Raw genomic sequence first — 50648 nt, 5'->3', positions numbered from 1 at the left:
GTCATCATCGATCCCAATTGCGTGGATCGATGCTCATGGTGTCAATCACTGGATTGTCTGGTCCAGACTCGATTATTTACAGACCACCGTTATATAGCTGGAATATTGCTGAGTGCGGCGTTAAGCAACAAACAAACAAAAACTTGTATTGGTGCAAGTTGTCCTGACCCAACCAGCACCAATAGTCCATATCTGACGTCTTTACTGTCTGTAATGGGGAGTGTACATTGATTCATCTGGTATTAAAAAGCCCAATGTAGAAGTTACAATATCCTTGATTTTACTGTTACTCTTTTTTATGATTTGTATCTGAGAATATCTGTTTAAATACGTCAATGACTTGCTTGTCTGCATCACATAAAACCAGAGACCATCAGTATATGCTCTCTGATAACACTTAAAATAAAAGTTTGCAGTACTGAAAACATAATCATTCTGCATCACTTACATCATGATGGCCCATCATTATTTTGTCTCTACAACCTGGTGGTATAAATGATTTAAAAGGTTTTGCCTGTTTATAATTACTAACAAAAATTTGAATTGCATCGTTGCATCGTGTCACATGTTTCAGGCACTTATATGTTAGTCTCGTGTGTACATGGGACACTTTTGAGAATTATTTTAAAACGGAGTAGTTTACATTTATTCTAAAAAAGTAACATCAAGATCGGTTACCACTTATCTAACATCTTCCATTTTTCAACCTCAGGTATATATGTGTGTGTGTGTGTGTGTGTGTGTGTGTGTGTGTGTGTGTGTGAGTAAAAATCTGTCCGCGTATGTGATTTTTTAAATAATTTGTCTGTTCACAGAATATGCCCAAAATGAATAGCTTGCTTCTTGTTGGCAGTGGTGAAGAAATGAATTGTTTGTTATGCGGGACATACCCAAATGTCAAAACTTGTGTGTTAATAGTAAAAATGAATAGATTGTTTGATGGTGCTCCGTATATAAATAATTTGTAGGCAATCTACGTTCTGGCATATTGAATAGTTTTAACCCATATTTTATTACTCTCATATATTGAAGTATATACAAAGGAATGCGTCTGCATTCACTATCACATTATCATTTCTTTGTTTCACACCAAGTAATCTTCTGCAGGCATATAGATGTACCCCAAATCTCAGAACCATATAAAAGCATTGGGGAAATGCAGCGTAAATTGTTCTTAATATTTTTGTATGGGCAGGACACCAATATGCTAAAATACTTTCATAATTCCTGGCAGTACTTTCTCTCCTTGAATGGATGCATTGCTATAGTACGGTGATTCCATAGTAAGTTAGGCATGATAAAAGCTGCATAATGATTTGCTTCGTTTCTTACAAATTAAATAAATACCATAATTTGTTTTCAATACTGAATCAAATGTTTCACAAAAATCAACAAAGATGCACACAAATTACACTATACGAGTGAAGCCATGCTGGCGTTATCTTAAATATGATGGAATGAGTTGTAGCATCTTCATATAACATTATTGATTAGGCCATCATCTACACTGTTTCAGCAGGTGGGATCAGAGAGATGTCATCGCTAGATCGAGGGTAGGGGGAGAGAATATATGTGTAGGTGTTTGAGGTTGTTACATCAATGGCATAGCATGACTATACTATACAGGAGAATACATCCTTCATACCCCGCCACGAACAAGACAGGCTGCACATGGATATCTGATAGGGAGAATAAATACCTTGTACCCAGTTTCGAAGCAAAAAACCGCACGCTTTTCCCGAGTCAATGAAAGTCACGTGACACAGCACAAGTTAACCTCAGCTCAATCCAACAGCTGTTTTCTATCAATTTTGAATTTGTTTCAATTCCTTTACAATGTCATATTAAAACATGTCGGCAAGATAAATTCGTTGTAGCAGTACCAGTCGTGACACTGCTACAGCTAATAGTGTATACATAACACACATACAACGTGTTTGGGCAATAATTTAAATATATATACAATCATGACTACAGACAGTGATCAATATTTTCACTCTGACATGGTTTCCATGACGAAAGCCCTAATCATATTGGATGTCGAGCAAAAACGCATTAATGACACTTGTTTATGACAGGGATGTTCATGAGTGAAAGCTTCAGCTCCCAGGGGGGTAAAAACCCATGTTAGTGTAGAAGTTTACAGTCTCGTGAGCCTCTCCTCCTACCGGATACCCATTCAGTGATTTGTGAACAGAGGCATATTTCGAACAGCGTATCTTGCCTACCGAGACATGTAACCTGTGTTTCAGTGTGGGGGCAGGGCCGAATCTTCCGCGAAGCATTGTCACCCTTCCACCTACTCCCTGAAGCCAACGTTGCTTATCTTCGCCTTATTTGGGCCCTGTGTGCAGTAATTACTGACCGGAAATTGATACAGTTCTATCTATATCACAAAAATGTTTATGGTAAATATTCCCGGGAAGGAACGAAAATATATGGAGATGTTTGATAGCTGCCAATTAAATTATCTGTGACGTTGGCGTTCTGAGCGGCATGAGGACATCCCGATGACGTGTGCTTATAGAACACCACGCTGATTGTTTAATGATTTCTAATGGTTTCACACAATTAAAGGGGCACGCGATGCACTAATTTAACACTCACTTACGTCATATCCGGTATTTCCGTTTCCTGTTGTTAAGCCTTAAACATTTACATGTGACAGTTTCATAACTGTCTCTAAAGTAGCATACGTAATCAAATAGAAAATGAAACGAAAATGCGAAAAACATCAACTGAAAACAAACGAATCGGTATAAATCTGAAACTATGTATAATTTAGTTCCATCTTCGGTTAAATAAATGAAATGATAGATGGGTGTAGCCTGCTGGGCTACTTTCTGGATCACATGACACATCCAACTTCTGTCGTTATGCTTCATATATTTTAAAAAGGGGGTGAAGGGGGTTCTACTTTGTGTGTGTGTGTGTGTGTGTGTGTGTGTGTGTGTGTAAAAATCTGTGTGTTTTGTGTTCTTTGGTGTTTTTTGTTGTTGTTTTTATATTGTTTGTTTATGTTTTTTGTTTTTGTTTTCCCCCCTCCCAAATCTTTTGGTTACCCTTCCACAAAAATCACAAACCGGCATGTAAACCATTATTAATTTGGCCCAAACATGTTTTCATGGTAGTAATTTTGCATACAAAAAGTCATCAGATACACACCCTCTACATACATACGCACAGCCAGACCGACCCTCCTCCGGCAAGTGCAGCTAACGCCCGGATCTCTCTAGCACCCACAAAGCGGTCTCGCGCTGTGACGTTCGTAACTCCAATTTGTTGTAGATTTATTCAGAGACCGGAATAATCATCTGTGCCCAACCTATACAATAAAACATAGACCATATATACCGGGGCTGTGCTCAGATCGATTTGTGGAATGGTCTCAGGCAGGAATTAAAAAACAACAACATCAAATCCGTTATTTGCAGTTTCAGGCAGTATAGGATTTACCCGATCACACACGTTTCTAAAACACAATTGTAAGCTATTGTAGGGATGATCGTTTAACCCCTTTTCTTGTAAGAACGAAAACGTAAGATGCAGAAACGACTGTCGAGCATTCATTTCGTAAACGGAATGTGTAATAGCATCTATTAGCTCCAACAATTTCGAACACCTGTCGCGACACTTACTAAACTGCATAGTATCCCAACAGCGATTGGGGAAGAACTATCTAAACAGGGATCTATGTACCGAGAAACCGAAATGATTCATGACATGGAGAGATAAAATAATCTGGTTAATCGAGGCCACTGCCGGAAGACATGATGCTGGATAGTCGAGGTTATCTAAATATAGCCCTTATCACTTTCCGGGTTGCAACACAACTGGTTATCTCCCTTAGGTACTTCCGGTGGCAAAACAAACAGACAAAGTTCGAGAAGATAATGTGAAAATATACATCATTTCAGGTAATCCGTGTTTCTGCAGTTCTACATGGTATGTTTTTGGTTATCGATGTTTGACGTTTTTGGCTACTGATTGCTAATCACAGCTGTCTTAACTCATTGTGAAGCTTTGAACGACTGACAGAACTGCCCCTTCATCATTGTCAATCATGCGTTGGCCGCATGTTTTGTTGGGTCATTAGGTTATTGTTTATAACAACCTCAGCAGACATACTCACCGTGCTAGGAAAGTTCATGCTTACTTTTTCAAGTTGGGAGTCCAAATATCTCGGTAACGAAAAATTAATTAAAATGTAACACTTCTTTGCTACATAAAATTAAATAGCTTTTGTCCTGAACATGATCAAATCATTCAGATGTCAATATATTTCACTTGACATGCTTGGACTGTTTTAGCGTTTTTGTACGTTTTATATTGCATTTTTTTATTGGCAATTTAGGAAGATAAAAAAATCTTTTATGGGCAAAGTGTGAGGAAGTTGTGACTGACAGTTGTCATCAATGGAACTTGAAAGTTGAAGCTGGAAGAATGTCAGCTAGCAATGAATACTATTTCTTCTATCAATATCTAATTTGGGATAAACCAAATGAATCAAGCAAAGTACTGGTCAGTGGCTATATACCCTGTATCCTGAATAGAAAATAATGTTTTTAGTTCAATGAAAATTGTACTGTTTTCTGTAGTTTTAGGTTCCAATTTTACAAACAGCTTTCGTTATCTGATGTCAAAATATTATGTTTGTCATTTGTACACATTTGCCTATGCCGAAACTATATTTGAAAGTAACAGTTTTCCTGCAAACATTGCAATTCCTTTGGGGTGAAACTTTTAATTTCGTCCGTGAATCAGGATGACCATGTTGACAGATGAAACAAAATCATTTCAAAAACTTCATATTCACACATCCCCAAACATCAGTAATATATTCTACATAACATCTGTCAAGTTAGCAGATACTTTGATGTTATAAGACCAGTAATAGACTGTAGGGGTGTGACCTTGGTGATTAGTGAGATGACAGTATGTGACTGTCCAGAACTTGTGAGTACTGATAAACTAAGGGATTGCCAGATAGAAAAATCTACTGGTCATGGATGTTCTATGGGGAAACCTCCAGATTGTGACAAAACACAAATTAAATTATTGTATTTACAACCCAAACCATCAACTATGGAAATTGAAAACGCTTTTTCGTGGGGTAGGAATGGTCTTCACAAAATCAAAATGGTATAAAAATAATTTCCAAAAGTGATTTTATGTATGATTCATCAATAAAATCTTTTTGTATATAATCGCCTCATTTAGTGTAAGGTTGCCACATACCGTATTCGTCGTAATAAGCGCCCCGCTCTAATAAGCGCCCACAGCGATATTTGCTAATATATTGACTAGTGAACAATCCCAATTAGCACCCCTTCAGATTGATCAATGTACATAAGACTTATTTATTTGCGTATAATACGCACTCATGTCTTATATGCACCCTTAATTATAGGCAATTAAATTCTGGAACAAAATATATCTGCCGTATATAAACATTTCAGGCTGTCAGCATAAACCACAAAATTTATCTTTCAACCCTGTTGTTCTTCACCAAAATAATATTCTAATAAGAGCCCCCTATTTCTAATTTTGAGAGCGCCCTGGGCGCTTTATAAGTCGAATTACGGTATATTATATATTACTTTGAGTACACTTCAAAACAGGCATGTCAGGTGTTTCCTTTTACTACCCTAAAACCTGCCTGGCCTCTATTACTTTGTCATCTAAGCTTGAAAAGAAATCACACTCATGTTTGTTACTCTGGGAATACCTCGGCGAATAAGTAAAATCTTGTCTTGTGAATTAATGCACCTTTTTCAGTATTTGATCGCTATATATATATTAATCTGGGAATATCTCATTTAGTATCAGATTGCTGTTTATATTACTATGGGAATAACTTGATCAAGAAACAAGATCATTTGAATATACACCTCATTTACTATTAGATCACAATAAATATTACACAGGGTATACTTCTTATTTTGAAGGAGAATCCCACATACATATATTACTCTGGAATGCCCTGATGCAGGAATAAAAAACATTTTAACCTAACCTAATTTGGCAATAGATCTCTCTATATATTACTCTGGGAATATGAAATAGTGTTGATATATATTATATGCCTCATTTAATAATTATCTCTATACCTCAAACAATGTGTCAGCTTTTCGTTTACTATTCCGAGACTATTGACACAACTTCATTTCTGCAGCAACATATTCCCAGTGATATGTAGGATTGGATAATTGTATGTGACCATCCTGTACTCCTGCATGGAATAATACTGTGAAGGGTTTGATAATGTGCTGTTAACTTGTGCAAGGTTGTGCCTGTATATGTGAATAATCACATTACCCATTAATATCACGCAACATTGTCAACAGTAGTTGTCCAGAACGATAATATTACTGCATTCATGGCCAAATTTCACAAAAGCATTATATTCTCGAGAACCACAAGGCTGAGAATGTTTAGAAAGCTGTACCCCTGTGTGCATGGTAATGGCTATAAGATGATTCAAGGCATCATGAAAGGCAGTTAACTTCAGCTGACACAAACAATGCCGCAAAACAAGACTTTCTCTTTTCCTCAGCACTCTCAGTATCTGTTGAAACTAATTTGCTAACTCTCAGCATTAATGTTATTTGACATTATAAGGTTAAAGTGTTCTTAAATCAACATTAAGATATATTACCTTTAGTTTAAAGAAAATAGATCATAATCCAGATAATGTTTTCTTTTCACGGATTAAGGAGTGTTGAAATGTAGTTACTTGTTTCCTATTTGTCAATAAGTCCTTAATATTTAGGCAGAAAATGTTTGGATATGATATGGATGGAATGAAAATGAAGGAAGGGTAATTTGAGAAGCACGGGAAGGTATCCAGGGTCTCGTGTAGGTTGACCAAAATGCGAGCCCTGGAGATATGGAGGAAGCTGTGTTTGTTGACAGTTTTAGTTGGTACATATCCAGGTGAGCTGCAGTATCTTGGCACTATTTTTATTTACAATATGAAATTTTGCATCTGTGAAACCCTGAAATAGCGATAAAACAACTGCAACTTGTATTTGATGTTCTGCTTGTGACATGTACTACTTGTTGTCAGGGGCCGACGTCACAGTGAGATTGCGCTGACCTTTGAGCTCACTCTTCCACGATGGAAGCGTTCCTGAGGAATCAGATCCTTAATGTGTGTCGTGTGCGGCATCATCAACGCCTTCGCGATGCTCATCTACCAGACATACGAAGACAGCCACGATATGATCGCCTTGGAGTGGAGGGGGAGATAATAAGGTCAGCGAGAAACTTTCTTATATGTGCAGCTTCATCTGATCATTTATACCCATGAAAGTGGACAGTAGCTTTTGGGTTCTCAGTGTTATCATGGTTATGAGTTTGTTTAAGGTTAGCGGGGTATATGAATTGTATAATATTTCAATGTGCCACTCTTGGCAGACATATTGGAAATGCCAAAGTGGTCCCATGTCCTTGCGACATCATTCACACAAGGAAAGTTTGTGTTTACCACCCTAAGCCATGTAAAGATCCCAAGATGGTTGACTTGTTCACGAGACGTGTTATCAGGGTTATTAAGCTGACTGTGTGCCTACTCATTTCAGTTTCATGCCCAATGATGGCAACAAAGTGGGTTTGTACATCGCAGCCTGTCCCATCTCACCTGAGGACAACTACTTCGAGATAGAAATCATTGACACAGGCTTGTTTGGAAATATAGGTATGACCAATCATGCTGATGGATAATTGCTACATTATTATTATTATTATTATTATTATTATTATTATTATTCTGCTAGTTGACCCTCATGAATTATTCGATTGACAGTATTGCCTTGAACTGTATGTTAAAAAGATATGAAATAATGAAATCTGGATTAAAATCTTTTAATTATTCGTTGTGGCTTTACAATTAGTCTCTAATTAGAAAATCTGGAAATGCTGACATATGGCCCATGTTAGGGTGAACTGAATAGCTGTGTTGATAGATTACATCATGTGCAGGTCAGTTCTAACTGTAGTTGACTGTTCACCTGATGCTGGATGCTATTTGATATTGTTTAGGTGTGGGTCTGGTGCCGTGTCGCTACACGCTGGATGCTCAGCCCGGCTGGAAGCCATTCTCCGTGGGCTATCATGCTGATGATGGCAAGTGAGTAGCAGCTGTGCATTGCCTTTACCCATAAAATAATCTTGTTACCTGATTAGCTATTGATAGAAACCCAGGAAGACTGCTGGCGGGTCTGCATGGCCAGTTTCATTATTATCATGTTTAATGCCGCTTTTAACAGTATTCCATATCATGAGTATGACGTTATGATGTTACCCACTAGAGCTAGTTGAGCAACACTGGCAGATAGATCTTGTATTAGTAAATTCAGTACATGTTACATCAGTTGGAAAATGTTAAAAAACTGAAGGAGAGCCAGGAGGTAATCTGATGGAGTGCCTGTAGACATGCTAGAGATAAGATAAGATAGACATAAAGAGATTTGGCAACTGTCGACAAATATCTTTTTACCTTAAAACATCCTTTGAAATGTTTAACTTGCAGTGAGAAATTTGGGACATAACATTAGCAGTGTCAATGTAAACATAAATATGACGATTCTTACTGAGAAATCTTTGACTATTAAACAAAGGCACATTTCCCGCCAAGTTTTTGCTAAGTAGAGGTGTGACTCCCCCAGAATATATCTCAGTGAGTATCAAGCTTCTTCATGTAATGAAGGCATGACAGACATCCTGGTAGTAGTCCGTGAACAGGTGCTGCCTGGCTCTTGGTACTGCACAGATAAGGTTATTTGTCAACTATGATGCTGAACATGTAACCTAACCTTTAACCTAAGAAGATGTTGAAATCCTGAAGCCTGTCTGTCAAACGCTTAAACTAAGAACAATGCATATTTTCAGATTATACAAGGCATGTGGCTTTGGGAAGGCGTTTGGCCCCAAGTGCCACGTGGGCGACCGCATTGGCTGTGGCATCAAGTACAGCATCAGCGACATAGAGTCAGGGAGTCCACTCACCGCCAAGGTGTTCTTCACACGCAATGGGAAGGAGGTGAGCCTGTGAGGTGTCAGCCTCCTTGTGATGTCATTGTTGGGATTGTCTTAGTGTCTATGTAGTGTTGCTGTTAGCATCAGCATGTATAGTTTTGTTGTGGTGTTAGTGCATTTGTAATTTTGCATTTTGTAGCATTAGTGCCCTTGTAGTGTTAGCATATTTGTAGTTTTAGTGCCCTTGTTGTGTTAGCATTTTTATAGTTTTAGTGTCCTTGTAGTGTTACTGTCCTTGTATTGTTGGCATCTTTGTTGTGTTAGTGTTGTAGTGATAGTATCATTGTGGTGTTAGTGTCCTTGAAGTGTAAGCATCCTTGTAGTGTTAGAATCTTTGTAGTGTTTGTGTTTTTGTTGTTACTGTTCTTGTAGTGTTAGAATCTTTATGGTATTAGTGTCCTTATGTGTTAGGATCTATGTAGTATTAGTGTCCTTGTAGTGTAAGCATCTTTGTAGTGTTAGCCTCTTTGTAGTGTTGGTGTCATAGTGATTGTGCTTTGTGGTGTTAGCCTCTGTAGTGTTAGTGTCACAGTGATTGTGTCTTGTAGTGTTAGCATCTTTGCAGTATTAGTTTCCTTGTAGTGTTAGCATCTATGTAATGTTAGCCTCTATGTATTGTTAGCCTCTTTGTAGTGTTAGTGTCACAGTGATTGTGCCTTGTAGTGTTAGCATATTTGTAGTGTTAGTGTCATAGTGATTGTGCCTTGTAGTGTTACACTAGTGCGCACTGTACTCAAGAAAACACGGTAGCATCTTTGTAGTATAACTGTGTTTGTTATGTTATCGTCTTCATAGTGTATCTCTCTTTGTATTGTTAGCATCTTTCTAGTGTTAGTGTCCTTTTAATGTTAGCATCTTTGTAGTGTTAGTGTCCTTTTGATGTTAGTACCTCTGTAAATTTTGGTGATGTTGTAGTGTTACTATCATCACTGTTACTGTTAGTGTCTTTGTGGTCTATTGGCATCTTTGTGGTTTATTGGCATTTTTGCAGTGTTAGTGTCCTTGTAGTGTTACTGTTAGTGTCTATGTTGTGTTGGATGCCCCCCTTGAGTATTACATATGTCTGTGTGTCCCTCTGCAGCTGGGCACAGTGTCGGTGCCCGTACCCCCAGGGGGCTTATACCCAGCCATAGGGCTGCACTCGGAGGGGGAGGAGGTCAAGTTGACGCTGGACTCGGAGTGGACGTCAGAGGAGTGCATGTTGATGGCAGTGGACAGCGGGGAGGAGGAGTGGACGCGCCTACACGACATCAAGTTGAATGGCACGGTCAGTCTTCCGCTGCAACATATTATTACCATGAATACTTCAAATGTTATCAAACCTCTGTTAGTGAGGACTAGTGGACTAAAAATGTTAGCAGTACAAAATCATTGACATCGTTCAGCGCAATAATGCCAAACAAACCCTGACCATTCTGTATTATCAGCCAATCAGGATACAGTGCTCTGTTTGTGTAAGTGGCCTCATTTTTCAGTTTATGGAAACATTAATGCTGAAAAAGGTGGTTGTTTAATAAATCAAATGCCACAGAATTGCTTGCAATATATTTATTTGTTGATGACTTCTCACTATCGTGCAGAGGGTGGGTTTGACTGAAGGAATAGGTGAAGTTTGGGAGAACCAGGGGTCCGGAAAATTTAAAATCCCAATCGGACATTTGCATTTAGGCCACGCCCCCTTCAAATAGCGTATTTAAGTACGACTTTTCACACACATTACAAGTTTATGTATTCATAATATGATGAATTATGAATTGTTTCAATTTCAATTGTTTAATTCACCGGACAATTAATAACAAATAATATCATTTTAGAAAAAGATGGAAAACATACGTTTGTTTCTGTTATAATAACAATCTGTTAACGTAGTAAACGGTCGAATTAATATTCATGAGTTATATTCATGAGTCTGCTCAAGTGTACGCGTTGTAACATTTGGATCGAGACTATTATCCCATATTTGGTTATCACGTGACCTCACGGGAAAAGGTTTTTTTTAAACTAAAGATTTTTTAAAAACAAGACAGATAATTTAATCACAAATACTAAAATATCGTTAAGGGCAATAGTTATTTGAATACTTTTTTCATCTTTACTTAATTATTGACCATAAAAAAAATTGATATCGATCGTCCGAGAAAGCAAAATGGCGGTCAATCAAGATTCAATATACGACTAGCTACTGAAAACAATAAAATCTGCAAATCTTCATTGTATGTCAACCAAGTGAAAGTCGTTAGCCACGACTTACAAAATGATCGTCTAGACTTTGAGGGTTTGGCAGATCCGCTCAACTGATCTGCATCGGTCGACTGGCTGTCGTCACGCTTTCGCTTCTTGTCTGAGGTTACGTATCGTAGCAGTGTGAGGATAATGAGGTACATCGATGATGCAAGGTATTTATGTACAGTTGTAAACACCTTTCACGCAAATTAACAAGATGTTCTCAGTAATTAATCCTCGATTAATCAGTGTCAACTTAGTTTATTGCCTATTTACAGTTATTGACCGATTGGACTATCATGTAGGTACGATGTATTTACAGCAATCAAAACAAACAAAGCTTGTCAGTGTAGATAATCTTCATTGTGTTACAACTGCAGACAGAAACTGCTCAGTCCTAACTGTTGATCATGTCCGGTCAAAATTTAAGAATGTCCGGACAATACTTTTTAAAATGTCCGGTAAGCAATATTTTAAACCGGACATTTGAGATTCCCAATCGGACATGTCCGGCGCATATGACGGTTTCCTGACCCCTGGGGAGAACCATTGTTGGCGTCATCTTCAGCAACCATGTTGTAGTTACCTTGACACGTTCACCAACTCACTGGCGGCATGGATCTGGAAGTTTAGTCTCCTGTTGCAGATCCTGGAGTATGGTGGTCGGGGGAAGAGCATCCATGACGTTGGGCTGGCCCAGGCGAGATGTCCACTTGACACCACCTTCCACTACTTTGAGCTGGAGATCGTAGACCCAGGGGAGAACTGCTACATTGCTATTGGGGTGGCCAGGAGGGTAGGCAGCCTTTCACAACCACTCGAGTCACATAATCTCACAGTATCTTGGAGACTTCACTCTTTTAGTGAAGTATAGGGCACCACATTTGTATCTGTGGCAGTTTCATTACTGAAACCGACAAATTGCTGCTTCATTTATAGGTTCAGGGGTTAGATTTGCCTATGAGTTGTTTCACTGTAAAGACTGTAATGAAACACTTTGTCGTATTAAGAAACGTCCCTAGAAAAGATAGGTGAAACCTGATAAACGTGACATTTGGGAGCTGTTCTCTATCATGGTCAAGGGGAATAAGGGAATGCCTGTGGCCCAACCAACATTTGAATAATTTTGGAAACTTCAATAGTACTTAAGTTATGTTTTGTACTTGAAGTAATGATGTGTCATTATGTTTCAGAACTATCCACGTCATCGACATCCAGGCTGGAACCGTGGATCTATAGCATACCATGCAGGTGAGTAGCTGGAACCATAGGTCTATAGCATACCATGCAGGTGAGTAGCTGGAACCATAGGTCTATAGCATACCATGCAGGTGAGTAGCTGGAACCATAGGTCTATAGCATACCATGCAGGTGAGTAGCTGGAACCATAGGTCTATAGCATACCTGGCAGGTGAGAAGCTGGAACCATAGGTCTATAGCATACCTTGCAGGTGATTAGTTAGAAGTGTGGGTCTATAGCATACCTTGCAGGTGATTAGCTGCAACCATAGGTCTATAGCATACCTGGCAGGTGATTAGCTGCAACCATAGGTCTATAGGATACCTGGCAGGTGATTAGCTGCAACCATAGGTCTATAGGATACCTGGCAGGTGACTAGTTGGAAGTGTGGGTCTATAGCATACCTTGCAGGTGATTAGCTGCAACCATAGGTCTATAGCATACCTGGCAGGTGATTACTTGGAAGTGTGGGCCTATAGCATACCTTGCAGGTGATTAGCTGGAATCTGGGTCTATAGCATACCTGGCAGGTGATTAGTTGGAAGTGTGGGTCTATAGCATACCTTGCAGGTGATTACTTGGAAGTGTGGGTCTGAAGCATACCTGGCAGGTGAGTAGGTGGGTCCTTGGTCTTTAAAATACCCCCATGTAATATATGTGCTTGTTTGTAGCATCATATCTTTCCAACTGGACTCAAACTGGGATTAACTAACTTGATGTGTACTTTCAGATGATGGGAAAATCTTCGTTGGATCTGGAATTGGAGATCCATTTGGCCCAAGATGCCACAAAGGTATGTTGTACACCCCATTTGGCTACCAACCTGCACTGGGGGTATTGGCCTTGTGTAACAAAGGTCCTATTGAATAATGGATAGAGTATGACTCTATGTTCAGGACAGCAAGGCTTTTCTGCTACAAACATTAGTCTGCGATGCATGTCTCTCATGTCATTTTATCATTGTGCAGGTGACATTATGGGCTGTGGAATCTACTTCCCCAACGACTATGACAGTGAGGCAGACAGTGACCTTTCACCAGAAGATCCAGAGGATGATGTGTCTCTTGAGAATGACGAGTTGTCCTCAGACTCGGAGGAAGAGGAGGAGGAGGGCTGGGCCCGCCACCCAGAGGATGTGGGGACTAAAGTTCAGGTAGATACATACCAGAGAGGACAGTATGGGTAGATACTTGCCAGAGAGGACAATATGTGTAAATACCTTCCGGAGAGGACAATATTGGTAGATGGATACCAGAGAGTACAATATGGGTAGATGTATACCAGAGAGTAGAATATGGGTAGATGTATACCAGAGAGTACAATATGGGTAGATGTATACCAGAGAGTACAATATGGGTAGATGTATACCAGAGATAACAATATGGATAGATGTATATCAGAGAGTACAATATGGGTAGATACATACCAGAGAGGTCAATATTGGTAGATACATACCAGGGAGGACAATATGGGTAGATACATACCAGAGAAGTCAATATTGGTAGATACATACCAGAGAGGACAATATGGGTAGATACATACCAGAGAGGACAATATGGGTAGATACATACCAGAGAGGACAATATGGGTAGATGTATACCAGAAAGGACAATATGGGTAAATGTGTCATTTTCAGATCAATAGGGGTAGATGTGTAACATGGAGAACAGTATGGGTAGATGTGTAACATGGAGAACAGTATGGGTAGATGTGTAACATGGAGAACAGTATGGGTAGATGTGTAACATGGAGAACAGTATGGGTAGATGTGTAACATGGAGATCAGTATGGGTAGATGTGTAACATGGAGATCAGTATTGGTAGATGTGTAACATGGAGAACAGTATGGGTAGATGTGTAACATGGAGATCAGTATGGGTAGATGTGTAACATGGAGAACAGTATGGGTAGATGTGTAACATGGAGAACAGTATTGGTAGATGTGTAACATGGAGAACAGTATGGGTAGATGTGTAACATGGAGAACAGTATGGGTAGATGTGTAACATGGAGATCAGTATGGGTAGATGTGTAACATGGAGAACAGTATGGGTAGATGTGTAACATGGAGAACAGTATGGGTAGATGTGTAACATGGAGAACAGTATTGGTAGATGTGTAACATGGAGATCAGTATTGGTAGATGTGTAACACGGAGAACAGTATGGGTAGATGTGTAACATGGAGATCAGTATTGGTAGATGTGTAACATGGAGAACAGTATTGGTAGATGTGTAACATGGAGATCAGTATGGGTAGATGTGTATCGTGGAGAACAGTATGGGTAGAGGCCAGGAAGGTCGATGTGGGAAGAAATTTCTATTTCTGCCATGAGTCCGATTATTCTCACAAGTTTATTCTGTGATATATTATTAATGAATAACCCTCAATACATGTTAAAGTCTTTGTTGTCGCAGAGATATAGAGTTACCTCCCTTGTATTCTTACCTGCAGGTTTTCTTCACAAGGAATGGCAAGATGGTTGGAAAGAGGCAGGTGGCAATACCACGAGGGGGGTTCTACCCAACAATAGGAATGCTGAGTAGCTGTGAGAAAGTGCGGGTTGACCTTCGACCTCTCACCGGTTGACCTTCACCTAACATAGATGTACAAAGTATGCGAGATTTGATGGTTGTTTGGAAGCCAATGTTGTGAAAAAATCTGGTTTTCCTGTGGTTTATCTTTGGTTAACCAAGATTAAGTAATTTGCAGGGGTGATGCATATCAGTGTGAATGTCTTTCTGGTGACATCAGTCAAACCTAGATAGGGTCAGCACAAAGCTGATGTTGTCATTACATTGACCTGTGTCTGCTGCAATACTGATGGTGTCTGCTGCTACACTTACCTGTGTCTGCTGCAATACTGATAGTGTCTTCTGCTACACTGACTGTGTCTGCTGCTACACTTACATGTGTCTGCTACAATACTGATAGTGCCTGCTGCTACACTGAATGTGTCTGCTGCTACACTTACCTGTGCCTGCTGCTACACTGACTGTGTCTGCATCTACACTGACTGTGTCTGCTGCTACACTGACTGTGTCTGCATCTACACTGACTGTGTCTGCTGCTACACTGACTGTGTCCAGTAGGTGTCAGTGTCAGTTACCCTTTTCTTCTACCCACTACCAAGTAAAAGATGTCTAATCACTGTTAACAGTGGAGAGCATGGTCAGTCTGTACAGGGATGTAGAATCTGGTTTTATGGATCTGTTATCCATACAGGGACATAAGAATCTGTCCACATGGATCAGCCATGTACGGGGACAGAGTCTGTCCACATGGATCAGTTGTGTACAGGGACATTGAGTCTGTCCACATGGATCAGTTGTGTACAGGGACATTGAGTCTGTCCACATGGATCAGCCGTGTACAGGGACATTGAGTCTGTCCACATGGATCAGTTGTGTACAGGGACATTGAGTCTGTCCACATGGATCAACCGTGTACAGGGACATTGAGTCTGTCCACATGGATCAGCCGTGTACAGGGACATTGAGTCTGTCCACATGGATCAGCCGTGTACAGGGATAGAGTCTGTCCCCATGGATCAGCCATGTACGGGGACAGAGTCTGTCCACATGGATCAGCCATGTACAGGGACAGAGTCTGTCCACATGGATCAGCCACGTACGGGGACAGAGTCTGTCCACATAGATCAACCGTGTATCGGGACATCGAGTCTGTCCACATGGATCAGCCATGTACAGGGATAGAGTCTGTCCACATGGATCAGCCATGTACGGGGACAGAGTCTGTCCACATGGATCAGCCATGTATGGGGACAGAGTCTGTCCACATGGATCAACCGTGTACAGGGACATCGAGTCTGTCCACATGGATCAGCCATGTACAGTGACATCGAGTCTGTCCACATGGATCAGCCATGTACAGTGACATCGAGTCTGTCCACATGGATCAGCCATGTACAGTGACATCGAGTCTGTCCACATGGATCAGCCATGTACGGGGACATTGAGTCTGTCCACATGGATCAGCCATGTACAGTGACATCGAGTCTGTCCACATGGATCAGCCATGTACAGTGACATCGAGTCTGTCCACATGGATCAGCCATGTACAGTGACATCGAGTCTGTCCACATGGATCAGCCATGTACGGGGACAGAGTCTGTCCACATGGATCAGCCATGTACGGGGACAGAGTCTGTCCACATGGATCAGCCATGTACAGGGACATCGAGTCTGTCCACATGGATCAGCCATGTACAGTGACATCGAGTCTGTCCACATGGATCAGCCATGTACGGGGACAGAGTCTGTCCACATGGATCAGCCATGTACAGGGACATCAAGTCTGTCCACATGGATCAGCCTTGTACAGGGACATCGAGTCTGTCCACATGGATCAGCCATGTACAGTGACATCGAGTCTGTCCACATGGATCAGCCTTGTACAGGGACAGAGTCTGTCCACATGGATCAGCCATGTACAGTGACATTGAGTCTGTCCACATGGATCAGCCATGTACGGGGACAGAGTCTGTCCACATGGATCAGCCATGTACAGGGACATCAAGTCTGTCCACATTGATCAGCCTTGTACAGGGACATCGAGTCTGTCCATACGGATCAACCGTGTACAGGGACAACGAGTCTGTCCACATGGATCAGCCTTGTACAGGGACATTGAGTCTGTCCACATTGATCAGCCGTGTACAGGGACATTGAGTCTGTCCACATGGATCAGCCTTATACAGGGACAGAGTCTGTCCACATGGATCAGCCTTGTACAGGGACAGAGTCTGTCCACATGGAACAGCCTTGTACAGGGACAGAGTCTGTCCACATGGATCAGCCTTGTACAGGGACATTGAGTCTGTCCACATGGATCAGCCTTGTACAGGGACAAAGTCTGTCCACATGGATCAGCCTTGTACAGGGACAGAGTCTGTCCACATGGATCAGCCTTGTACAGGGACATTGAGTCTGTCCACATGGATCAGCCTTGTACAGGGACATTGAGTCTGTCCACATGGATCAGCCTTGTACAGGGACAGAGTCTGTCCACATGGATCAGCCTTGTACAGGGACATTGAGTCTGTCCACATTGATCAGCCTTGTACAGGGACAGAGTCTGTCCACATGGATCAGCCTTGTACAGGGACATTGAGTCTGTCCACATGGATCAGCCTTGTACGCGTCAGAATCTGTCCACATGGATCAGCCGTGTACAGAGACATTGAGTCTGCCCACATGGATCAGTTAAGAGTCAGTTGATGGCCTGATGTATGCATCCTGAATAGGGTGAATCCTGGCTGTAGAAGTGATAACTAATTCTTGATAAAGTCCCAGCCACTCTGTTACATATTAGAAAGACATGTTCCTTACTACAGTGTTCCATCTATCTAATGGTAAAAGTAGTAGCACCAGGAAATGTCACTAGTCCTTCCTGAATGTTACCAGTGTCGGACTAGCAGACCTATGTTAGTTTCAGACCTGAATGTTACCAGTGTCGGACTAGCAGACTTATGTTAGTTTCAGACCCTGTTCCAAGCTACATGTTGAAAGGAGTTGTTATCAGTCTAGGTTTGACAAATGTCTTGTACAGTGATGTATGTATTCCCCCTACATTGGCCATTATGCTGCTCAAAATGTATTGTGTTCTAATGATTTTGTTCTGTTAGTTTTTCGGTTCCAGTGGTGACGGTATTATTTGTGTTGCCGAGTGACAGGATGATGGCAATGTTTAAGTTTTCCCCTTTGTCCGGTGCTCATCTTCCCAATAACACTGCATAAACTGTTATATAACCTGCAGTTTCTGCCTGACCTTCTCTGTGATTTGTCTGTGTTACAATGGTTACTTATTTATTGTAGTGTATAAACATAGTTTAACATTACTAATACTTACTTAGTTTATTTGTGTGTTATGTATTCGTTTGAGATGAGTTATTATGTTTGAATAATGTTTTTGTTGTTTATGATTATTGTGTTTATTAAGGCATAGAAAACAATGTTGTTGTTCAGAGTGAGTTGGGTTTAAGGCTCCTTTGAACAGTATTCCAGTTATATCACAGCGTGACAGCTTAAATTTGGAGGAAAGCCCGAAGTGATTCAGGTCTCAGATGTTTACCACTTTGGTGAAACCCACGAGCACAGGTATGGTGTTGGCAAACCCAAAAACACAATCGGGCGAACCAGGATTGAAACCCACAATCATAGGTTTCTGGCGTGCCCAGCGAATTGTGGAGCCTTAGACAACTGGGCCACCCATGCCCCCTTTTGTTCAGAACCGGACTCTAGTGTATTGGTTGTGTACTTACGACCTAATCTTTCAACTATGAATAATGATCAGCTTCAGTGTTAAAAGCAAAATCTGCCAATAAACCCAAGACAATGACAGCAGATTTGGCCCAATGGTCTAACTTAGCGTACAGAATCACCCAGACCTTTTGATGTTGGTTTGAATCCCTGAAGTACCCTCTTCATCCACCTTGCCTGGAAGCATCTTACCCATGAGTGTGGGGTCACCCAGTTGGTAAACATCACTGACCTGCAGCATGACTGAAATATTCTTAAACTATACGGTCCACAAGTCCTATGACTTTGAGCCACAACATTCTGTTTTCATGCCTTTCTCAATGAATTATGGGTAGTCAGAATGATGTACATGTCTTTTATTATGATGTGTTTTTATGTAACTAATGGCTCGTAGCTGAAACAGCCATTGACCGAAACCCTTGACTTAAGATGAACAATGTTAGCATAAATATATTTGTTATGGTGCTTTGATACCCCAAATATTCCAGTTTTAGAGAAATATCTACATTTATCATTGTTCAGTTGCAGTGGCACAGATATTTTAATTTTTGTCAGGTGAATATTTTGAAAGACTTTCCAGTCAATGTCTTATTTCCCTTGAATAAGACAACATTTTTAGCTATAATTCCTATACCTTTGAGATAACAGAACCTTTATTTACCTGGTAGATCATGGTATTTAGCCATGCTACATGCATTAATCTTCAGTGTACGTTAGAGGCAAGGGCAAATACTTGTATATAAATATGTTCATTTTCTTGGTACACAACCAAGTGCTCCACAACTAAGGCCTGTTTTGTTTTTTAAGTCACTTGGTTTATGGACTCACTTACCCTAAGGTTCACAAGTGTGGACTACAGTTTGTAAACAAATCTTTTTTCCCCACTGAGTTTCATAATCAGTTTCAGTCTTGAAGAATCAGATTAACAAAGGTAGCAAAGTAGACCTGTGACATATATTTTTCACCCTCCCTTCAATGTCTTTAGGAGTTTCTTTTTCTTTTTCTTTCAACCATCGACCCTGTGGTTTGGGAAAAACATATGTTAGCCAAGTGATGAAGAAAGAAGAAAGGATGCAGGTGATTGATATTTCCTACACAAACGTAACCTAAATTACAGTACTATACATGTCTCAGTGAGCCGCCCCCCTAGATGAAGCCGTTTGCTGACTGGCCCCTCTGTCTACATGCATTCCGTGTGGTACTAGGTAGGCTAGCACTGAAACAGTGGGTTTTCTCAGTATGCAACACAAACATATGCACTATTCCCGGGACCTACACGGAGACTGTGTGATGCATGAATGAGGCTTGCAGCTGCGTGTGGAATAACTGGGTGCATCTTCTGGTTGTGACTTCTAATGTCATGTTTCTTTTGACTGGTCACATGATTGTTGACATGTGACTTGTCATGTGGTCTGCACTTTCATGTGATTCTTTATATGTTACTTGTCATGTCATTTTTGTTTGTCATGTGATCATTAATCCTTGATTGTCATTACAGCTATATAAAAGATGCTCTGATTGCTGTCATGTGACAATCACCTATATTTCAAGATGGCTTCCAGGGCAGCCATAGTGATTCTTGATTCTTTGGTCACTAAGTCATCAAGGGTAAGAAACGTCTTATATAGAAGAAAGACACTTCCTCCAACTCATCCTCCTGAGGCAAGGGAGTTAACTGACTATAAAAGTCCAGTTTCCACCTTTGCCAAACTAAGCTGGAATTATGGAGTTACATGTTGGCTAGACTAACGAGTCTATGCATAGTCCAATCAAAATCGCGTAACGAAACTGACATCCGGTTAATAAACTGCCATACAGATTTCGGTCGATTGCAGGATGTTCTGTCAACTTAGGGTCAACAGATATTTTCCAAATCTTTTCATGTTTTTAATCAAGGTGCTCATGTGATTTGATGCTAGGTAAGACCCATTTATTACAATATAGTTCTTGATTATCGATCAGATCGCCTTCAATGGGTGCCACCATTTTGTTTTGAAGCAAATGCAAGTGAAATGAGAGGTGCAATTGGATTGTCAATAGAAGGGACATAACTCGTAATAACCTCTGGCGGTGCTACGGTCGAGTCTGAAAATTCCAGCCTAGTTGAAAATTGGACTATTACAGTCAGTTAACTCCCTTGCCTCGGGAAGATGCCTCTAAGTAGCACACAGAGAAGCTTTCCGCCACATGTCCTGTGTTAATCACTCCTCGTTTTTCCACCATTTGGAGTTTGGTTGTGGTGTGGTCAGCATTACCTTTCTGTGTGTATTTACAGTTATCCAAGGTGTGAATCACATAACTAGTTTGGCCATTTATTACTGAATATTTGTGTTGTGATCTCAAACCATTTATAAAGGAAATACAAATATGTCAAAGATCTCTCGTAAAGTAACAATCGTGAATTTTCATTAACTAAACCAAAATAACTAAAATTTCACAGAACTAACAATTAATATTTAAACATTATAGCCATTATGTTTGTTAAGAGTCATCATTATTGTCATGGCGATCATGTATCATTCATTCTTTCATGAATATATATATGTATGTTAATACATAGGCGATGGAATGAAGGTAAAGACAGCATTGCCCATTACAAGTTCATTGCGTTTGACTGAGCATAGTACTTCACTGTTATTAGTGCACATAGAACCTGCTAATTTACAGTGTGCAAATAAATTGTTTGGTTAAATCAACTCCTGGGCCTGGACAAAGCTACAGTGGTCCTAATGCTAAGATGGTGTTGTGGAAATAGGGACTAAGAACTACTTTACCATTCTTCCCGGTGAGTCCAAGTCAGGTTTTTCATATTTATTTTTTTTATCTGATGTTTTTCTTTTTTTATTAGTCGTATTGAAGTCCAGTTCAAATTGATACCTTCTTCTCTAGGCGACACCCAAAGGGCTTGTGTATGATCCCTTTTTCAAGATGGTGGGTTGAGAAGCACATGTATCTGAGTGTATATAAACGCATGTGCTGTGTGACTGTTGTCTGTCTGGGAGGGGACAAGGAGATGTTGTTGTTCATTCACTGTTGTCATGCATGATTCACATCTCACAATAAGTATTATTTATCACTGACCATGTTCATGTTGCTATTACCTGAGAATGATTGTAAACTACTTACTTCATAGGTGGAATCAGATAAAAACAATTTCAAAGAAAACTTAACATTTCTTCAAGATACTGACAATGTTGAAGTGGTGTTTGGCAATAGTCTGGCTGAATACAAGATTAAGTCTCTGATATCACTGTGAGTTCATCTACATCTTGGACTTCAAATGTTTTTCATGTATCAGTTATTTTGTGGATCATGAATGAGAGAGAACAAAAGATTAGTGGTGATATGTTCGGTTCTGAATAATGTTGCATGTTCTACCAAATCATCATCTGTTAATACATGTTGTTACTGAGTTATGTATATATCTTGTACATATATGCTAATTTTGAGCTGAGTTGTGCATAATTACATTCTGTTGCTGACCTTGTGCTTGACATTGATATTGTTTGGGGAAAGGGGGATAACTGTTTGCAGTGGTTTTAAGGTGGGGATAACTCTTGTACTTCCTGCTATTCATGAAGTGGTTATGTTTGCCTCGTGAGTCTTGAGCTACTGACTGACAGGCCTTCTCACACTTCCATCACAACCACAACAAACCCGTTCCCTGTCCTTTTGTCTGGTCAACATCATGTACATTATCGGTCTATTAAATCTGATCTAACTTTCTTAAATTTGAGTAAAAGGGATGAAGTACAATTTTATCCACATATATTTTTAAGTTCCAGCTTTGTTTGGAACAGTGAAAGGTTTAAATAATTTGTCCCACTGTATGGCATTATGAGGGCCTGTCAATTGTCTGCCTTCTCATTGTCCTGAACAATGGTAATCTTAATAGATGGAAACATTTCCGTGGCAGTGAATTATTTATTTAATATCGATATTAATATATTTGATAATCACAATATACAACGACATCCCTAGTCAACACCTCTCTTGCAATCAATATCTGTTAAAGTGATCATGCCGGTAACCAAGGAAACACAAGCACTTTTGTTTGGAGGCATCATTTTTTGTTCTTGTGGTTTCCCTTGTGATCATCGTTTGAAAGCCTCTTTGACCACGAGCTGTATGGCCAGACTGTGTACATCAGTGTTTCCATATTAAGCATGGAATTTAGGGCATAAATGACCCCAATGTTAAATATTTGACATTTAGGGGCTGTTGGATTCAAGTGCACCAAGGGCTTCTCAGCTTCTTACACTGTGTATGTTAGCAGGCTTTTTTGTGGAATGATTAAGGAATTAACAGCCTGAGAGAGAGAACACCACCAAAACAAGTTGATTCCAAAGAACATGAAATGAGTTTATTGTGGTCTGTGCTGATCATGTTGGAGGACTTTCTCAGCAGTGTCCTTGTATGTAAACATATCAAAATGAAGGCCTCTATGACATTGTTCAAGCCATGGCCATTTCTAGTTGGAGTTATTTTGACAAAATAGGGCTTGGTGTATGAGACAAGTGATGTTGGTTACAGGACTTTATTAATGCCCTATATAGAGCTTCTCTTTAGGGTCTAATGTTACACTTACATCATCAAGATACAACAAATACTTATAGATAATGACCTACTGCTATATATTTTATGAGTCATTTAATAGCATTACTGATGGTAGAGTCATTGTTCTGATTTGACGTGTCTGTATGTCATGTGGCTCTCGGCAACTCCTGCTGCTGTGGTACACCAACAGGGGGGTCAGATGTTGTCATGGAGATGCTCTGCTACTCCTGCTGCCCTGGTACACCAAACAGGGGTCAGATGTTGTCATGGAGATGCTCTGCTACTCCTGCTGCTGTGGTACACCAACACAGGGGTCAGATGTTGTCATGGAGATGCTCTGCTACTCCTGCTGCTCTGGTACACCAAACAGGGGTCAGATGTTGTCATGGAGATGCTCTGCTACTCCTGCTGCTGTGGTACGCCAACACGGGGGTCAGATGTTGTCATGGAGATGCTCTGCTACTCCTGCTGCTCTGGTACACCAACACAGGGGTCAGATGTTGTCATGGAGATGCTCTGCTACTCCTGCTGCTGTGGTACACCAACACAGGGGTCAGAAGTTGCCATGAAGATGCTCTGCTTCTCCTGCTGCTGTGGTACACCAACAAGGGGGTCAGATGTTGTCATGGAGATGCTCTGCTACTCCTGTTGCTGTGGTACACCAACACAGGGGTCAGATGTTGTCATGGAGATGCTCTGCTACTCCTGCTGTGGTACACCAAACAGGGGTCAGATGTTGTCATGGAGATGCTCTGCTACTCCTGCTGCTGTGTTACACCAACACGGGGGTCAGATGATGTTATGTCTGTACTCCCTGAGTGTCAGGGCACGTTGTTATGAATTGGAATGCCAGCACATACTATATGAGTACAAGAGATTTAATAAAGCTGCTTTCTAAGAAAATGAATGTTTTGTGTGTGTTTTTTCAAGAGTAACCTAATAGTGAGAAGGAACCTGACAGAATGCATATTGGTCTGTGCAGCTAGTCACTGCACATAGTTGCATCTCCTAGTCAAGCCAGATTCCTACGGTTGTGGGTTTGAATAGTCTAAGACAAGCATCCCTTTGTACTCTTCGCCAACATTAAGCTCACATGCCCTGATTTATCTGTAGTACTGTTCACATCTGTGATAAGACTCAACTCCCTCACTCATTCATTATCCCACACCTGCTCATGTCCTTGTACATGTGTCCCTCACATTCTGTTTCTAGATTATGATTTAGGAAGTCAAATGCATTTGTTGTGACACATTGTGGGTCCGTCCAGAACTTTGGTAGGACCTATGTTGCTGAAATGTATGAATGATCCCTTTGTTGTGTCTCTAAGAAGTGTTCACAGATTCCAAATCCAATATTATGTATGGCTGCCATTTTTTCAAAACATAAGTGAGCTACAGAGCTTTGTGGCTATAATTGGTATTCAAACATGCTCAAATACTATTTAGTTTTGCTTATTTCTTGAGCAAAATTCCTAGAACCCTTCAAGCTTCTTCATCAAGCTAGGTACAGTTGTTACTAGATGATGCTTTTATTATCCCCTGCAATGCTTTTTTGTGGGGGTATTAAAATGGACACTGTCAGACTATCTCTTCCATCCACAAAAATGTTTTTCGAGTTTCCATGGCAACTACTTTGACTGAGACTGAAAATGGGGGGGGAGTGTTTGTTTTATGAACAGATCTTGAAAACCATACAATATTTCTTAACTAAACTTGGCACACAGATAGGTCCAGTGGTGAACTTGTGCCTTTTGATAGTTTGGGAATTTTAAAAATATATTTTTTCGAGTTTACATGGCAACAATATAAATACAACACCGTGTCGTAAACATAGTATGATATGAACATGAATATAATGTTCTATTTATTACCGAAGACGATTTTAGTGTTTACCTATAAGGACAGCAAGTCGCAACAGCAGCGTAACTACAATTTGTCGAATGACATCAACAATCTTCAGCTATGATGTCGTTTCTAGTGACGTCATTCCCACCTCACGCCACAGTAAGATTCGAATGATGTCGGATGATGGAAATAATACACTCTTGACTCGTGACGTGATATGACCCAAGGGCACATATGATTTTTATGAACCCCGATATGTTTGCTCTTGTAGGTAATAAATAGAGGATATTATATGAGTGTTTATGTCATACTATGTTTATGACATGAGTGTCTCAAAACAGGAATTTAGACATGACTTTAGACACGTTTATAATGTTCTATTTGTTACCCAAGATGTCATGACAAGTATTTGCCATTTTGGAAAGCGATGACTTTGTCCTCTTGTTTATTTGACTTTGAACTACGTATTGACCTAACATCCATTGGAAGGAAATGGAGTGTCACCAGAGATAAGGATAAATAGTACCAGAAGGCTCTGTACCTCACCTCAATGAATATTTTCAACATTGTAAATCCATTTTTTTTAAAAATTATCATCATAAAGGTCCTCAACTAAAATATGTTGAAAAAGTGAAACAGTTTTTTTCACAGACATATGCATGGTTAAATTGCAGGTTGATAATGATTACCCAACTACCCAGACTGTATAACTTATTCAGCAGTAGGACCATGTTTACATTTAACTTCTGATTAATTTTGTTAGGTTATGGCGTTGTGCATGTCCCTCATAAACTGTTATGTGTTCGTCATCTCTGAAGCCAGGCATTTGAAGCTGAAACTTTGCATAGATGATCCCAGCAATGGTGTAACTAAATAATCAGCTTCATTGTGAAAAGCAAAAACTACCAACTAACTGCTAAAACATTCCCCAGTGGCAGCCATATTGAAAATGTCAGTTTATTCCAGTATTAATGCATGGATTTGATTTGCTGAATGTGGTATTAGGATTAACAGATTCTACATTCAGCATATTTTGATTATTTTATTTTTGGCCTATCATAATGAAACATTCATATTTTTTTGTATCAAAGGGGTGGTTGGGTAGCCTTGTGGTTAAAGCATTCCCTCTCGAAGACCCGATTCCTGATATGGGTACAATGTGTGAAGCCCATTTCTGCTGACCCCCGTGGTGATATTGCTGTAATATTGCTAAAAGCAGCGTAAAACCATACTCACTCACACATTTTTGTATCAAAACTTATTTTTGTGTTATCTAGGTTTGCTTATTCTTGGGGTTTTTTTGTTAAGAGAAATATTCCCCCAAAATTCATGTGCACTACAGTCATATTGCTCTTTTGGCACCATTGCCAGAACCAGACTGATACACAATGCAAGTTTTAGTGATATAGTACATGTTACACTTGATACAAAGCCTACACAGATAGTTCATGCCAGAACCTTGCACACAGAAGACTTAATGAATGATGTAAAAGTTGCATGATGTAAAAGTCTTTAGTGTCAAAAGACATGGCAACTAATATGTATTCTCAATTCTAGCCTATTAACCCGATTAATAAAAACCGAGTATGAACAAATATCTAGGATAAAAGGTCAAATGTAAAAGGTCAAAGGTCAAATGTAACAGGGCCAATATTTAAACTAAGGGTTTGACCTGGGGTCCCGTTCCGTGAGTCCACGGTCTCTCTCATACCCCGTATGTACGTACTACATTCTGATTGGACAATATAAACAAAGAATATTATACAATTTCATTTGAATTGACATGAATAAATGGACTTCTCCTGATTGACATTTATGCTTATCTATCTAAGATGAAGTTGGGACTTCACATGCACGACGGGTGCCATGTCGCTTGGAGCGTCAGTCAGCAATCCTTAATTACAATGACGGACAGGCGAAACTGTGACACTTAATTATCTTGTAGTACTTTTATTGTGTGACCTCAATGCGCCCACTGTGCTAGACGATAAGGTTTTACTTTTATGATTTAACTTCTAACTTTATCTTTCATTGTGCTTATAAAGTATGTAAATCTGTAAGTACATTCTGTAAACGTTTCACGCTGCTTGTGGGATTTCTAAAGGAGGAAACTCTAAAGAGATGCTGATCGGAAAGGTGTACCACGAGCACGGGTATCCTAACGAAGGTTCATAAGAGGAATTTACATTCGCACAGCGAATACCGGCGACCACGTTGCCCCGCAGGCGCATAAAGAGGGCGGAAAACATAGATCTTCCTACTTCTCATAACCGTTTCATTTTACTTACAGAGGGTGACACTTGGAATGTAAGGTCCAGTCTAGGTCTTCATGTTGTTATTCCGCCCAGTAAGAGTGAGTATTGTTTTACACCGCTTTCAGCAATATTCGAGGAATGTCAAAGCGGGGCACATCAAGAATGCCCTTCCCGAACTGTATACAGACATGTATAGGGGAATGAATACACGTCCCCTCCCCTCGCCCCTCCTCCTTGTCAGTGTGACCTTGACCTCTTGGGTGCGGCGTGAAACCGAAACAAGACCAAACAAACACTATTAAATGAAGTCAGGGACAAGTTAACTGCAAGTATTGTACCATGAACCTGCCTGGACTGTGACTTTGTTGGAGCCTTGTCGTGTAAACTGCTTGTCAATATGCGTGCTCATTGCTTAAATTCAGTCGTTTTCTGGGAAGTGACCGCTCCTGTTGGTGCCGAATCCTGTAGATGATGTGAAGGTGTGACGGCACCATGAAACTGATGATGGCGACAAAGTAGTGTGATGGTTGGAGTCTGTGAACTGTAAAGTGAGGTCAAGGAGGGGTTTTATTTGACTTGTTGTTTGTTTAACGCAGCACTCAGCAATATTCTAGCAATATGACTGGGGCCTGTTGTACCTGGTCCATTCAGTTCCCTCACCAACCAGTTGCTGGGGACTCACCTGAATCTCCAGGCAGTCAATAAGTACTGGCATGTCGATTGTATTCACTCACAGTCCCACATAACAAGGCTATCTGACTTTGATGCACGCGACTGTCGTTTTATTGTTGTTTTAATACTCAGGTGATAGCCACTTCCCTCTCACTCCACAACGGGTACCGACAACTGATTGAGTGAGTGGGTGAGTGAGGGTTTTTGTGTCTTTTTTGTTTAACGTCGCACTCATCAACATTCCAGTTATATGACGGCGGTCTTTAAATAATCAAGTCTGGACCCGACAATCAAGTGATTGACATCGTGTGAATCAATCTACGCAATTGGGATACGATGACATGCATCAACCAGATAAGCGAGCCTGACCACCCAATCCCGTTAGTCGCCTCTTACGACAAGCATGGATTGCTGAGTGAGTGAAGCGGTGCCAAGTTATATCACGGCGTGTCAGCTTAATAGGTAACAAAACCGAAAGTGACGTTGATGACATTGGTAAAATCCATTAACTGGGTCATGTTACTGAGGTACCATAGAGCATTATCTGAACGAATTTGGGATTCGAGCCCACTAACAATGGATCCTGGCATGAAAAAGAAATGCATCTCCACACAGCAAAGTGCAAAGCCTTCGACCATTGGCCACCCCACGCCCTCGCGCAGTTTGTGAGTGAATGAGTATGGTTTTACGCCATTTTTAGCAATATTCCCGCAATGTCACGGCGGGGGACTCCGGAAAATGGGCTTCACACATTTCCTTGCGTAGTTAAACAGGCTAGACAGCGATCAGGTTCGAGCCTCAAACACATGAACAGAAGAAAGTGTCGTCATGGAAACAGTCAGATGAAACATTCATAACAAGGATTAAAATAATGTATTTTAATAACAAACATTCCTTATAATATTTCTCCGTCCGGATGAAACAATGTGTGGATAAAAGACTTACGATGGATCAAAATGATGATGATGATAATAATAATAATAATAATAATAATTAAATGGATAACCAATTAAATGAGCAGCCAGCCTCCTCAAATATGTAGAGAATGGAAATCGCATGTAAATATGTGACTGCATTTGAATACACGTTCACATAGGTCGCAATGTATGGAAACACAGTCGACTGTTTGCAGTACCTATATGTTAACAAGATAGTTTATACTAGTTACCCCCCTGGCATTAGTTAGATTGAGGGTGCGTGGCTAAATGGCACATTATACACAAGTAGGTGACTGGTTTTTCGCCGCTTTTAGCAATATCACGGCGGGGGACCAGCAATGGGCTTCACACATTGTACCCATGTCAGAAATCGAACCCGGGTCTTCGGCGTGACGAGCGAACGCTTTAACCACTAGGCTACCCGACCGCCCCACATTATATACAAAGCACAAAAGAGCATGTATAACTAAAATGACTGAAATTTTCATTTTCCAATTATTTTCCATTAATTATATTATGATAACGAATTTCAAACATATGTGTGGTCTATTTCAACGCCCAGTGACTGAAAATGATAGGATTAAAAGAAAACGAAAGTCAATGCGTATTTTTATTTATTCTGGCTTCTAATCCCAGGATAATTGTGATCTTTTTCGTCAATCTTGTGGGAAAATAGTTGTAAAACTCGACCCCAATAGCGTGGTACGATGCTCATGATGGCAATCACTGGAGTACCTGGAATGACAGGAACACTATAAGTGTTTGATTGTTGTTTAACGCCGCACTCAGCAGTATTCCAGCTATATGACGGCGGTCTGTAAATAATCGAGTGCGGCGTTAAACAACAATCAAACACTTACTATGTATACAGTGTTCCTGTCAATTGTGTGGACACTTGAGCAGTAGAATCAAAGTTTATCCCTTTATAAGTAAACCCTGGAATTTTCTACCACGCTGGACCTACCACATATACGAATAATATACATGTCAAATGTCGATCTGAATTATGTTGTTTTTGTACGGTTATACAGCTATATACACCTGCGCCCCGTTCCATAAAGCGATCTTAGCGAGCATGACACCCGATCCCGTTAGTCGCCTCTTACGACAATCATGGGTTGCTGAAGACCCATTATCACCCGGATCTTGACATAGTTAGTGTGTGAGGTGAGGTTATACGCGATTTCAAAAGTATGTCAGTCATGTCTCAGCGTGGCAGTTTAATGTGGAAGGGTAGCCCGAAATTATATAGGTCTTAGATTGTTACGATTTGGGGGATACCAAGGAGCACGGGTATGGGTCTGACAAAAGCAAGTCTCATAATTCTGGAACAACTAAGGGAAGCAACTCCGCACAGCGAGTTACGGACCCTTATACGGCGTGACAACCCCATGCGGTAACCCCATGCGGTAGATATAATTATACTGACACTTAACACAGACAACCAAGGCTTGTAGAGATGGCAAAGAGGTGTCACCTCACTGGTGTGGGAATTCAAGTGACGACGTTTCCATTGCTACGGGTCCTAGATTGACTGAAATAGATCTTAGAAGACAGCAGGAGAACATGTTGGGTAGACCTCGGCGGCAACACGTGTCACCGTGCCCAGACAGCCAATGTTTAAACGGCCACATCTTACAACCACTTCAGTCGTACTAGCTCCTGTACGGGGCCGACATGTAATAGCCTGGTTCTGTCTGCTTCGAGACACAACTTGTGTTCCTAACGGAGAAGCTGAACAACTGTTTAATACATGAATCAAATCAGATTTTTCAGTAAATTCTGTAAGTAAAACGACAAATATCAGGTCCATCCACTCGATTGTCCAATGGTCGTCCCTGTGTGACAGAGGTTCTACCAATGCATCTAGTATTAATATATGATAAATTTAAAGGAAGTGGATACATGTAAACAAACACTCAGTGTACTTGGCTGCTTCTAGGAGCTTATAGAATAGGGCCACACCTGAACTCAGGTTGACCTTTTAATGGCCGATGGTCACTAGGTTCCTGCAGGAACCGCTCCGGCCATGTGCATCCAGTATGTTCAGTCTGTGGGCGACGGGTGCACACACACATATCTAGATCACCGTTAACACCCACTCACTTGTCGGTTCTCCATCATGTCGCATCAGATCTGTCCGATTGATGACTGATGGTTTTCACGCGAGGTTGTTGATTACGCCGAGCAGACGACATCGGGCACAGCAGACGACCACACGCGCGACGGAACTCTCGCTTCTGCCATGCGTAAATGAAGGGATTTACAATGCTGTGCGCTACTCCAACGAACACCAGACAGTTGCCCACGAAGGACACTGTGGGGTTAAAGTTGAGCGCCTGCATAAAGGTCGTGACACTGTATGGCAGCCAGCACGCCGTGAAGGCTACTGTGACAATCCCCATCATGACACTCGAGTGGACTTCGATTCGGTGAACCAATACTCTGTTCGTGGGTCGAATCCGCTTCTTTCTGTCCCAAGCCACCTTGAATATTATCCCATACATGATGAAACACGGTATCGTCTGTGACCACGTGGTGAGGGCAGATATGTACAGTTGGGCGGGTGTGACGACCAGTTCGTATATGCAGGCTGAACCGTCGGTCCAGTTGTTGACGCCGATGAAGGGGAGGGCGCCAATAATGATTCCGTACACCCACGGGACGCTGATCATGATGGCGGTGTTGCGGGGGGACATGATGGCGTCGTGCTTGAAGGGGATGGAGATTGCGATGTAGCGGTCGATGGTGCAGAAGGTGACGCTGAGTTGAGACGACAGCGTGAACACTGATATCGTCTGGAACTGTAGTAGACACGAGACAAGATGGCGGCTCATGGCGGGAACGTAGAAGGAAGTGATCTGGTACACCATGACGAGACCCGTGAGAAGATCGGATATTGCAAGGTTGATGATGAACTTGTTGGTGGCGCGCCGCAAGTCCATGTAACGCACAAAGGCGACGATCACCATGAGGTTGCCAAACGACGCCACCACCATCACAACAGCCTGCAATATTGTAAACACTATCACAACAGTTGGGTAGTCAATATGTGGACCGCTGGAGACGGTTCCAGTTGCAATCTCTCGTGTCGCCATTCTCGGACAAGGACATCCATTAACGGCACAAATACGGTGACGTCATATGAAGAAATAGTTAATCTTCCAGTGTTCTATTGGTCCCTTTGCCTTCACTCACGTGTATCTATACAAAAGTTCACAGATGAAAAAATATAATGTCGACTTGCCACAGTTTGTATTCAAATACACACACGGGTCAGAGATAATCGTCGGACAGTTCTCCCATCACCTGGCCATCCTTGACGGAACAAAGAGCAAGTTATCACTGATGTGAATCTTCCTTACTATCTTCTTGTTTAAACATTAAATGTCCATGAATTGTTCTCCATACGTTGAAGGGCGTCTTCTGTTGGCGTGTGGGCGACAGAATAATGGAAGTCCTCTGTGTGCATCAATGATGGACGTACTTGGTGTATAATTAATCTTCGAAAACAGACATCTGGCAACATCTGAAACAAATATGAACCCAGTTAGACATGATACTGCAAAAATGGTTTGTTTCTTGTTGACACCACAGCGTTGCTACACACTATTACATTATTGATTAGACACGTAGGGATGCAACTGAACCTGTTATATGCATTACTCTCCATAGTGAAATCACATAAGGACAATGGGCACACATACTGTAATTCTATTAGTCCTTTGGGATACTTTAACATTAGCCAAACCCCACTCGGTCTAGTTCGATATTGCATCCCTATTTAACCTTTACTAATATCGTGTACGTGTCTGGGAGTTACTAGGGCTTTTGGTTGAAGTTGGTGTGTCTATATCACCAGTGTCTCTAACTCCTGGAACAGAAGCACTCGTGGTTGAGGGCGGTGGGGTAGCCTAGTAGTTAAAGCGTTCGGTCGTCACGTTTAAGGGCAAGTAAAGTCAACACAGCAACTTTGCAGATTTTAACAATTTTCGCAAACTAAATCACAAACTTAAATGTCAAAATCGGAAATAGCGTAAAAAACGACGAAAAAACTGTGCAAATGAAAACGGAACGTCGCTCCTAATTGTAATAAAGAAGTTGTTCATTTATAAATCTTATCCTTACTTATTTTAATTATTCACAATGTCAAGATCAAAGGTCGTTTTACACATCGAACAATGTAAGCAATGTTGTTATTTTTGTAGGTTTAACAAAAACAGCAGGCTGAGAATCACAAGATAGACAAAGGCGGGAAACCTATCAGCCAATAAAAACAGTTGTCACCTCTGCGCCGGTAGCCCCTAACTAGGTTTGTTTGAAAAAAACCTACTGTAGGACCTTCATAGGGTGATGCTACCAATCTCTCTACAACACGTGTCTCGTGACGTGTACCTAATTTCCAGGAACTTACTGTAGGACCTTCATAGGGTGATGGTACCTATCTCTCTACAACACGTGTCTCGTGACGTGTACCTAATTTCCAGGAACTTACTGTAGGACCTTCATAGGGTGATGCTACCAATCTCTCTACAACACGTGTCTCGTGACGTGTACCTAATTTCCAGGAACTTACTGTAGGACCTTCATAGGGTGATGGTACCTATCTCTCTACAACACGTGTCTCGTGACGTGTACCTAATTTCCAGGAACTTACTGTAGGACCTTCATAGGGTGATGCTACCTATCTCTCTACAACACGTGTCTCGTGACGTGTACCTAATCTCCAGGAACTTACTGTAGGACCTTCATAGGGTGATGCTACCTATCTCTCTACAACACGTGTCTCGTGACGTGTACCTAATTTCCAGGAACTTACTGTAGGACCTTCATAGGGTGATGCTACCTATCTCTCTACAACACGTGTCTCGTGACGTGTACCTAATTTCCAGGAACTTACTGTAGGACCTTCATAGGGTGATGGTACCTATCTCTCTACAACACGTGTCTCGTGACGTGTACCTAATTTCCAGGAACTTACTGTAGGACCTTCATAGGGTGATGCTACCTATCTCTCTTCAACACGTGTCTCGTGACGTACCTCACCTCCAGGAACCCGCTCTTATAATGCCAGATCGGAAGCGACTTTGGAAATAACTTGATCGTGAATAACTATGAAGGACAAACCAAACCAGGGCTAGTGTCGATATTTTTCACGCACAGCGAATGTGGATTGATACACTTTACGCCTCCTTTAGACTCAATAATATGCAGAATTAATATGTATGTCCAAGGCGATATTTCACTTAGAATCCAATGTAAGATGCGCCTAAAGCTACGTTACCTGGAGTTGTCGGGGATGAACGTGATCATATAGGCTGTGTGACAGTGTAAGTGTCAGGGCAATCCTCTCACTGTCACCTGCTGTGCGATGCCAGACCTGTAACAGTAACACCCTATGGTGTTTGCATGGTTAGAGCTCCACTACAGGACGACAGGCTTGGGCCGCCCCGGTTCTGTCAACATGGTGCTCCCCCTTCTTTATTGCTAACTCCTTATAAAGTTATGGGTTTATCGTAATTTTATTACTTGTAAATACTGTATACAGGAACAGTGTTGACATCTTAGTTCCTAGTTACCACCGTGCCGCATACCATGCTATATCCGGCCCCAGTTGGCGGAATACATGTATATGTATATGATGTATATGTCGTCGGCGTTTGTCAGTTTGCTGAAACCAAACAGTTTAGGCGTCGCAGAGGATCATAATCAAGGCGAATGAACTACCCGACTCTCGAACTAATGAATACTAGCAGCTATTATGATGGGGAATTCTCTTGTTGGGAAAAGTCCATGAGGGGAAGCGTCTGGACCACGTGACGTTCTTTGCGCCATCTCACAGACAGAAGCCTGGTACTTGTCAGTATATATCTAGGAACCCGCACAGACAGAAGCCTGGTACTTGTCAGTATTTATCTAGGAACCCGCACAGACAGAAGGCTGGCATTTGTTGTCAGTATATATCTAGGAACCCGCACAGACAGAAGCCTGGTATTTGTTGTCAGTATATATCTAGGAACCCGCACAGACAGAAGCCTGGTATTTGTTGTCAGTATATATCTAGGAACCCGCACAGACAGAAGCCTGGTACTTGTCAGTATTTATCTAGGAACCCGCACAGACAGAAGGCTGGCATTTGTTGTCAGTATATATCTAGGAACCAGCACAGACAGAAGCCTGGTATTTGTTGTCAGTATATATCTAGGAACCCGCACAGACAAAAGGTTGGTATTTGTCAGTATATATCTAGGAACCCGCACAGACAGAAGGCTGGTATTTGTTGTCAGTATATACCTAGGAACCCGCACAGACAGAAGCCTGGTATTTGTTGTCAGTATATATCTAGGAACCCGCACAGACAGAAGCCTGGTACTTGTCAGTATTTATCTAGGAACCCGCACAGACAGAAGGCTGGCATTTGTTGTCAGTATATATCTAGGAACCAGCACAGACAGAAGCCTGGTATTTGTTGTCAGTATATATCTAGGAACCCGCACAGACAAAAGGTTGGTATTTGTCAGTATATATCTAGGAACCCGCACAGACAGAAGGCTGGTATTTGTTGTCAGTATATACCTAGGAACCCGCACAGACAGAAGGCTGGTATTTGTTGTCAGTATATATCTAGGAACCAGCACAGACAGAAGCCTGGTATTTGTTGTCAGTATATATCTAGGAACCCGCACAGACAGAAGGCTGGTATTTGTTGTCAGTATATATCTAGGAACCCGCTCAGACAGAAGCCTGGTATTTGTCAGTATATATCTAGGAACCCGCACAGACAGAAGGCTGGCATTTGTTGTCAGTATATATCTAGGAACCCGCAGAGACAGAAGACTGGTATTTGTTGTCAGTATATATCTAGGAACCCGCACAGACAGAAGGCTGGCATGTATCAGAGACTTATAGCTGTTACCTCCCAAATCATTACCATATCAGCCGAACTTAAAGTCAGCTCTTCCACGGCAATATCCACTTCTACAACGACTACTACAACGTCCTTCCCTGGCACAATGCATTTACCTTACCCTTGGGACCAGCATCAGCTCAGAGCAAAATTAATCAACGAAGCATTCTTCTCACAAATTTTATAGAACAGAAACAACAGTAAAGCACTGCCTTGGTGGCTGTGCGGGGTATCCTCATCTGGGAGATTATAATACAGGATTTAAGTGCTAGGTATGTCATTTGTGTAATATAATCCAGCGCTACCCAGCAGCATCAAGAGAAGTCAGCGTTTTATTGAAACCATAGATCCTCTCAGGGGAGCGTCTTTGTGTGACCTGGGTGTGCCGACGTCCGTCCCCAACACAATCAGACCTTATTGCCAGTGGCAGTCAGATAACCAATATCGCGCTGACTGCATCACACTTCACTGCACTGGAGCGGCAGCTGTTTAGAAGCCGTGTGTTTGCATATGTCATAAACGCATGGCGGACGCTGCGGTGTGTGTGCGGTGATTTACACCGTTCTAGAGAACACGTGTGACAATTAGTGTCATTGCTCAATTGAGGCGTTGGCAGTATTTCCATCAAGTTCCTACTTTAATAATGACTCAACATTCTACACAAGAATACGATGTCCCAAGGTGCTTCTTGACAGCCATCTCAATCTACCCTCAATGGTAAATACTTTACCCCATCAGAAAAGTCAGAATTAACTTGATACAGAAGACACTTCTTGATATGTCTTGTTTCAGTTTGACGCAGCCCTCACTTGGAAGTTCCTATGTGTATTTCAGAGTAGAATATGTTCGTGAATGAGCAGGCAAGGCTAGTGATGGATAGTGACAATGTGTGACTTGTAAGGTTGATCTTGGTGACAAGACTGGTGATGGATAGTGACAATGTGTGACTTGTAAGGTTGATCTGGGTGACAAGGCTGGTGATGGATAGTGACAATGTGTGACTTGTATGGTTGATCTTGGTGACAAGGCTGGTGATCAGATAGTGACAATGTGTGACTTGTATGGTTGATCTTGGTGACAAGACTGGTGATGGATAGTGACAATGTGTGACTTGTATGGTTGATCTTGGTGACAAGACTGGTGATGGATAGTGACAATGTGTGACTTGTAAGGTTGATCTGGGTGACAAGGCTGGTGATGGATAGTGACAATGTGTGACTTGTATGGTTGATCTTGGTGACAAGGCTGGTGATCAGATAGTGACAATGTGTGACTTGTATGGTTGATCTTGGTGACAAGGCTGGTGATGGATAGTGACAATGTGTGACTTGTATGGTTGATCTTGGTGACAAGGCTGGTGATCAGATAGTGACAATGTGTGACATGTATGGTTGATCTTGGTGACAAGGCTGGTGATCAGATAGTGACAATGTGTGAATGTATGGTTGATCTTGGGGACAAGGCTTGTGATCAGATAGTGACAATGTGTGACTTGTATGGTTGATCTTGGTGACAAGGCTGGTGATGGATAGTGACAATGTGTGACTTGTATGGTTGATCTTGGTAACAAGGCTGGTGATCAGATAGTGACAATGTGTAACATGTATGGTTGATCTTGGTGACAAGGCTGGTGATTGATAGTGACAATGTGTGACTTGTAAGGTTGATCTTGGTGACAAGGCTGGTGATCAGATAGTGACATTGTGTGACATGTATGGTTGATTTTGGTGACAAGGCTGGTGATTGATAGTGACATTGTGTGACTTGTATGGTTGATCTTGGTGACAAGACTGGTGATGGATAGTGACAATGTGTGACTTGCATGGTTGATCTTGGTGACAAGGCTGGTGATCAGATAGGGACAATGTGTGACATGTATGGTTGATCTTGGTGACAAGGCTGGTGATGGATAGTGACAATGTGTGACTTGTATGGTTGATCTTGGTAACAAGGCTGGTGATCAGATAGTGACAATGTGTAACATGTATGGTTGATCTTGGTGACAAGGCTGGTGATTGATAGTGACAATGTGTGACTTGTAAGGTTGATCTTGGTGACAAGGCTGGTGATCAGATAGTGACATTGTGTGACATGTATGGTTGATTTTGGTGACAAGGCTGGTGATTGATAGTGACATTGTGTGACTTGTATGGTTGATCTTGGTGACAAGACTGGTGATGGATAGTGACAATGTGTGACTTGCATGGTTGATCTTGGTGACAAGGCTGGTGATCAGATAGGGACAATGTGTGACATGTATGGTTGATCTTGGTGACAAGGCTGGTGATCAGATAGTGACAATGTGTGACATGTATGGTTGATCTTGGTGACAAGGCTGGTGATCAGATAGTGGCAATGTGTGACATGTATGGTTGATCTTGGTGACAAGACTGGTGATGGATAGTGACATTGTGTGACTTGTATGGTTGATCTTGGTGACAAGACTGGTGATGGATAGTGGCAATGTGTGATATGTATGGTTCATCTTGGTGACAAGACTGGTGATGGATAGTGGCAATGTGTGACATGTATGGTTGATCTTGGTGACAAGGCTGGTTATCAGATAGTGACAATGTGTGATTTGTATGGCTGATCATGGTGACAAGGCTGGTGATCAGATAGGGACAATGTGTGACATGTATGGTTGATCTTGGTGACAAGACTGGTGATTGATAGTGACATTGTGTGACTTGTATGGTTGATCTTGGTGACAAGGCTGGTGATTGATAGTGACAATGTGTGATTTGTATGGCTGATCATGGTGACAAGGCTGGCGGTGGATAGTGACATTGTGTGACTTGTATGGTTGATCTTGGTGACAAGGCTGGTGATCAGATAGTGACAATGTGTGACATGTATGGTTGATCTTGGTGACAAGGCTGGTGATCAGATAGGGACGTTGTGTGACTTGTATGGTTGATCTTGGTGACAAGGCTGGTGATCAGATAGGGACATTGTGTGACATGTATGGTTGATCTTGGTGACAAGGCTGGTGATCAGATAGGGACATTGTGTGACAAGGATGGTTCATCTTACTGGCAAGGCTTGTTATGGATAGTGATAATGTGTTACTTGGTGGCAAGGCATGGATACTTTCAACCACTGGTTTGCACTGGTCAGATTCATTTATATGTAGGCTGTAACTTGGGTTATGGCTGTGACATCAGATATGCGATATGCACGGTTCTGCTGATTCTCCGACATTTATTGATCACTGAGCATCGAATTCCTCATACAGCACCGTTTTATGTATCCTATGCTTTTTCTCGGCCCTTCAAATCCACACCGTCAGTGCACATCGTGGACACTCTGCTGCCATCGCCTCCCTGGAGATGAGATCGGGATACGATACCTCTGTAATTCTACTCAGCCTACATGCCTTTGGTTTTGTTCACCAATTAATTTGATCAGGTCGACATGAAAATACAAGTGTGTAGCTCAATATCTTATTTGGGTCGGCCAGTTTAGTGGGAACAAGTAGCGAGCAGGTCTGTCGAAGACGTGTATGATGTTTAATGTGTTTAACATGTACAGTGAAGGACTTGTCATCTTTATAAGAATGAAACACGTTTCTCGGGCAGCGGTGTGACACTTTAAATCTGCGCATGAGTCATATTTGTTGCCAATAAAAATATTTGAAAATGAATAAAATTCCCGCATCATATGAACCTGACAATGACATGCTTGACCACATACGTTGCATTAAAGAGCCGAGTTCAATACGTACCTAGTTGTGTTTGTTGATGTTTTGTGGAAAGATAAATAAACAGTGTTCCACCCTCATCGCGTTTTCAAGAGAAACAAAATATACTGAGTCAAATTAAAAACTTCAAATTTTTAAAAGTAATCCCATATATGATAAACAACGGACAAATGTATCAGAGAAGGTAATTTTTAATCATTAATGTCCAAAGAAGGATTTTAATTTGACATTTAACCATAATTTGTTCCAAGCACCTACGGTATTCGGTAATAACATCAACAGTTTAAATCATAAGTCCCAAGCACGAGAATCTGATGGCACACAAGTTCAGTAGCGTGTATGGCCACCATGTGCGTTGACAAACGCCTCCACATGGACCTTGTGATGCTTGTGAACACACGATTGGGAAGACGACGCCATTGTTGCTGCAAAATGGTGCCAAGATCTTGCAAATTCTGTGGATGGTTCTTGGAGAGTGCGCAGACTTCTGCCAAGAGCATCCCAGACGTGTTCGATGGGATTGAGGTCGGGAGACCTTGACGGCCAGTCTATGACGTTCCTTGTCAAAATTGCTGTGTGGGGTCTGGCATTGTCGTGTTGGACGATCAAATCGGGTCCATGTGCTGCCATAAAAGGCAGAAGTTCTGGTACCAGTGCCTGGTCGCGGTAAGCAGCAGCGTTGAGGTTGCCACGGATGACAAGAAGCCTGGAACGTGCATTGCCACAGAAAGCACCCCACACCATGACACTTCCGCCTCGAAATCTGTCAACTTCCTGTACACAACACAGGGCGTACGTTCATGACGGCGCCTCCAGATCCTCGCCCTACCATCAGCAAATCGAAGATTAAATCGGGATTCATCACTGAAGACGACTTGATTCCAATTCCTCTGAGTCCATCGTAAGTGTCGCTGTGCCCACAATTGACGTTGACGTCTGTGTAATTGAGTCAGAATCGGCCCGCAGTATGGCCGTCGTGCTTGAAGGTGAGCAGTTCTCAGACGGTTTCGAACAGTTTGCGCACTCAGTCTACCCCTAAACAGTTTATTTCTGGTTGATGTAGCCGTCAAAAATCGGTTACGGGGGTGACGTAAGACAATCTGACGATCCTCTGCATGTGACGTCACACGTGGTCGACCTGGCCGAGGGCGATCAGCGGTGGTACCCGTTTGCTGTAGACGCGTCTGTAAATCATAAACAGTCCGTCGACTACGACCCATCGTCCTTCCGTCTTCAGCTACGGATCGTCACGATATGGCTGAAATATTACCGATGTGACGTAAAGCTTTAACTCACTCACTCACTCTTCAGCTACGGACGTTCCCGTCTGCAACATGCCGATGGCACGTTCACGTTGCACATTTGAAAGGCGTGGCATGACAAATGGCCGTAAAGACTTTTGTTTTCTTGTGTTTTTCCTTTTTTGTTAATGACTGCTAACAAATATGGCTGAAAACACGTGCGGTATTATGACCACGTGACCAGTTGCACGTGAAAAAACACTTTTGCCACTATAGTGCAGTGCACATGATTTTGATCGATTCACCTGCACAAAAACGGGTGTTATCTGAAGACAATACGTGGCCATTACTGTTTAAATACACAATAAGGGCCCACGATGATAACTGGTCAAAATGTTAAAATTTTAGGGATTGTGAAGTTTTTAATTTGGTTCGGTATATAACGTCCTACCTATACCTTCTAACTTTTCAGAAAAAGCATTCTCGAGAAATACAGTTTGTGATAGAGACTATACCACCAGATATATTATGTACAATGCATTTTGATAAGTTGTTAATAAAGAGGTTATAGGTTACTTGGGTGAAATGTTTACATTTGTATATTTTGTATTGTTCTTATCCGCCAAACAGAGAGCGGCCTGGCACGACTGTTATTATATTTTCTAACAGTGGATTTTGTGCCGGTTGAATCATTTAGATAGAACTGATATTTCTTATGGCCAATGTAAACACGTGGTTTTGTTAACATTCCACCAAAAACTATAAACCCCACATGTCATAGATTGTTGTTCATGTATTTATTTGAACAACAATTACATGTTACGTTTTTGATACAGTCACCCAGTAGTGAAGAAGGGCGGTGGGGTAGCCTAGTGGTTTGAGGCAGTGGATGTCTACACTAGGTTTAATTCCCCACATATTCCCAATTCCCCACATCATTTTTTGCTGTCCCGCCGTTATACACACGCCTACTCAGTATGAACAACAAGGCGAACACACAACCACATTCAATTCGCTATGTTGCACAACTTTTTATAACATTGGGTTCATCTAGTAAAACAGAATTTCTGGAATACCACTTTTTGAAAGTAGCCAACTAACCACATTCGCCTACCTGGTGATGGAAGAGTCGCGAGGTACTGGCGACAAACAGCTTCTTTCCTCGCAGTCACCTGTTGCACCGACAACTAGACAATGTCTCGACCATGACAAGTAAGCCACGGGGTGTTTAGGGACAATGTTAATAGAAGCTCTGTAGAACCATAATCTCAATCATCAAATAGGAAGCGACCCACAAGGCGCTGACAGAAGTGCAGCCATTCACAGTGACATCATCGCGTGAACTGTCGTGCTCGATATCTAGCATCGTGTTCTCAAATCTGGTTCGGCGTTTTAATGAAGGATTAACACGTGACGGTATGATTGGCACATGGGTAGAATATATGAAGGCCAATCCAGGTGCATCGACCAGCCCCAGCCCCATCACAGGACATGATTGAAGTATCATATACAGCTGTGTCAATGGGTGCCTGTGAAACTAAACTAAACTTGTGAATTTTACCGACAAAGGATTACCACATACACAACAATAGCGCAACGACTTTAACGCCAATAGTTTAACGTGGACTGCAGTTATACAGTCTTCTTTTGCGAGTAGGAACACAATTACTTTTGACTCTATCCGAAAAGTAAACCCCTTATTTCATCGGACGATTGAATCATTTCCACCACAATGCCAAATACGGGCTTCATCACCTAAACTTAAAAGGGTCGTCAGTGCAACTAAATACTACTTGTATGAACTATAAAAACCCTTGCAAATATGAACTATTGCCTCACCCTGGTTTATGAACTATAAAGTTCCTCTAGATATGTGAACTATAGCCTTACCCTGGATGTTTTAACTAAAGCGTTCCCTAGAAGTATGAACTATAGCGTCATTTGGGGTGTATGAACTATAGGTCATTTTGTGTGTATGAACCGCAGCGTCATTCTGTGTGTACATATGAACCGCAGCGTCATTTTGGGTGTAAGAAGTACAGCGTCATTTTGGGTGGAAAAAAACCCCTGGTGAATGGACTATAGTGTCCTTTTTGGTTTATGAACTATAGAATCCGCCTGGCTGTATGATGTAGAGAGTCCCCCTGACATATGAAATAAATGTACTGAGGGACACCCTTTATCTCTGCTGGGACAGGCCCGTGATTTACGTGGACCCGCGTTTAGAACCTCCCGTGTTGTAATACTATACCACCCTGTGTCTGGTTGTTTAATGACGAGACCCGCTGACAGCAGCAATTCATTAAAACGTCGCAATATTGCTTCTCATTCGACTAGAAGCCTAACGGTGTATCGTATATGATGAAGAATTGGTTAAATAGCCCTCGTCAACATTGAGGTCGCATATTTGACTCTGATGAATAGGAAAACGTGCACGCATTGTAACATTACCACTGCTGGGGCTGGTAAATCCTTTGGATGTCAATAATACTTCCGTCAAGGTAACAAGGGGGTCGTTTAAACAGTTTCCTGCAATATTTTCGTTTAATTCTTCGTTTTATCTGTATTGTACATTGGCACAAGGATCATAGTCTTCGTTCAAATGACCTTTCTTATGCGTCAGTGTCATCGTGGTATTGTTAGAAGTTCTAAGCGTGCAGTATTATAGTAATTAGTGCTGTGTAATCCACAGCTATATGCCCGCTATCTCGTCCACACGGGCCAGGCAGCAGGTAGACAGTTGTCAGGCAGGCAGTCGGCCATGATGGTAGAAGTCAGCCGTTGTAAGAAAATGTATTTAAATGTTGAGGTTTCTATAGTTCACATGACAAGCTGTTCTTGAGATATCTAGAGTTCCACACACAAGGTTCACATGACAAGCTGTTCTTGAGATATCTAGAGTTCAACACACAAGGTTCACATGACAAGCTGTTCTTGAGATATCTAGAGTTCCACACACAAGGTTCCCATGACACATTGTTCTTGGGATATCTAGGTTTTTCCATACAAGTCGCTCTCGTGACACATTGTTCTTGAGATATCTAGAGTTCAACACACAAGGTTCTCATGACACATTGTTCTTGAGATATCTATTGTTCAACACACAAAGTTCTCGTGACACATTGTTCTTGAGATATCTAGAGTTCAACACACAAGGTTCTCATGACACATTGTTCTTGAGATATCTAGGTTTTAACACACAAGGTTCTCGTGACACATTGTTCTTGAGATATCTAGGTTTTAACACACAAGGTTCTCGTGACACATTGTTCTTGAGATATCTAGGTTTTAACACACAAGGTTCTCGTGACACATTGTTCTTGAGATATCTAGGTTTTAACACACAAGGTTCTCATGACACACTGTTCTTGAGATATCTAGGTTTTAACACACAAGGTTCTCGTGACATATTGTTCTTGAGATATCTAGGTTTTAACAAACAAGGTTCTCGTGACACATTGTTCTTGAGATATCTAGGTTTTAACACACAAGGTTCTCGTGACACATTGTTCTTGAGATATCTAGGTTTTAACACACAAGGTTCTCATGACACATTGTTCTTGAGATATCTAGGTTTTAACACACAAGGTTCTCGTGACACATTGTTCTTGAGATATGTAGGTTTTAACACACAAGGTTCTCATGACACATTGTTCTTGAGATATCTAGGTTTTAACACACCAGGTTCTCATGACACACTGTTCTTGAGATATCTAGGTTTTAACACACGAGGTTCTCATGAAACATTGTTCTTGAGATATCTAGATTTTAACACACGTAGTTTTCACTCATGAAACATTGTTCTTGAGATATCTAGATTTTAACACACGTAGTTTTCACTCATGACACATTGTTCTTGAGGTATCTAGATTTTAACAGATGTAGTTCACATGACACATTGTTCTTGGGCTATCTAGGTGAGGTGAAATGGGGTTTAACGTCGCGTCCAAGATTATTGCACTTATATAGCGACGTGCATGCACGTGTGTGTGTTTGTGTGGCTGCTTGTACCAGTCCGGACTGATGTCGATTTATAGTGCTAGCTCACTGAGATACCATACCGCAGTTTAACATGAATACCCCACTCAGACACAGTATACTTACTCCGAGCCGACCAGTCCTTGTTTTAGTCCCCTAATGCCGAAGGCCAGACAGGGTAACAACAAGTACCATCTTTAAACGTCTTTTGGTATGACGCGGCCGTGGATCGAACCCCGGACCTCCCGCTCTCCGGGTAGACGCTCTACCACTAGACCACGGAGGCGGTCGGGATATCTAGATTCCAACACACAGAGTCTCATAAAACACGACTGATAATGTTCCTGGTATGCAGTTATCATGCCTGGTAATACTCCTGGTATGCAGATATCACGACTGGCAGGGTTCCTGGTATGCAGATATCACGACTGGCAGTGTTCCTGGTATGCAGATATGACGACTGGTAATGTTCCTGGTATGCAGATATCACGACTGGCAGGGTTCCTGGTATGCAGATATCACGACTGGCAGTGTTCCTGGTATGCAGATATGACGACTGGTAATGTTCCTTGTATGCAGATATGACGACTGATTGGAAATGTTCCTGGTATGCAGATATGGCGACTGGTAATGTTCCTGGTATGCAGATATGACAGCTGGTAATGTTCCTGGTATGCAGATATCACGACTGGCAGTGTTCCTGGTATGCAGATATCACGACTGGTTGGGAATGTTCCTGGTATGCAAATATCACAACTGGTAATGTTCCTGGTATGCAGATATCATAACTGGTAATGTTCCTGGTATGCAGATATCATGACTGGTAATGTTCCTGGTATGCAGATATGACGACTGGCAATGTTCCTGGTATGCAGATATGACAGCTGGTAATGTTCCTGGTATGCAGATATGACGACTGGCAGTGTTCCTGGTATGCAGATATCATAACTGGTAATGTTACTGGTATGCAGATATCATGACTGGTAATGTTCCCGGTATGCAGATAACACGACTGGTTGGTAATGTTACTGGTATGCAGATATCACAACTAGTAATGTTTCTGGTATGCAGATATCATAACTGGTAATGTTCCTGGTATGCAGATATCATGACTGGTAATGTTCCTGGTATGCAGATATGACGACTGGCAATGTTCCTGGTATGCAGATATCATAACTGGTAATGTTACTGGTATGCAGATATGACGACTGGTAATGTATGTTCCTGGTATGCAGATAACACGACTGGTTGGCAATGTTCCTGGTATGCAGATATCACGACTGGTTATGTTCCTGGTATGCAATTCTGCAGTGGGAAGGGTCTTCTTTAAAATAATAAAACATGTAACCATAATCACGTGTGTACATTTACGGGCATCAACCGCAGTTATTGTTTGTCATTAAAACATTTCTTATGAGAAAAGTTGAACAAGATCATTCCCAGGTAACTCCTTGTCGCACAGTGTAAAGACTGCATACTAACCTAGTCACCTCAGCTGAGAGTATTCTCAAATGTGATAAAACAACACGAAATAGCGGACTCGTCAAAAGAGACAAAGACGTGTCCCGTGTTATAGGAACACATACAACGTACAGAAAGTATCACCCAACCGTTAGCCGCTGGACTGTCGTATGTCCAGATTAGAAAAGGGTATCTTTAGGTAAAGCTATATTATGAGGTGATGTAAATGGGGTTTTAACATCACCTTCATGTTATCGCATTTATTGCATATCGCTTAGAGACGTGCATGCACGTGTGTGTTTAGCTTCTTGTACTAGTCCAGACAGCCGGGTTCACTTAGATACGGTGCCACAGTTTAACACGGATACTGCACTCGGGCACAGTAAACTGTCTCCGAGCCGACCTGTCACAAAACAAGTGCCACCTTTAAACGTCTTTTGGTATGACGCGGCCAGGGGGGCATCAAACCACCGACCTTCCGCTCTCCGGGCAGTCTATCCACTACACCGTGGAGGCGGTATATATTGTGAGTAGATCTATAAACATATACAGGGTATTAACATCGTGTGCCATACAAAGAGCATGCTACGTGAACGTCCACCCAACTACGCCAGTATATAATGTTCACTACTTGTAACAGGGGAATATTACAGTGTGTGTGTGTGTGGAGCCAACTCGGACAGATGTTCCACTACCTGATTACACCTAATGGTACAGCTTAGCATCCACATGGTTCAAAATTAGAGACTTGCTATAAATCCATGTGAAATAATAAATTCACCGGCTGATATTTTTTGTAACAAACTTTAAAACCCAACATCTGCTGAAATGTTGACAAACGTTATAACTTGTTTCTTCTCTCTCGTTAGTCTTTACACACCTCTACCTTTCCCTATGTTGAGATTCGAACCCGAAAAAGCATGACAATTCGGTATTGATTATAAACTCACTACCAATCTGGCCACCGGGGGCTAATGTGTAAAGGGAAAAATTATGATTTGTGGATTTTTAAAAATAAAAATAATCATGTTTTTCTCATGATCTTTGATTTGTAGTTGCGTCAATGTCCCTGAATGTCAAAGGTGCATTATGTTGGGGAACCTCGTGCCTCCCTGTAGGAGTAATTAAGGTCACAGACCCCTGTAAAATGTTACCCCGCATTCACGACCATATATTCCTGAAACAAGGACAACTGTTTTCACAGGCATTGGTTGTTAAGCTGTGTATACTAGTCTATTGAGGAACCTGCAAAGCCTGCCAACGATTTTGAGTGGGGTGGCAGGCTGCGGCATCTGAAACATTCATCATTATTTATGTCTGTTCCTGTCAGCAAAGCAATACAATGGTGCACGCCAGCTGCCTGTCAAGAGTCAATGTGTTTTGTGGTGTTTGTAGTCAGCAGCTCGTGAGTGAACCTTGTTTCACGCAGAGGCCAGCTTGACCACCATGCCTTGTAAATAGTGAGGACCAGACAAACCTGTGACTGAAAACATGAGCAGCCTTGTGACCTGATCGATCTTGACCATCCCAGCACAGAGTCCCCAGCCGCTAGCAGGTAAATGAAACCAGCTTACAAGGACACAGAAGCTGAGGGGAAGGGCTTCTCAGGGTCCGGCTCCAAAATGACAAATATAGCCAGACCATGAATGGTATTCGGAGATCACAAGCATCTGTCATCTCAACAGCTGAGTTAGCCACTTTATCCCTTTTGGATTGCCTGTAGGTCATATAACCAAATATAAGTTTATATTTTCTTTGTATTTTATGAATTAACAAATTGTGCAGAACATTTTGTTGGGAGTAATCCAGTCTGAATGCTAATGCCATAAGGATGTATCTCACCCACAAAAGCCTTATACAAGGAAACTAACTATAACTTAACTATAGTTATAGTTATAGTTATAGTTAGATATTGTGATATTCTCTGGAAACTAGAGGAGTAAAGATTTCATGAAGCTCCGTAAAACAGGGGCAGTAACTCTGTCAAAATTAGTCGAAATGAGACGGGACTGCGATATGCGGATCAACATGTTGACATCTTGTGTGTTGAGTGTCAGGGATATTCTCTAAAAGCTGGAGGAGGACTTGATTTCACAAGCTTAGTACCCTCTCTCACAATTAGGCAAATGAAGCTCCGTAAAACAGGGGCAGTAACTCTGTCCAAATTAGTCGAAATGAGACGGGACTGCGATATGAGTATAATCAATATGTCGACATCTTGTGTGTAGAGTGTCAGGGATATTCTCTGGAAACTGTAGGAGGAGTTGATTTCACAAGCTTAGTACCCTCTCTCACAATTAGGCAAATGAAGCTCCGTAAACAGCGGCAGTAACTCTGTCAAAATTAGTCGAAATGAAACGGGACTGCGATATGCGTATCATCAACATGTTGACATCTTGTGTGTAGAGTTTCAGGGATATTCTCTGGAAACTGTAGGAGTTGATGATTTCACAAGCTTAGTAACCTCTGTGGGACGGACGGACTGCGCCACGACATAATCCCCTTTCGGCCATTCAGGCCCGGCCGGGGATAATTAAGTAGGCAGTAGGAAGATGTTTCTTCTGCAATAGCAACATTACAGCAGACACTGCATATAACAGTTTGACAGTATAAGCCAATTCATGCCATCGAGGTCCTATGACATATAGACACCTCCCGATCTATGACTGCATATGATCCTCCAGTCCCGTAAAGACCGGGTTTAGAATGTCTTCAGCAACCCATGCTTGCCGTAAATGGCAACTATGCTTGTCAGAAGAGGCAACTAGTGGGATCGGTTGGTCACTTAGACCTGGGTTCGATTCCCCACACAGGTACAATGTGTGAAGCCCATTTCTGGTGTCCCCCACTGTGATATTGCTGAAATATTGCAAAAAAGCGGTGTAAAACTATACTTACTCACTCACTCATCCTAAATGTTGCACGATGTTTACTCAATCCTTAGTAATATTATCTCTTTATCCCCACATTATTTTAAATATACAACCAGCATAGTGTGGCATGATCAGTCGGGTCAAAGCTCAAGTTGGTGGTCCTGGATGCTAAACCTTCCAAGCAGTGCTGCCACTGAACGGCCATTGTGACCACCTGATCCACACCCAGCTTGTCTCCTGTGGCAAACATGGGTAACAGGAAAGACACTCAGACAATTGTGACTCCGAGGACATATAAAGAAATAACAAAACACTTGGTGAAACATTCAAATTTGTACTCCACATGAAGTGCTTACAGGAAATGATGTTCTACACTTAAGACACGATACAATGAGACATGGGTATTGTGGAACATTATGTAGAGAGCAACCATTGACAGTTGTAGACGATGTAACACTACAGCATAGACAACACCGTGCCTGACACCAAAACAACAGAATTCCACAGAAGGGTCACAGTTCAGTCACGTGACACTAGGATAAAATAACAAAGCAATGATAGTTTGAAATGACAATGCAATGACATGTCAATCACATGTCTTAACCAGATGCCATGTCGCTCTCCATGTCCTGTCACTTTGACATGTCACTTGGGACATAATGTCACATGACATACCATGACGCCTCCTCATCCCTAAAAACACCTTCTCGGCTCAATCCTAGGTCATGCTTAACATAAACCTATAACACACGATGGTTGTCCATGCTGGTGCTGCACTGTCATCTGATGTACCTGATGATTTCTTCAGATTGTGCTGCGTGGAAAATAGATAGTTATAGAACATATGAACATCTCTTCAAATATATAACTGATATGATCCGTATGTATCTGCGGCGGGAGCACACAAGCCAGTGATGCAACGTAACAAACAGGAGATCATCAGATGCAATGTGTACAGCCAGTCCAATAATGTATGCTGTTTCCAATAGAGTAGCAAGTCAAACAGAAACTGAAAGGTACACCCCTTGACTGTCCATAAAGTGTACAGCCATCCAAACCTTACTGCTATTATTATTTTGAGTCTACATGAGGGCATGGATCTCTGATGAAACCTCGTCGCTATATGGCTGAAATAATGCAGATGCAACGTAAAATTTTAACTCACAATAACAAAACAATTCCAGTATTATTCACCCAGCCAGAGTAGAGGCAGATTCAGCTAATATGCTTAATGCTCATGAAGTTAGTAGATGCACAATTCCCTTATTCAATTGGTTACACTATTTTGATAAAAATTTGAATGATGCTTTAACTTGTTCCTTTCCAACATATAACATTAATGTTATGATGGCCTACAAAACAGCAATATAGATATGTTAGACAGCTTTCCATCTACAATTGTCACATAATAACATAAGAATATTTACACAAATTTC

The 50648-nt window shown here is 41.5% G+C and overlaps 3 protein-coding genes across 4 annotated transcripts in view; 1 reads left to right on the top strand and 2 right to left on the bottom strand.

Annotated features, from left to right (window-relative positions):
* The first annotated feature begins 3840 nt into the window (after positions 1-3840).
* On the top strand, positions 3841-24243 carry LOC124145814 (SPRY domain-containing protein 3-like). Of its 2 annotated transcripts, none has more exons than XM_046515752.2 (11): positions 3841-3917; positions 7070-7257; positions 7584-7699; positions 8044-8131; positions 8893-9043; positions 10121-10306; positions 11909-12058; positions 12456-12513; positions 13233-13295; positions 13471-13655; positions 14957-24243. In XM_046515752.2, exons 2-11 carry the CDS (start codon positions 7121-7123, stop codon positions 15089-15091), a joined length of 1269 nt encoding a protein of 422 aa, XP_046371708.1. In that variant the 5' UTR covers positions 3841-3917; positions 7070-7120; the 3' UTR covers positions 15092-24243. The 2 variants fall into 2 exon arrangements, with proteins under 2 accessions (XP_046371708.1, XP_046371706.1); XM_046515750.2 differs by having other exon boundaries at positions 3856-3945.
* Positions 24244-29496: 5253 nt separating this feature from the next.
* On the bottom strand, positions 29497-34423 carry LOC124145816 (dopamine receptor 2-like). Its single transcript, XM_046515754.2, has 2 exons — positions 34334-34423; positions 29497-32578 (listed from the first exon to the last, which is right to left on the bottom strand). The coding sequence occupies exon 2, from the start codon at positions 32145-32147 to the stop codon at positions 31170-31172; it is 978 nt and encodes a 325-aa protein (XP_046371710.1). The 5' UTR covers positions 32148-32578; positions 34334-34423; the 3' UTR covers positions 29497-31169.
* A 15107-nt stretch (positions 34424-49530) lies between these two features.
* LOC124145815 (uridine 5'-monophosphate synthase-like) overlaps positions 49531-50648 on the bottom strand; it is a 23477-nt gene continuing 22359 nt past the window's right edge. The window contains exon 11 of the mRNA XM_046515753.2: positions 49531-50648. This exon is cut by the window's right edge and continues 6833 nt beyond it. The gene's annotated coding sequence lies outside the window, so the exon portion shown is untranslated.

This window comes from Haliotis rufescens, unplaced genomic scaffold, assembly GCF_023055435.1.
Source record: "Haliotis rufescens isolate VD_foot unplaced genomic scaffold, xgHalRufe1.0.p SCAF_6, whole genome shotgun sequence".
NCBI lineage: Eukaryota > Metazoa > Mollusca > Gastropoda > Lepetellida > Haliotidae > Haliotis > Haliotis rufescens.
This window is presented reverse-complemented; position numbering and strand designations above follow the sequence as displayed.

Coding starts and splice junctions, on each gene's coding strand:
- LOC124145814 (XM_046515752.2), top strand. CDS start 7,121: ATGGAAGCGTTCCTGAGGAATCAGATCCTTAATGTGTGTCGTGTGCGG. Junction 8,132..8,892: donor TATCATGCTGATGATGGCAA/GTGAGTAGCAGC, acceptor GCATATTTTCAG/ATTATACAAGGCATGTGGCT. Junction 10,307..11,908: donor ACATCAAGTTGAATGGCACG/GTCAGTCTTCCG, acceptor CTCCTGTTGCAG/ATCCTGGAGTATGGTGGTCG.
- LOC124145816 (XM_046515754.2), bottom strand. CDS start 32,147: ATGGCGACACGAGAGATTGCAACTGGAACCGTCTCCAGCGGTCCACAT.